We start from the raw sequence: 60,948 nt of genomic DNA on the forward strand, positions 1-60,948 counted from the left end.
AAGCTACAGAACTAAGGCTTGACTTTAGCTTTAGAAAAATCCCATAAGCATCTTAGTAGGGATCACCTAATAACCTATTATTCTGACTTGTAATTGCACATCCTCTTCAGCAGTCATTCAATGTGATGCTGGGGAAACATGCTGCTCTTATGCAGCAGTTGCCACATGAGAGTATCTTTATGATTAGTAAAAAAGATGTGCTGCAGGAAGAAACAGCTCATTTAGAAGGCAAAGTTTCTTCAAACATAAGATGTCATTATCTTACTTTAAGTCAGTCACTAAATACAACAAATTAGTAGATTTTTAAATCCTTTAAAAAACTTAGCACCTGGGTTTACAGGTAATCCCTATAGTATCTAATTAATGGCTGCTCTAGAAATTTCACCATCTCCTCTCCACTAAATCTCATTTTAGAGTATTATTGGCTGCTCTAGAAATTTCACCATCTCCTCTCCACTAAATCTCATTTATTTTAGAGTATTATTTGTATTAAATCATCTTACTTTGTGGTAACCCTCTAACGCATCTTTCTGTTTTTCAAGTCGTTTGAAGAGCTCAGAGAAGGACTTCTCCATAGAGTTCAGATCTGAAATAGCTTGCTGCTTCTCTTCCATCAGCTTCTGTATTTCTTTTCTTGAGGTTTCCTTCTGCTTCTGAGCATCCTCTAGAGAAAGTGGAGTTAACCCATGCTAGTTATTGCTTTAGCATAGAACCAGCTCCACGGTACAGACAGATAACCCCCACACCTTCAATTCTTCCCCTTACAAAAGGTTTCATAACATGGCCTCCCACCTGTAAAGACACCATGTCTGTGCTTTAAGAAGTCTTTGTATCTTTGTTACATGTTACCTCACACCAAACTTAAGGCAATTAACAACATGACAATATGCTTGCCTAAAGCATTTTTTCTCCTGCACTATAGTCAAAATACTCCACTTGAGTTTACCCTAACAGGAGCCTCAAATGTTCTGATAGAAGCAAGGAATCCAAAAATATTTTTCATTAAAAATACACAACAGCTGGAAGATCTGGAGGAGACTGGGATAACAAGTCAGACTAGCACAGCAGACTTTCAGAAGAGGTTTGGGTTAGTACAGCCAAGCTATGTTTCCCATGGCCTCCGAGGAGCACAGAAGACATGGCAGATCTCTCCTAGTTTTGAAGCCACAAACTTGACTAAAGCAAAAGGCCAGATCTGTCCAGCAAGAACTTCTAGTGATACCTTGCCACTTAAATTATGTCAAACAGTAAACAATTAAAGTGCTGACAACTGGATCTGCCAGTTTTAATAAACCAACAGTTCCAGTGAAGAATAAAGTTGTGTTCATGCCTCATTCAAAAAGTCATCATTACCTATCAAGTGATATGTCTGTATGGATATGCATAAAATTGTTAGTCTATCTTGTCTTAAACCTTACACTTATCCTGGAAGCACCTGAAATATTAATGTCAAAGGTGAAAGAGTACTAACCTCATTTAGTAGCTCTGGGCTAAGCATGCCCCAGCCCCCCAAAGCACTCAAAGTGTAAATATGGAACTTACCCATAATTTGTGTTATTGTCTGTTCAAATTCAGCAACAATTTTTCTAAAAACCACAAAAAAAGAGAAGTTGAACATAAGTTAGAAAAAGCATCTGGAATAACTAAGTACATATAAAAGTCAGGACAGATTCATACCCCATTTCTTTGTATTCCATATGAAGCTTATTATACTTCTCATTCCATTTTTCAATCTCCAGCTCTTTCTCTTGAACCTTTAAGGGTGAAAAGGTAAGCCTTTACTTTTTGCACAAAAAAAGATTTGATACTAAAAACAGTCTGAAGGGTAACTTGGGTATACTTTTAACTTAATACAGAGAGAAGTAAGTTCTAATTGCTTAACAATCAAAATTGTTTAATTATAAACTTGATTCAAAATTTAGATTAATACATAGATTTTGCATATATTATTCCCAGCACTTTGCCAGTATCTCTTCAAGTGGCAAGATCAGAGTCAACTCAGCCAACCATCCTCTTGGCTACTTTTGCTCAGTGTCTGTGTAGACTGTAACTTCTGAGAGAAAACAATGGGCCAAGGAACATTCTCTCAAGTGGCACATATTTCCCTCTTACTTACAGTCCAGACAAAAAAAGCATTTCACTAACCTGCTAATATTAACACATGAGAGAACAAATACCAGGAGCCGGTTCAAGATTGCTGTTTTCAGTAACTTATACTCAACACTAAATTAGGGAATGTAGAAGTGGGAGGATTAAAAGATGCCTCAATTCTTTTGAGAATAATGATACCTATTTCACATCAGCTAAACTAAAGCAGAGCTCACAGTAACAGAATTAAGCAGCACAAATAGCCTTTGCTAAACACTTTGTGCAAGTTCCATAACAATTTAAGAGCTGTAACCACAGCTGACTGCACTGTGGGAGGCCTTCAAATACAAGAGGCTCAAAATACATAAAATAAACTGCAATTTTAAAAAGAGAAAGTGAAAGCACATGATTTCTAATAGTCTGAAACTACATAGTAAACTTCAGTACACAGATTTTTCAGTATTTATTTTAGAGTAATCTAATTTTACATATATTGCAATATTTCAGGTGACAGGAAGCAGGACACTAGCAAAAACAGAATGTACAAACTATTAAGAGAAGTATTGATAGCTAAGCTAGGGAAAAAAAGTTACAAAAGCAAAAGTATGTGAAGATGGAAACAAGTTAGAAACTTGCACTTGCAAGCTCAAAAAGGGTTCAGTAGACCCCAAAAAAGCAAGCTTTCCTAAGTGCTGTATTTGCTCAGATAGAAAACAAGTTTTCACTTTACTCCTACTTCTGAGTTGTTTCACAAATGAAAAAAAAAATTAAGTTTAGCCTGTCTTCCTTTCAGGTTGATATTTTAATTCCAGGACTTTTTATTTAAGTGACACAGCTGGAATCACCCAGTCACACCTAGAACAGTGTTTGCAGGTGTAAAGTTGTTCTTTCCAACGTGGAAGAGCAGCACTTTAAAGATATTACAAGCTTTATCCCCTGCAATTACATAGGTTCTTCATTTTAGATCAATGCATTAAAAGCTGTCCCCTATCAAAGCCACATTTATTTTCCTGTACTCGACAATATGCTGAGTGAAAGTCACCTCCTAAATGAGGGAAAGTAAAAGTTATTCCTAGAAAAGCCACTATCTCTGTACTCTAAAACAAAAGAACTTAAGCAGCAAATAATCAGAGGTCATCTTTGGTGTCCCACATGCCACTGCCTGCAGTACAGCAGTCAGGAATTTTGAAAGCTCCATTTTTTGCTGAAGTGATACAATTAGCTTTAAGGACATTTATGCTTAAATTCTCCTCTTACATTATTTAGTGTTTGTAATGTTACATAAATCAGAAGTCCTAATGAATCAAGTACTCCAATTGTTGAAGTAAGTGGATATGTAAGTCTTCTCGCATCAGTCAGAAGATGGGCTTTTAAAGGCAATTTCCACAATTACAGAACAGGCTTAAAATCTTACCAACTACTTCTTCCCTCCTTCACTAAAACATCCTTATCCTCTGGAGTGAGGTCCAGATCTCGTCTTCACTTTATTAGCTGGACATGCTCTTGTCCATTCAGGTCCCACAAGAAAAGAATTGATCACAGCACTAAACTGGCATTACAGTTTTATCTTGTTTTAGGAAGTTACATAAATGACTCTCTTCCATTGGCATGAAAATGTATTCCTGCTTGTTGAATAAGAAGCATGCAGATCATGATATAAAGCCTAACTATCCCATCTGATAACACGTGCCTTTTAATAGTGACCAGATGTAAGGCAGAACCTGACTAATAATGAAGTTTGTCCTATTTCCTGAAGTGTTAGCTCCAAAAAGTTCTATACCTACAGAACAAGTCCACAGCAAGCTTTTCATAATGAGATACTTATGTCAAGTATGATGAGGAAAACTGCAAAGTATAGATTTATCTCAGATAATCCAAACAAAAGGACCTTCCAAGGCTATGCCAAGTTCTGCTTTGGAAGGCCACCATACCTCTCTCTTCACCAGTTCAACAGCTGCATCCATGTCCTTTTGGCTATATTTTAGCACATCTATAATAGCATCCACTGCAGTGTTTGCAGAAGTAGCAAAAGGGACTGGAGGAACATTACTACTCAGGGAGTCTGGAATTAGGGGACCAGCATCCTGTAAAGAAAAGAAAAATGCAAAGTTTCAACAGATTCCTACTGTCATACCACTGATTAGGTCCATGCATGTTATTTGAAGTCAGTGTATCTCATTTAAACATACCAGATACCTCCACAACTTTGTTAGCATAAAACTAACTTACTTTGAAGTTGACCACATAGCTCTAAGAAATACCTACAAGGTAGAACCCAAAACTGCTATCCACTAATTAGAGCTATCAGAAACAAAGCAGATGACACTATGCTGCTTCTCACAAGTGAAAGAAACCATTTCAGGATGAGCTGCTGCAGGTAAATCTGTTCAAGCTATAAACCATAGCTGCAAGAGCATCCAGTTTAACCCAAGTGCTTTTCATCCCACCAATGCAATCACAATACAAAGCTTGCTTTGCATAAAAAATATTGCTTGACTAGAGCATTCTTAAAAACAGCTCCAATTCCCTTAGACCATGTGCGATAGCATCAGTTTCCACAAAAAATACTTTTAATACTTAAGAAAATGTTCATCACAAAGTTCAACTTCAGTATAAATGAGTATCCAACCTGGTTTAAATCAACCATTTAAGTAAACATTTATCAGATTCTTCAATGCCTAAAATACCTAAGTCTTAAATCCAGAACCTAGGCTATCCCCTTCCTAAACTATCAACATGAAACCTGATAGCATTCCAGACACCCTTACAGGAGTTGTAAATGTCCCCAGCAGATCTAGTCCTTTTGTTTTTTCTTCACTCTGAAGACTCACTAGAGACTTTCCAGCTTCCTCAGGCACATTACTTAAATCAGCAACAGGACTAAAAATGAACAAACATAACACCATTAAATTCAAATGGAGTCTTTCTTTGTAAAGCTCTTGTACCAGCAACAGTCTGTCCAGCAGGGCCAGGGCAGCAATTGTACCCCTGTACCCAGCACTGGTGAATCTACACCTTGAATCCTGTGTTCAGTTTCAGGCATCTCACTATAAGGACATTGAGGTGCTGGAGCATGTCCAGAGAAGGGCACAGAGCTGGGGAAGGCTCTGGAGCATGAGAGGGGCAACTGAGGGGACTCAGCCTGAAAAAAGGAGGCTCAGAGGGACCTTCTCACTCTCTACAACCACCTGAGGGGAGTCTGTAGTGACATGGGGGCTGGTCTCCCAAGGAACAAGTCTGGATGAAACAGACTCAAATTGCACCAGGGGAGGTTGAGATTGGATATTAGGGGAAATGTCTTCACTGAAAGGTCAAGCATTGGAACAGGCAAGTCACCAGACCTACAGTTATTTACAAGATGTGTGGATGATGCACTTGGACGTGGTTTAGTGGTGGACTCCCCAGTGCTGGGTTAACTGTTGGAAAAGACTTTTCAGACTGTCAAGTCCAATCTAAACAACTCTGATTTTATGTACTAAGTCAATACCTACCCAGGCTGAGATGGAGCTGTCATGATACTCTCACTTAATTCAATAGTACCACAAATTGGTTTTCTTGGACTGTCTCTCAACAGAGGGTCAAACTTCAAATACAGTGACTGTTTTCTCAAGGCTGATTCTTTGAACTGAAGGAGGGAAAGAGGCATAAACTGACAGATCTGCTTCAGAGCTCAACACACACATCCCACCCACACACAAATAATCCTCTGAAGAGTGGGTGAGCCTATTCTTCAGTGGCCAGAGCACTGTTCTCAGAAGGAAAATTACATAAGAGAACTCCGTGCCCACATGCTTAAGTCCTTATGTAATATCAAGGGAACTCAATCTGTTCACAGACTGAATCAAAAGTTAATGAACTATTCCAAACCAGAAGACAGAGAGGGAAAGAATATTATAAGCTGAAAAAACAGTGTATGCCATTTTCTCTTTGCTTATAAAATCATAAGGACAAACACAGCATGATTAAAATAATTTCAATTCAGTGCATTCACTGTTCAGAGATTCTCTTCCTTGGGTCCAGAATAAGAGGAAGAATAACTAAGCTGAATTGATTAAAACATGACAAGCCCCACTTAGAGACAGATTTTCTGAAACATAAAGCAAAAGAGCTTAGAAAAGATGTTTTTGAAACAATGATCCTGCACTTTTAAAGCATCCTCTTCTAGCAGTTTTGGCCAGAGTGAAACATCATTCACCTCAGTTTTACTGCTATTAAAGAAAAGTAACACCTTTGCACACTGACAGCCAGAGATCTTTGATTTTTAGTTAAACTGCTAATAACTACATTTCCTTGGCACCATCACCCCCTACCCAGCCTTGCCATCACATTCCTTTGGAATAGATGACAATTTCTGTGGACACTTCAAAGCAAAGTTAATTCATGAAAATATTTAAGGCTTGACACTTTCATCTTTGCTTTCCTCTCCACACTGCCAGGAAGGCAAACAAAACATTTAATGTCATACTTACTGATGAAGACCCAAACTGTTCCAGGTAGTCTATGCCCATTCCAAAAACTGGAAAATGAGGAAATAATACAATGAAGATGCAATACTGCCAAATTGTCCTACCACAGACAGAAACAAACGTGTATAAAGCAAATAAATCCCTGCTCTCAGTATCATGACTTCTAGTTCTTCATTGGTTAAAAATACTGTCTTTCTATCCAGACATGAAAAAAGCAAAGATTTCTAAGCTATGCACACTTACAACTTCCATTTGTTCCCAAGGACTTGTAAGAATACGTAGGATTTAACACATTTTCTCTTGTTCTGTGGCTAAAGTGACAAGCACACTCAGATATTCTGTTACACACAATGCCCCATGAAAGAGCAAGATTGTCAATCTCACCATTAAAACTAGCACACAGCTCAGATTTGAAGGATGAAGTTTGAAGTTATAACCATTTCCCAGTACAGTGACTCTACTCCAGTATGAAGGTAAGTGACAGGCTGCACTGCAGTCAAACCATTTGCTCATTCTTCCACACAATGCTCCTACCAGGAATAACCTTTCAAAGTGGTTAAATCACAGCCACGTAGGAAGCTCTCAAGACAAGCATGCTTGTCAGGAAGATCATTCACACTGCAGTATGAAACCAGTAGTGCTAAGGCCTGCAGTAACCTACAAGACTCACAAACACACAGCTGTATAGCTCACGAGCTCTCAATTTACACCAGAAATCTCTAACACTAGAAATTATTTTCAGGGAGCAATTTTTCAGCACAGAAACTGCCACTGAAATTCTAAAAAGACAGTTTCTGTACCAGCCTAAATTCCATCCTCACAAGCCACTGAATCCTAATAGCCAGCTTTTTGAACTTAGCTTAAACCAGAGGAAATTAGAAATAGGCTTAGATACATTTCCCAGCACTGCTAGTCATTGTGGGTTCTGGAGTCTTTTCAGAAGGGCAGAATGGGAGAAAAAACTATCCATAATAAAACTTAAGTAAAAAAATACATATACACATTAGTGAAACAATACATTTTCAATCTGTTTAAAAGAAATGCCCTTACCTTCTGATGATGGTCTGAAGAGCTCTTCAGGTTCAGCATTAGCGGTCTCATCAGCTGTTACTTCAGTTCTAGGGGAACTAGGTTTAATTTCTTCTGCAGACATTGACTTTTTTCCACTGTCAGTGGAAACCAAATTATCTTGACAGGGGGCAATGTTAGCTGGAGACATTTTAGATGGGCTCATTTGCTTCTCCTGATGAGAAAAACAAAATCCTTTTAATTGTTAAAATAATTATTTTAAAATGCAATGAAAATCATTTTAATGATCAAATTGGTTTGTCATAAACTAACTGGGCTGACAATATAAAAAAAATAATTCACAGGCATAAAAAATAAACTACCAACACTAAGCACAGCTCAGGAGCCACTTTTCTAGAGTCCACACATTTATGTTTGTCCTTATTTGCAACTGCTGATCAAAAAAGATACTAAATACCAAGGCATCAATTTGTCTGTCTCTGATGTCACCTTCAAAACACAGGTCTGCACAGTTGACATTATTTCTAGAGCAGCTAAAAATGTATAAACCAACTAATTCTTGGACAAAATATCAAAAATAGGTTTCACAAGATTAAGTCATTAAGCCAGAGAACTGTTTCATGGAACAACTTGGTAAGAACTGGCTATCTTTCCTATACCTTACCACTTCTCTTTTTCCTGGAAGTTCAGCTTCTGCTTGAACTCCTGGCTTCTCTTCTTGAGCTTTTGGCATGTCTTCTACCACACTCTGCTCAACAATTTCCCTAGAGAAAAACCAGAATTAAAAAAAAAAAAAAAAAAATCAGCATTTACATCACACAGTTCAAATTCTGTCTTTCCAAGTGAACTGAACAAAGGTAGCTCCTTTGAGAGATTCTACTGCCACAACACAGGAAGCTTTCCAGAGGGTGGGGATGTAAATTTACTGTCTTGCCTGGTGACAACTTGTGTGACAGAAAGCTCTCCCTCCATGAGAAGCAGTGTTTCCCAGGAAGCAGAAAATCGCAGTAGCACCACTTATTTCCATTCACTTAACACTGCTCTTATTTTCATTTGTTAGGCTCGTTGCTTTTTCTAAGTTAAAGATAGGGTCTTTGTTTAATTAAGAACAGAATTACAAGCAGCCTGCTCCTCTTTCCAAGGCAATGCTGTGATTATTGGTGTGAACTTCTCTAAAGAGTCCAATACTCACTCCACTTGTGCCGTCAGCAGTAAGTAAACTTTTCACCTTGGTAAACAGTAACTGATCATGTTACGCGGGGAGCAAGCATGCAAACATTTCTGTCAAATGAACAATTTGTGCCAGTCTAGTTCTGGCAAGCACCTGACTGTCAATAGTAACATTAATAACTAGACTTTCTAGGAAAGGTAACAACATATTCCATCCTCAAGTTAAAAGTCTGTGTGCTGCCAAAAAAAATGCAGCTTCAGAGCCAGGTCTTTTTATTGGAGATAGCATTTAGATACAAGGAACATGCAGGGAAGAAACAGCACCTCAGAGTGCAGCAGAGAACAAAATTGCCTGATCCCTTCCCATGCTGCACCATGTACAACACTGCTGCCTACTTCCCTGTTTTATTTAAAGACCGTAGCAGTCACACTTTAATCTTGGAGAAGTGTGGAGAGCACCACTTGAACAATGCTCTTTCCACCTAAGCCTGATCTCTCCCATTCTCCCAGACTTCAGAACACCTTTTGCCTAAAGCTAGTCATCAAGAGTTTTCCCCAATTAAGATCTTTGCTGCTGCAACAAAATTGTGTTATAGATTACAACAGACTCTGCCAGCCTGGGAGGGATGCAGCCTAAGAAGTAGGAATGGAGTAGTTTGAGATACTATCTAACTTTCCTCACATGAATTCAAGGTGCTCCTGCATTCAGCTACAGATTTTTGGGATTCACTTTCACAGATTCACTTACAGATTTTTGGGTTCTTCCTTCTCAAGAGTTTCACTGGTACTTGGCCTGTTATCCTCCTCCACTGGAAGAGATTCCCTTCCTGGTGAGGTACTCTCCTGTTCCTCTGACAGGTGAACTTTCTGAGGGCTGGGTTTAGAACGCTTGGGTGAGGTGGAAATTTTAGAACCTCCTCCAAATGGATTAAAGTTTGGATCATCAAGTTTGTCCCAGTCAAACTTATAAGATGCTTTAGGAATAGGGATTTCATCCTCCACATTGCTTTTATTTTGCACTTCAGTATTCTCCGGTTTTGTTTTGGTAATAGGAATTTTTTTGGAAGGTGGCTTAATTCCAGGTCTTTTACCTAGTTTCTTAGGAGGTGGTTTTCTAGCAGTGGTATTATCAAAGTCAAATTCCAGTTTTACTGGTCCAGCCTTGGTGACATCAGGCTTTTCTGCAGGTTTGGAGACACCCAGCTCTTCATCACGCTTTGACTCTAGTGCACCAGCTTGTTCTGCTACTGAAACATTCTGAAGCTTTGATTCCTCAGTTTTAGGAGAGCTACATACATCAGAACTACTGGGACCTAGGCTGCCAGGTGACTGTGCAGGAGGTGTAGGTGCCTCTGCTAATACCACTGAATTATCAGTTTGGCTTGCATCTGTGGAAACAGACTTCACACCCTGCTCAGAGTCACCAACTGCTTGCTTAGGGGACAGCTTGGATTTGTTAGACTCCAGCTCGCTCAGTGCAGATTCTTTTTCAGAGATGAGAGCCTTGTCTTCACTTAAACACTCTGTATTTGCTGTGGCTGAAGCAAAAGGAGCTGCATCATCCCGCAGAAGAGAATCATTACTTTTTTCAATAGTTTTCTCAGGGCTGCTGGATACTTTTACAGGAGACTTTTGCAGATTTCCAGGAGAATGAGGCAACTGTACTGAACTTTGAAAAGGATTGATGTCATTTAAGTTATCAAAATCAAGATTGTAGGAACCTCGACTCTTCACTGGCATCTCATCATCTGGGTAAGGAGCCACGCTGACCTTCTCTGGCATTTGTGTATTGTTTGTTTCAGCTTCAGTCTTTTGTTGACATGTGCTGCATTAAAAAAAAAAAAAAGACATGGTTACCTTGCAGGCATAGTTTGAAAATATCTTTCTAAATATTTGCACAAGTAGCTTTGCATGGTCAGAGTAATATGATTTCTTTTTTTTTTCCCAATAAGACAGCTGACAGCAAAATATAACAGCCAGAATTCAGTTGTCACCTAAACAGTCAAGGCTTATGAGCTCTGGTACACATGAAGCATAGGGAGATCAACCCTTGAAGTTAGTCAGTGTTCTTAAGCTACCTGTTCTACACAGCCTTGATACCTTATGCCAGTCATCTCTGGAGACTGCTGTACTCAGCACAGCATTTGGACATTGCCATTTGGACACTGCTCTTTCACTAGGCAGTGAAACACACACTGCTTAGGACGAGTTATTGACAGTCAGCAGCTCAAACACAAGGACAACTTGTGGTACCATCTTCATGCAGATTCATCTGAGTCATGACAGACTCAAGTCTGGGACCAAACCAAGTCATGATTCAGGCTCTCCCACACTAGTCATTACTTTGTCTGGCCATTCTGGCAAATATTTTCCCCCCTGAAAGTATGCACCAGCATTTGATTTTTGAGGGCCTACATACAAAACCAGAACCTAGACTTCAGGCACTCTAAATTCTGTACAACAGCAGATCTGAAGAATAGAGCGATATACAAGAAAACACTTCTCCAGTAAGAGAATGGTTAAGATCTTTTAGTGAAAGACACAGGTTAAAGAGTTTGTGTACTTACTATTGCTGAGTATTCTACAAGTTATTGCTGTCCACTTTATTTCCCCAAACTCTACACAACTTCTGAAAGCTTAGCCTCAGACTACAGAGAGTTAAGCCATTACTTCCTGAAAGAGGATTTCCTCCCATTGTTTTGTCCCTCCATAAAGTTATTATTTCTATGTGCTATCCTTATCTGCTGCAGAACAGAACGTGATTAAAAACCACTCACTAAAAACTCCACTTTGATAAACTCGAAAGCAGAGGCGGGAGATAAGAGCTGAAGAAGTTGTTCTCACCCGGTTTGAGCACTTCTTCCCGGCAATAGCTCAGCCCCAGGCTGTGACTACTCAGGTCCCTCCCACTCTCCTTCCGTGTTTAACCTAATAAATGCCAGTCAGGAGCGAGACACCTGCTTGGAATGTCAACCGCCTGTGAGGAGTCAAAAGTGACCCCGTTCAGCCACACGGAGCCCTTTCACTTATTTGCTACAAACAAATCCTTAAAACTAGAGAGGACACGTTCAGTACAAGCAATGCACTGATACAATCATGCCCTGACTAAAACAACTTGGTGCTGATCCTTTAAACTCACTTGAACTTCCTAAGTACTACATCTTTGTTTATTTGTGCAAGCAATGAATTTGGGGCATAAATACCATTACATTATTTAATTCTGGTGTTTAGTTCAGAAATAGCTTTTTGAACTAGACTGTACATGGAAATAAACAGTTGAAGCATATATACACACTTAAGTGTTGCCACCTTTTTCCCTTTCTCCCCCTCCCAACAACAAAAACAGGGATCAAATGAAAGTATCGGGTAGTTAAAAACAAATAAAAGGGTGTATTTGCTTGCAGAAGGCAAAATTAAGACCTGAGACTTCTTGCTGGTGGAAGTACAGGTGTCAGATGTCTATACTAGTTTAAAGGGGGGGGTGCTAAAAGGCAGTAACAAAATTTGCATTTAATATTGTCACAATACCCCCAAATTGAAACATTACAGATTTTATGCTCTTCTACAAACAGCTACTATGAGCCACTTTGAGACTCAGGCTGCTAGACTATAAAGGCACAAACATGTTTACACTTGTGACTGATGTTATATTCATCTTGTGCTGCTAGATTAAAGAAAATCTTAATACTCCCTGACTCAAGGTGTCAATTCAAGCCAACCCTTCAGAAGATTTATCTCTTTAGATTTTACTCCTCAAGATACAACAGTACTTAACATACAAGATAAGATATTTTAAGGCTTAACTTCAGAATAGTTGTATTCTCACACGAAAACCTTACATCAAGTAGAGAATAAAAAACTGCTTCTTACAATATCTCTTCTCAAGTTATTTATCCATACCGTAAGTTACCTTAATGAAATCAGTTACAGATGAGTTAGGAATAAAGTTCAACAATTAATATTACAATCAAGATAAAATTTTCTTAAAAGTAATGACAGTTATCTTTGGAAAAGTTTATGCATTGGTCAGTATTAATTTTGGTCCTCCTGCACAGTTTACAACTTGTTATAGAATAGAAAATTATACTTTAACTATACAGGTTTAAAATAGGGAAAATTAACTTGAGCATGCCCCACATGGGTAACACAGCAAGCAGTGGATCAACTACTCACTCAGCATCAGAGGGTGCAAATAAAATATCTGCCACATCTTCACGGCAATCGTCAAGTGCAAAAGCAGTCTGAAGTTTGTCTGTCATAGCAGGACTCAGGATTTTTCTAGTACGAGGATCTCTTTGAGGAGTTTGAAAGGTTACCTTTAAGAAAGAGGTGGGGGGGAAAGAAAAAGGAAAAACATGAGCACAGTATTTTTCAAGCACCAAATAGCACATGCATTCAGTGGCAGATACCATAAAAGGAGAAAGAATAAAAATAATACAAAACCAGAAGTTTACCTTCATCGCTTTTCCCCCACTTTTTGGTGGCAAGTTTTCTTTCTGGGACAGGCGAAGAATAGAAGGTCTCCCTGTAGGTTCCGGCAGCGCAAAGAAAAAGTCAATGTCTTCCGCTGTTAAGTCATCCTTAAGGCTTCCTCCATTTTCTCCATTTTCTGCATTTAAAATCTGCAGACTCATTCTAGAACATCAACACACACAGCACCGCAGCATGAATGAGAGGGTGTGGTCAGCCAGATGCACTTTGAGATAATGGAAGAAGTTGGCAGCCTGGCACTAACTAGCCAAGACTAACAGCTTCAAAGGGAGAGCTGGAAGCATGGAAAGGCTTCACAGGGAAAGGTCTGTCTCAGAAGACTCTGAAGTATCTAAAAGCAGCAGTACACAGTCCCTCTGCTTTTGGTAGGGGCTTGAGAAGCTAATTGTTGATTATATGCCTTCCACAGCTCACATTCTAGCCTCCTTAATTAAGCTGCCTGTCGTTTAAAGGGAGCTCTGTCACCTGCAAAGTTCCCTCATTCCCAACCTCTTCAACCAGTGACATACAGCCGTGTCTTTGAACAGGGCATCCAGCTAAGCAACACAACTGCTTCTGCAAGTGCAGATGAGACAGATGACAATCATCTGTTTACTCACATGGTCTCATTACTACACTGTACACCAGCAAACAGCAGAAACAAATTTGGTTAGTTAGGGTGTGTTTGGGATCAGAGTCCTGGATCAAATTAGCCTTTTCCTGCACTGTCTGAGCATATGCTGCTCTTGTAAAGCACATAGTACTTAGGAATCCTTTGCAGCATAGACATCATTGGTATGCAAAAGAGAAAAGTCGTCATTAGAAAGGTATTTCTGAAATATTGTTCGTACACTGGACATGCACCAGCTTTATTAGATTGTTAAATACTGATCTAATTTTACTAGTGCGAAGGATTTGAAACTCAGGCCTGGGCTGCTACTAAGAGTGAGGATGAAAATAAATTAGAAATAGAGAAAAAGCAAATTTAAATACACCAGGCAAGCCACCAAGCTATATGTACTTGAACTCTGCCTGCTTTTTAGTCCCATTGAAGCCACTGCTGGTCTTAAAGGTTTAACACTAACACTCAGTGATGCACTGCTGCTTTTGAAAAACAAGAGATAGACGGAAGGCATGGAAGATCTAAGCATAACCACTGTCCATGAAGGATGACATCTGTGAAGTGCAGTTATTTATTGAAAAACTGCTCTCAAAGCAATTTATTTCATAGCAGCTGATGCATTATCTTTTGTCACCTGTGCAAGATAACCAATATCAAGTGGAAGAGACTTTGGCTTTCTGCATTGTGTAACCATTCTAACTGATCTCAAAAGCTTGATTTGACCAAACATGTAATCCTTAGCCTGTTTTCCCATCATATATTCAGGATTAATCTATATATACAATTGCTTTCAGTGTCATAAAGAGGTAACAAGAACACTTGGACTGAAAATTTTATGTCATATTTTTCTATCTCCCTGCCTCTATGTATTTAAATTTCTGTACATAAGCCTCCAAACATTTCTCCACATTAATGTAGGCATTAATCCTTACGGGAAAATTTGCTTCCTACTCTCCACAGAACTCAGCTGCTTTGTCTGCAAGCCTGACAGCAGCACTTTTAATCAGCAGTGGAATGCAAACAATAGCTGCAGAAGCAATGGCATGCAAAGCACACCAGTATTAGCTATTTCTTCAGTCCTTCTTTAGTCATCATATTAATGTTCAGTACAGGTTATTTTTTGTATTAAGTATTTTTACATTAACCACTTGTAGAACTTGAAGTGAACTTCACTGCTTTCCTTTATTCCAAACTAAAATTGAGACAACAGATGAAGCAAATCTTTACAAACTGTATTTTTTTACTGGAATTACTTTAGAAGCAAGCCTAGGACATGGCAAAGTTGTCAACACCTTCTAAAACAAGCTCCATAAGCAGGGAAGTTTGTTTGGAGACTTTTTCAGATTTGTCATTGAGCTACTTGTACACCATTGCTAAACCAAATAAATTGACACCATATACATATACTACTTTAGATATTAAATCTAAAAATCAAATTTCTTTCTAGGATTAAAATATTAAAAGTAATTAATAGTTTTATTTTTTACATTTGCATTCAAGATTTGATCTAAATAATATTCCACAAGTTCATTAGCTAGAAGCTGTGATAAAGTGAAAGGGTGGCCTTATTCATAGCTTTGTTTAAAGTGGTCAGCATCCAAGGCACATAAATATTATGAAAGGCAGCAGGTTTTCCCACTATAGCAAAACAAACCTCAAGGCCAGGCTGGATGGGGCTTGGACCAACCTGGTCTATTGGAAGGTGTCCATGTCCCTGGAAGGTCCTCTCCCAGTGAGGGAGGTTGGACCTAGATGATATTCAAGGTCCCTTTCAGCCCAAACTTTTCCATAGATCTATCAAAGTCCACAAAAATGAGAATGCTCCTTATTTTAGAAGGATATTTATGTGGGCACATGCAGGAACCTGCCATTCTACAGTTACAAATCGACATAAATTCAATGACATGACATCAGATAATTAATCCTCAGTTAACCATCATTTGTGAAGTGCTTCAACCTAACCCGTTGTTTAATAAATTCTAGGACACATGATCCAAAACACCAATGTAGTCTCAAATGCTTGAAAAGCCACTGAGCATGCAGGGCAGAGATGGAATTTTTCTACTTAATTATCCTTCTGAACTCCTCCAGCAGCCAAGATACAGAGCACTCACTGATGGCAAAGCAAATTGGTACATGCTGTCAATATTTCCATACAAACTGACACATAGCTGACTGATGTATGTTTATATCTATATATATATATACACTTATTTTAGTGCAAATAACTCACTTCAGAACAAATAAACACTCTCCTGAGAAGCAACTCTCATCATCACCGTCTCATGACTACAAGGGAGAAGCAGCAAGGCCGGGAAGGCTTTTCAGGAGGCCCATTCCGGTACGAAGAAGTGTTTTAAGTCAAAAAAACAAACACCAAAAAAACCTCCAAAAACCCAAACCCAAGCCCGCCTCAGTCCCTCTTTATTCCTGACTCACCCCAGGCTCCCCATCAACCCCATATTATCCTGAAAACACACAGAGATGCTCCCAAGATCCTCACCTCACCCGCACTTCAGTGGGGCGGAGCACCTGAGCTCCACCCTTGAGCTCCTGCCATTACCTCCAAGTTCCTGCCTTCTCTTTATCCTTACATTGACAGAAATAACCCCCAAATGCCTTAATCTGAAGCTCAGAGAAGTGCCCCTGACGCCCCTAGACAAGGAGGTACCCCCGGCCCCACAGCACCCCAAGCGTGAATTTCACAAAGGGGTCGCTAAACTCCTCAAGCACCACATCACCCCAAGCTCACTGAGGGGTCCTCAGTCAGTCCCCCCATCAAATTCAAACCACTCCAAGACCAGAGGGGTCACCAAACCTTCCCCCACACTCACAGAGCAGCCCCAGAGCTCGCCCGGCCCAGCATTCCAGGGTCACAGAAAGGTCCCCAAACCCTCGTCCAACCCCAAGCTCCCAGAGCGGTGCCCGAGCCCTCCAAATCTCATAAAGAGGTCCCGACACAGCCCCTCACAGCCTTACAGAGCCAGAACTTCCCCGAGCCTGTCCTCCCCGCCCCCACTCAGAGGGCTCACCGAGCCTCCTGCAGCACCCAATCTCACAAAGGGAAACCTAAACACCCCAGCCTCACACCATCTTAGAGCGGGGTCCCCAAGCCCCCCGTACCTGGCGGCAGTTCCCGGGACGAGCCCGGAGGGCGCTCAGCTGAGACGGCGCACGCAGCACCCACGACAAGCCGCAGCCGCTGCGCCGCCGCCTCACGATTTCAAACCCAACGGAAGCCCCGGCCCGCCAATGAGGGAGCGGCGCTCGGGGCGCGCCCGCCAATCAGAAGAGCGTCCTGCGGGAGGGGGCGGGGACAGCGCCACGCGTGACCGTTGCGCCCCCCCGGAGCCCGCCCCCGCGCGGGGCAGAGCGGGCGGTGCAGGCGCGGCTCCGCCCGGGACAAACGGCCCCGGCTGCACGATGTCCCCGTGTCCCCACAACTGCCCCGGCTGCACGATGTCCCCGTGTCCCCACAACTGCCCCGGCTGCGGAGGCTGCCCCGTCCCTGGCAGCGTTCAGGGCCAGGCTGAGTGGGGCTCTGAGCAACCTGGGCTAGTGGAGGGTGTCCCTGCCCGTGACGGGGGCTTGGAATGAGATGAGCTTTAAGGTTCCTTCCAGCCCAAACGTTTCTATGATTCTGCAGTCTCAGCTGCTCTGCTTCATGCTTTTGCATGAAATCACAGAAGGAAAACTTGCTGCTTCAACAACCCGTTTTTTTATTACTGGACTTCACAGTCTATTCAGCACATTTAAACAGTCCTTACTGTTGAGTCACCAGACAGCGACAATGAAATGACTGTTAAAACAATAAAGTTGTTAACAAGGATGTCTTTTAGAATTAAGATGCACAGAATCCAAACATGATTTGCTGATGTAACCATCCTCAAGAGTCACTAAACCACCATGAATTCCCGATCTCCATCGCAGCAGTAGCACATCAGCCATCTGCCAGCGTTAGGATGGTAGTATTTACCATGGGTGGTATTTACTATTGACTTGGTTTCCCATCATTAGTATCATATAACATCACATGCTGATTTCTCTGCCATGCAGAGAGAAATGTGGAAGTGTGTAGTTGTAACAGGGTGCGTGCAGGGGGTTTCCTACATTCCGTAAGAAACAGCAAATCTTTTGGCTATTAGCTATTGTTTGTACTTCAATAGTAAGAAGATATTCCAGTCAGGCCTCTCCCTCTACTGTGTTTGGGGGTGTACGAAGATACCTTGAAACATGCATCCCTTTAGGGCATTTTAAGATGCTACATCTTTGTCTTATTAGAAAATATTAGAAAACGTTACATAAAATACACAAGGAGGAGCAAAGAGAAGCTTTTTCCGACGCTTAAGTAAAACAGGCCATTTCCCTGCTTCAGAAAGACGCTGCCCTCATCGAACTGAGCTCTTTTACGTGCATAAAGAACTGGAATCGGTTCCTTTTGCCAGGCCTGTGGAGCATGACCTCGAGCGCGGACAATGCCTGGGGCCACGGGCAGGGGCTGCGCGTCCCGGCCGGGCGCGGGCTGCGGGCGAGGTCCGGCTCCGGCTGGAACGGGGACGTGGCTCGGGGCTCGCGGCCGGGCCCGCGCCGAGGGGCGGAGGGGAGGGAGGAGATGGATGGAGGGGCGGGGACCATCCGTGCGAGGGGAGGCGGGTCCAGCCCCGGCGGCCCCGCCAGCCCGGCAGCGCCCGCGCCGCGCATCCGGGGGTGCGGCGGGAACTGCCGCTGGAGCGAGGGGGAGCTACCGCTGGAGCATCCGGGGCTGCCGGGGAGCTACCGCTGGAGCATCCGGGGCTGCGGGGGGAGCTACCGCGGGAGCGGCGGGAAGCACCGCTCCCCGCTGGAGCATCCGGGGCTGCGGCGGGAACTACCGCTCCCGGGGACCCCGGCGCCCCACGGGGCGCAGCATGGAGAGCCCCGCGGTGACCTTCACGCTTGCCTATCTGGTGTTCGCCGTGTGCTTCGTGTTCCCGCCCGACGAGGTGCGCTCGGCGGGGCTGACGGTGCAGAGCCTGCTGTCCGCCTGGCTGGGCAGCGAGGACGCGGCCTTCGTGCAGTACCACCTGCGGCGCAGCACCGGCACGCTGCTGGCGCACTCCCTGCTGCCGCTCGGTGAGTAGCGCTCCGGCCTCCGTGCAGTGAGCACCCCGAGCTTTGTAACCAGCGGGCTGCACCGCAGCACATGCACTCACAGAGGAATTGCAGTTTAAGTACAGACTGGAGAATGAGGGGCTGGAGAGCAGTGCTATGGAAAGGGACCTGGGGCTCCTGGTCAGTGCAAAGTTGAACCTGAGCCAGCAGTGCCCTGGCAGCCAGGAGGGACATCCCTGTCCTGGGGGCAGCAGGCCCAGCATGGCCAGCCCGGCAAGGGAGGGATTGTCCCGCTCTGCTCGGGGCTGGGGCGGCCTCACCTCGAGTGCTGGGGCAGCTTTGGACACCGCAGTATGTAAATTAAATTATTAAATTATTAGAGAGTTTCCAGAGGAGAGCAACAAAGATGGTGAAGGATCTTGAGGGGAAGCCTCTCCTCAAGAGGCTGAGGGCACTTGGTCTGTTCAGCCTGGAGGAGACTGAGGGGAGACCTCAGTGCAATTGAGAGGGGAAGAGGAGGGGCAGACACTGATCTCTGCTCTGTGGTGACAGAGACAGGACCCAGGGAATGGCCTGAAGCTGTGTCAGGGGAGGTTTGTGTTGGATATTAGGAAAAGGTTCTTCCCCCAGAGGGTGGCTGGGCACTGAACAGGCTCCCCAGGGCCTCGGTCACAACACCTGCCAGATAGAGTTCAAGGAGTGTTTGGACAATGCTCTCATGCACATGGTGTTACTTTAGGGATGTCCTGTGCAGGGCTAAGTGTTGGACTTGATGATCTTTGTGAGTCCCTTCCAGTGCATCATCTTCTGTGAGTCTGTGATTTAACCAAGGAATGTGAATTGGCTTCCTTTACCCATATAATTCTCCTAAAATTAAGTAGCATCTCACAGGTAATTTCATTCAACAGCCAAATTCAGATCACTTTCCTTTAGGTATATAATTCTGGTAAAAATCATTGATGCCTAAAAATTTACTTCAGCTTGCTTGAGACAAGAGGCTTGAATTTCAAGTCATCCAGAAATACAATACGTCTCTTGGAGGTGAACTCACTTGTTAGATAACCGTATGATTCAGGGGTATCTGCTTTTGCAGGTACTTAATTGTTTTCTGAAAGTAAGTTTTTTTTTCTTGCAGGTTATTACCTTGGTATGTGCTTTGCTGCACCTGAAAAACATCTTTGTTTTTTCTACCTGGCTTCAAAAGAGTGGAAAACTTTCTTCTTCTTCTCCGTTCTCCTCCCAGCAATCACCAGTGGCCTGGCATATTACTGGTCACGGAAGGGTTGGAATAATCATCCGCTAGCCCGGACACTCGCTGTTCACGCCCTCCCCCAGTCAGGCTGGAGGGCAGTAGCTTCTTCCATCAACACAGAATTTAGGAGAATTGACAAATTCGCTACCGGAGCGCCAGGAGCCAGGGTGATTGTTACAGACACGTGGGTGATTAAAGTGACCACCTACTGTTTACATGTTGCCCAGCAGCAGGACATTCACTTGACGGTGACAGACTCCAGACAGCACGAGCTCACCCCAGACTCCAACGTGCCTGTGCAGTTCCTCACCATCCGAGTTGCCAGTGTTAATCCCTACGTCAAGGCATTTGATATCCGGTAAAACAACTGCTAAACCTGTTATGTTACATGTGTGCTGTTTGATGGTGCTGAGGGAGCATTTTTGTGACCAATCTGGAGATTCCCTGGTCTCTTCCCTTCCTTTCTGGTCCCTGCCTGGTGTTCAGGGCTGCTGTATGTGCAGTTCTGCCATACAGTGCAGGGAAGGTTGTTTAGAAAGCTTCATACACGTGCAACACTGAATACACAAGAGATAAACAAAGGGATTGGCCTCTTTGATCCATTCTTAGGGAGAGGATTGTGCTGGATGCAGAAAGAAGTAACTGGGTAAAATTAGGTGAGAGATGGAGAACAGGAATGAAAGGTGAAATTTTTGGTCTTCTAAATTTTGGGTGAGGAGAAATAGCTATTTGTCTAAAACTGTCTGTTGTTCATCCACGACTTTGGATTTTTGCTTGTGCTTAAGGCTCATAATTTCATCACTGCTCAGAAGAGCTCTCACTGAGCGACTGCAAGCCAACTGTTCCTAAAACAAGGAAGAAATTTTGGTCTCTTTCTGACTTATGTCTTCTCATAGCAGTAAATCATAACAATTGTGAACTGTTAGGGCTTGTTTTGCAAAAGCTCATGCTGTTTATCTCATTGGTCTCTGTGTAACCAGGCTAAAGTACAAGTTCAGCAGAAACCTCTGAGTAGAAGGGTGCTAAAGTCTTTGTTGTTGTGTTGTTAAAAGCCATCTTAGTGCTCCTAAAACTATATTTGAAAAGGTGTCTTTTTGCTGTAAATTTGTATGTCGGGAGCATTTATTAGGTAATTAAAAGCATGCAGGTAGGTGTGCAAGTGGGGCAAGCACAAGGAAAGCAAAGAGGTGATTATGGTAGAGATCCAGGTGAACAGAACTCAAAACAAGAGGTTGCTCAAGTAAGCATGACAATGCTAAGAAAAGAGACTTTTATAGACCTGTGACAGTGATGACCAAATTAGTATTAAACAACTAATGATTTTCTTCTGCAAGCACTTCAGTGCCAGAGTACACCCCAGCTGAGAAAATCATGACTTGTTTGACAGTTCCTTTTATGGAAAAAAAGTCCTAAGCCCAAACTGTATTTTGTGACTAAACAGAATAGCATCGAGAACAGTGTTTAAGAGCTGTTCTAATAAGATGTCAGTGATAGTAAATCTCTGCTAGAATGTAGCATAATCATACAGGATCATTGTATATATCCAGAATCAGAATCAAATGCAGTGAGAAGTTTCTGGAGGAAAAATGCTTTTGTGCAGGTGGGCCATATTTCTCTGCATGTTCAGTGTGAATTATTCCTCTGGATATAAATGTCTCTGATTTGTATGGACAGCATCTGTTCAATGACATTATCCTGTAGCAGTACAAACAATGGAGACCACCGAGATCTAGAGCTAAGCCAGCCTTGCATTGTGCTGGGCTCTGGGAACTCAGAGAGTGGTAGGAAAATGAGGGCAGTCTTCCAGGGACTTCTCCATGAAAGTTGTTTAATGAGTGGAAGCATTGAGCTGGAGAGTTCTGACACTACAGTTCAGAACTCTTATGGTAAAAAGGGATGACAGCAGGGGTGTATCACTGTAGGATCTGTGTGACGTCTCAGGTGCCACTTGAGTGCTGTGGACATCACTTAAATTTAATTTACAGAAGCAGCTGGTGTGAAACACAGCTTGCTGCAGCCTTAAATCAACAGTGGTTTGTGACCTTTGTGAAATTTCTGGGATTATGTTATGATACAGTCTAAAATTGTATCGTAAAACCACAGAACCTGATAGATTGTCATTCCTCTGCTACTTCTGTACACCTTGTGATGCTGCACGATATAACTAATTGCTCCTAACTAAATTCCTCAGGAGTTTATAATTGAGAATTTAGATATTGTCTAAGTAAACAGGCATTAAAAAGATGACAGAAATGGTGCAAACAGCACTTTGCAGTTAATGTATGGTTTCCATACCTATATTGCTTTTGTTCATGCTGATTACTTCAAAAGCCTTTATTTCTGTATGATGTTTTAGCTGATCTCTGACATACCCTGCAATCTTACACAGATATGAATGAGGACAGTGTGTTCTGTTGACCAAGTTGTGCCAAAACCAATAACTAAACAGCAGAAGAAAACAAGAAAACAAACACAATTCTGTGTATTTATTCTGATTAATAAGTACCAGTTTTTCTGTGGACTCACTTCAGTTAACCTCTGCAAGGTATTGTCAAGGTGTTTGGGTGGATAATCGTGGTAACATTTTGCTCCATCTTCTCTTCTTCAGGTTGAACTCCACAGAGTATGGGGAGCTCCGGGAGAAGCTCCGTGCTCCTATCAGCAATGCAGCTAATGTTGTGATCCATCAAAGCCTTAGTGATTTATTTTTAGAAACCTTTACATCTCTGGTGGAAATAAACCAGACATACCATGTTCCAAGCACTCAGGTGAAACTTTCTATCCATGTGAGACTATAACAATTAGACTTTCAAAATAGATGAGCCTGTGATTACTGTGTAAATGACAAATGTTTACCTAGGGTTATCTCAGATGAATTATTAAGAGAATTAATTGTTGTGAGGTTAGCAAAAAGGTTTTATTAAAAATATGGATTAAATTACAAATTATTATCAAATTATAATTATCATGTGTTTACTGCTTAATAATCCTAATTTAATAATTAAGCAGTATTCAGTCAGTAATTAAATGGTAATTGAACCTCAGTTAAGCACTCTACTACTCACTACACTTCTAATAATTCAGCTAGCTTGTATAAAATATGTTTTAGATCTAATATAAACTTACCTTACCTTTCTGTAGGTAACAGATATCAAGTAAGGGATCTTTCGATCTCAAGAGATCCTTTGAGAGGTCTCCTGCCTACCGGAGGCTGCCCTACAGGAGAGCTCCATGGGCTTGGGGGCTGCAGTCACTTACTTAGAGAGTGACTGATGGTTGAAGTGCCCCTTGGTGTGGGTGTACAGCTGTAGGACTTACAGTTTCATTTCATTGGCCCCTGATAAGACATGACAGCCAAGCACAATTTCTTAGGGTCTGCACAGCCAAGGCTGACTCCAGTCAGGCCTCCTGGTCAGTGATGCCAGAAACCCAAGTGCTCTTTGCTCAGTCAGGGTGATGCTTCCTTCACAAATGCTCACCTGCTGTGTCAGTAAACTCATCATAAACGTAACTCTGGCTGCTGCTTCTTTCCTTCTAGGGAAACAAACTGTATCTTGAGCATTACAGTTTAGAGACATGAGAAATAACATCATGAAATAAGGTCCCTGTAATAATTGCTACTAAAATGTTACATGAACACATTTGGAAATTATGACCTTGCGCTTGCAGAACTGCAAGGTCATCATTTATGGGGAGCCAGAGCCACAGCTGCTGTTGCTGTTCTTTAGGCAGTTTGTTCCAATACAGCTTGCTTTTCTAGACAGCCAAGTTTTGCTGGATCTTCTGCTGAAATAAACTAATGATTTCTAATTGGGGTTTGCTTTAGTTATAATAATTATAGCTATTATTATATGGTGTTAATTATAACAGCACAGAGTCCTACTTCCAGTAATACTGACAGAGACCTGGTCATTATTATACTTGTGCAGCAGTTGGAAGTGTGCCTGGAGCACTGTCCAGTGTACCACGGGGAACCAATTAAACCAGTACTGGTGACCCTGCAGGGAGTCTGTGTCCACTGGTTCAGCTAATGGAGTAAGGGGTTGGTGTCTTTGGTAGTGTTGTGCAGCTTATATGGTTTATGAACTAGCTAAAATAAAGCTGGATCAGGTGTGTCTGCACACTATGTTGTGTGTTCTGTTTGCACTGCCAGCAAAAAGAGATGATCACAGTAAAGAGAAGATATTAAAGCTGCTTTCTTGCAGAACATTTAATTTGTGACACATTTAAGTGGCAGCTGAGCTACTGAACGTGGGTTTGACATAGAGTGATAAATGACATCACAGATGATGATAAAGATGTTAAAAATACACAAAAACATTGAATTTTTCCCTATTCTGAAGCCCCATTAATATGTTGAAAAAGTTAGTTAATCTTCCCATGCTAGAATTTTTCGTGCTTAAAAGCTAAGATCTAATTTCACAAGTTAAAGCTGAGTAGCTTGTGTTCATCTGCACCTGCTCCACAGCCCAGCTGACTGCAGCTGAACAGACACTTGAGCTGACAAGGGAAGAGTCACTGGAGATGGGAACTAGAGACCACATAGAAAGCTGGTTTTTGTTCCACCAGGAGCATTTTGAACAGAAATGGTCTCCATGCCTATTCAGCTCTTTTGAGCTTTGTCGAGTTCTTGGACAGCTGGAAGATGTAGGAAATGCTAATTATTGTTTATTAATTGTAAAACACTTCATAGCAAGATGTTGTCCCCATATGTAACTGCAAGTTCATGTGGCTTAACTAACTGTGGGCAAAATCAGTTATTCCAATTTTATCCAAAAAAATTAAGTAAATTTCTGGACCTTCAGATTGAGCATCTTTGTGTTCAGTACAGTCTTGGTTTCCTTATTTATGTCTCTTACTTAGAAAGATGGAAGATAGGAACAGCCATTTGCTGTTTAAGTGGTAAGAACTGTTTGCTTGGTTTGTTTTTCTTACTTTATATTGGTATGTTTTTTGAAAAATAGCTTGAATGACAAAGCTGGCTGCATGCTTACCTTGCTGTGGCTGCTGGAAGCTCTTCAAAGAGTGAAAGAACATTTATTTTTCAGTCATTTTTGTTTAATTGTTAGTCTCATGCAGCATTTCTGGGTTTTCTGTTCAGAGAAAAGCTTTGCTGTCATTTGTTAGAGTGTTCTAGTTTGATATCCTCTGGTGGGGCAGTTCTGCCTTGATTATTCTGCCATATATGATTTTCTAAAAGCCGTTGAAAAACAGTGACGAGAACCATTCTGTGCAGTTCACAATTTTGATGTTTTTTCTCCTCCCTCAGGAGCTGGAGCCATGCATAGGGTGTATGCAGACTATTGCCAACATCAAGCTCATCAAGAACTGCCAGGAGCCCAACGAGGGGGAATGCCAGCAGTGCTACTGCCGGCCCATGTGGTGCCTCACCTGCATGGGCAAGTGGTTTGCCAGCAGACAGGACCAGCAGCACCCAGAGACCTGGCTGTCGAGCCAAGTGCCTTGCCCGACTTGCCGAGCCAAATTTTGCATTCTAGATGTTTGCCTAATACGATGAGTAGTAACTTGGGTATGTTTTAACTTTTTCAATTTGACTGTGTTTCATAGTGGGTTTGGTTAAAGGCCTGCTAGATCTGTTTCTGAGACTTCATGTTCGACCAGAGTACAAACTCTAAAGGCTTCTTTCACAGTGTTGAAAACAGATGTAAATCTTTCCAGTTCCTTTCCACTTTTACCTTATCTGTGGATTTTACTCACCTAATGTCAGCTTCTGGACTTTAATTTTGTTTAAACACCTGTTTTCCTTTCTTACATTTTGGATGGAATAAGGTTATCCTTCTATATTTACAGTAATGTTGTTTTTTTCAGGTTTTAACGTAGGTTAAATTCTTTATATTTTTAAATTTAACTTGGGTTTTGATTCTTCAATAAAGGGCTAACTGAGAAAATTGCTTTGGTTAGACTTCATTGATATTTTGTTATTCTTTAATCCAGTTGTAAAGTTATTATTAATCTTTGCAGTTGTTTTTCAAACAAGTACACCAGTTGTATTCCTTCAGCTGGAAGGAGCTACTTCCACTACATCTACCACAAAGGGTTGCAGTAGGCTAAGAAATGTAATCCCTGAAGATTTACAAGTCCTGTATGGACCTTTTATTCCATTAATTTGCCTCTAGCATACTTTTTGATGGATATCTTTATTTCAAACAACAGAAGGATTTCTCAACCCATTTACCTACACTGCTAATACATGGTTAAAATCTGTTCGTTTCCAGGAGCTGCATTGCTTAGGGTTTCAATGTCCTTTAGGTGATGGGACTTTTTTTACATACATTTGATCAGAGTGCAGAAAACATCTGAGCTTTAATTTGTAAATTAAAATCACAGGTGGGTCAAATAGAGAAAGGAATACTTTAAAGCTTTGGTCCACATCTTAATACCTCCCACCTGAATAATCAAAAGGATGTTAACAGTAAATCTTAGGCAGAGGTGGCATGCCAGTGATTACATTATAACCTCTTGATTACCATCGCAGGCAACTGGTTTGAGCAGGAACAGGTGGCAGGATGTAAAAATGTTACAAGTATTGGAAGTACAACCATGAAACATTTAATGAGTCTCATCTGAGCTACCTTGCAACCAGCCAGGAAATGGTTACAAATGTGGCTGCAAGCAAGAATTCGTAGAGGGGTAAGGAACTGAAGACAGCATTGCTTGAAAACTAACATTTAATTGTTGGACTTTAACTTTGGAATTTTTAAATAATACTTATTTGTAAAAATCCCAACTGGTTGAGTTTAAGAACATTTATTGCTTCAGTATATCTCAGTTGCTTTATATACAACATCTACTATGCAATTAAGTAAGCTACCTGTTAATAACAATGGCTTCTCTGTTTTCCATTACCTGCTGTTTTGGATTGTATGGATGTACAGAGTGAAAATTTGACACTGAGACAGGTTACGTGAATTTATCTCTCTTTCCCAAAGAGATCTTCAGTGGCGTGTCACTCTTCATCTGAATAGAATTAAATGGAGTTCTGGAGTTTCAGACAGATTTGTTGGTAAGTCTGAAAAGTAATACAAATTCTAGGAGTCAATTAGCAATTGAATTTAAAATATTTTCTCAGCACTTCTGTGGGAAAGTTATTTTTAGATTTAAAATGGTTTCTGCAGGATTTTTTAACCTTTGGAAGGTTCTTACAGGGCCAGGTGGTGTTGTCTGTACCTATCGGTACACCTATCAGTATACAGCAGCCTTCACAAATAAGCATTTTGTAACATTTGCTTCTGAGAATTTACATAACGTGGCACTGATAGAAGGGATGTGGCCCTTGAAATAGTTGCAGAAGAGAGAGTAGGATTTTGGAGCTGGTTTTGCCACCACCAGTCATTCAGTTCCTACAGCACTTTGCCTGTTCAGAATAAAAATACTCATTGTAAAGAATGTGAGGCTAAAATCATAAAATTCTTGAGAATCTTAGATGCATGTAGTTGCAGATGGTTTTATAGACTAAAGCCAGGTCAGTTGCCAATAGTATATCATTTAATAAAAGCTTTAAATTCCTAATTGCTACTGCAGTGGAAGCTACTCTGACTTGACTGGAAGTTTTCACTTCAGTGGAACTTTGCTTTTGTTCATCCTACCTCTTTTGTCGATACAAAAGTACAACAGAGTAACAATCAAAAATGTTTTATACCCTTGCATCTTTTAATGCACAGAAGTGCCTCTTAGAAAACTTAGTAATAATTACCAAAACAAAATTATGATTTATGTTAATGATAGTTAATGATAGTACGTGACTTACATTCCTTAAAATAAGTTGTTTTCCCCAAGTTTAAATTCTCAAAATAATCTGACATGCCTCCAAGATTTGTGATCTTCTTAAAAGCTGTGAGAAACAACTTGTTAAAAATCCTTATGAACATGAAAATAATAGACTACAAAAACAGGCATTTGTCTTTGTGCTAGCTTCAGGTTATCATCCAAAGAGCCACAAGGCCATTTCTTTTCCCTTCAAACTCAAATCTTTCTCTGCTATTGTAAGACTTGCTAGACTGCAGCTAAGCACCATTCTATTCAGGATAAACCTCAGTAAGACTGAGGTTCTCAATGCCATTTTTCAAGAAATGTCTGTGGACTTTGAGCTGTTTAAGGAGTTGAGATATAAATACTCAAGCTCTTACATGGATTATAGACATTTTCTTCCAAAATGCAGGATTTCTCATTTGTGGTTTTTGGGGTTGATGGGGTTTTTTGCTAGATAGCTTGCCTTTTTAAAATGAACAGTATTATTTGGATGGCCCTTAGGGGAAAGGCTTAATGAATACATGCATTTAATCTTAAAACCCTCTGAAGAGTTTAATAAAAATACTGTCAATTCTTTGTAAGACTTCTGTTTTTAATTTTCAAGTTATTTTTACCAGGTAAAACTTTATATGAGTGGAAATCAGTCTGGCTTATCTGTATGCAGTGTCTTACCTGAGAACATGGGAATAAATACAAATAGGGCTTAAATTTTCCTGAAGGTGTACATGGTAACTCCTCCTTGCATGGATTTTCCTGCTACAGCCTGAATGCATAAATGGAAGAAGGTGTGTGTGAAATCTCTGTAAGAACCTCAGGGGAAAAAAAGCCTCCAAATACTTTTCACAACTACCAGATGGGAAGGGGTGACACTGGATGTCATGAAATCAGCAAGGGCAATGATTAAAAATTTGTTTTTCAAGGAAGCACTGGCATTTTGCAATGGTGTGTCCTATATAAAACATTTACTTAATTGCTCAGATTTATTACTGAGCACCAGCAATAAAGAATCTATCACATTCCTGTATCACATTGCTGTAGTAGAGGACCTACTGGAGTGTGTCCAGAGGAGAACCATGAAGATGTTCAGAGGGCTGGAGCACCTCTGCTATGGAGACAGGCTGAGAGAGCAGGAGGTGTTCAGCCTGGAGAAGAGAAGGCTCCAGGGAGACCTTGGAGCACCTTTCACTAAAGGGTCTCCAAGAGGGCTGGAGAGGGACTTTTGACAAGGCCATGGCAAAGGAGTAGGTTCAGATTAGAGACAGGGGAAGAAATTCTTTACTATGAGGGTGGTAAGGTACTGGCAGAGGTTGACCAGAGAAGCTGTGGATGCCCCATCCCTGGAAGGGATCCTGTTCAAGGCCAGGCTGGATGGAGCTCTAGGGGAAGGTGTCCCTGCCCACGACAGGGGAGTTGTGAGGAGATGGTCTTCAGGGTCCCTTCCAACCCAAACCGTTCTGTGATTTTGTGAAACTAGCTAGCCTGCAACTGAGTACCATTCCAGTCAGGATAACCTCAGTAGTTAAAGTTCAGAGTGCCTTTCTTAAGAAATACTTGTTGACTTTGAGCTGTTTATGGAATTGAGATATAAATATTCAAGCAAGTTATCTTTAAGGTCCTTTTCAAGCCAAACTGTTCTATGATTCCATTAATGGTATGAAATGTGGGACACATTCCTGTAGCGTGTATACTCTGGTGGCCACCAAGCCGTCACTAGGTCTAGGAGAAAAATTACTTGTCCCAAAACGAACTCTTGGCTATTGCGTGAGGTAACACCGTGATGTGGGAGCTGGGTTTTCCCTGCATTTGAGAGTGGGCCGGGGAATGCAGGCGAACGGAGATGGCGTGAGGGCAATGGTGCCCTCGGTGTGAAGGAAGCTGCGCCCGGGCTCTCACAGAGGCGCAGAACGCTTTTCTCCCCTCCAGCCAGACGAAGCAGCGCTCCCTCAACAGCAGAGCCTGCCCGGGCTCTCCGGGCCGCGCCTGCGCTCCCCGCGGGAGGACGGGCCGCGCCTGCGCTGCCGCCGCGGCCGGGCCGGGCCGGGGCCGTGTTCGGCCGGGCAGCCGCCCGCCTCAGCCATGTCCGGCGGGCCGCGCCGCCCGGGAGCGGCGGAGCCGGACGGGCCGCGCAGGTGGGAGCGGCCGCGGGGGGACGGGGAGCGGGGCGGGCAGGGGTGCGGCGCTGCCCGTCCCGGGACGGCTCCGGAGGCAGGTGCCGGCTGTGCACCATGGTCCTCCGGCAAACGGCCCCTTCTCCTGCGGCCTCGCCCCCCGTGCGGGGGCTCCTTCGGCCTCCTCTGTCGGTGGCGGGTGAGGGACTAGCAGATCCGGACAGGGCGTGTGGGCTCGGCGAGATGCCCCAGCCCGGCTGGGAGCACTGGGGCTTGGTATCAGGCTGGAGTGGGCGGGCAGTGCAAAGTAAATACTGGAAAGCTTCTAAAAGACATAATATTTGGTTATCATTTCCCCTTACAAACAGTGTCCTACTTACGGCACGTGTTGTAGTGCACCTAAGCTGGTTTAAAAGTTGTTTTCTTTCAAGTCGTTAAACCGAGTAATTGTTTAGGGTGGTTAGGGAAAGGTTTTGATCGTTCATTGCCTTAGCGATAACTGAGCGGGTTTGGAAGCGGACCATTTGTCTGGGTCTGTGATTCCGAGGAAGCTGTTTGTGCTGTTTGTGCCGTGTGGTGTTGGTAACTTGGAGCCGTCTGGGAGCACGAAACTCCCAAAGCCAGGCAGGGTGGAGGAGGAAAGGAAAGAAAACATGGGCGGTTAAGACAAGAGTAAAACATCAAAAATGCTTTCTTCTCCCTTATTGAGCTAAGGGCAGAGACCTGGCCCGTACACAGCAGTGTGTTTGCTGTTACTCACACACACGAAAACATGTAACAGAGGCTGCAGTGCCAGCTGGTTCTCTCGGGCAGGGGTGGCAGTGGATCTGTCGCTGCCCTCCTTAGCCCAGAAGCCAGGTCTGGTGTTGGTGGATGCTATGGTTGTGTTTTCTTTAGTAAGCTGTCATTTAAAAAGTCAAAGCCGCCAGAACCGAGGAGGCGAATGTAGAGAGCTCAACCCTTAAGCAATCCCTGGCTGAGCCACCAGTGTGCCGTGAGCAGCTCCCTGTCCCAGGCCTCCTTGTGGGGGCTCCACAGCTGCTTCTGGTCAAGAATTTCCTGTGTAAAAGTGTTTCCACATAAACATTTGACCTACTTCTCCCTAGAATTGTGTTGAAGTGTAGTTTCGGGACTTGCCTTTTCTGTGAGTTTACTACTGGATGGGTCAGTAAATAAATGTCAAATAATGCACTGCTGACAGAACACTGATCATGTCCACAAGTCCATAAATGCTGGTGGCAGTGCTCAATTAGGTTTTTCTTCCCCACCGTTTTGTTTGCAAAAAGAGTATGTTTTTGGTTATCAAAATATTAAGTGTTTATTTAAAATTTTTGATGTCTTAATTGCATTAGTTGAAGATATATTCTCAGCAGTTGCACTAACACTTTTGTTAAGTGTGTGTTGCCTGCGTAAGTTGGTATGAATGACATATCCACATGCCAAATCAAATGGTCCATCTTTGATTTTGATAGGCCATGTTCAGTGACTACCAGTGACTTGATTTCAGATGAGAATTCTTCTTTTCTAGTTCTGTGCAACATCCACACTGCTGGCATCAAGAGCAGGACCATAGAAGCTGCAATGATTCCGATTCTCTGGTGGTTGAAGAATATCAATGTGGCCATTCTGACCACTGGCTGGAGTGGTAAGGACTAAGTGTAAATTTTTCTTAGATCTCCACTTTGCTGTGCACTTCTTTAGGACTCCAAGAAAAACTTGGACATGTTTAGGTTGGGTGTTTTCTTCTCATAGAGTAGCACAGAGTTCTTCAGGCATTCATCATGCCTAAAGAAGACCATCCAGTTTGTCTCATTGAAATACGTGCCACAGTATTAGCGAGTATTCAAATGAAAGGGAGAAGGGCTATGTAGGGAAGCAGTAGTTTAAGCCCTTTATTGCTGAAGTCTTCAATATTAGTATAAAACTCCCATTTGCTGTTACTTTCATACTTTGCTTATGCATCTTTATGTGTAAATGTGGGCAGACCATCTTTGTCTCTTCACACTCCATGTGGTATATTCAGCTGTACTGCAGTTTTTAGTGAGCACCTATTATTTCCCTGTAGTCCATTCCTGAGGACAATTTGAGATGAGATAGAATTTTATCCTTAGGTAATTCTATGAATATTTTGCTTGGCTTTTGGATATTCTAGACTAAACACCCGAGATGGAGGATGTGGTTGAGACTTACAGTCTGATAGCAAGGGCGAAACATGGTGGGTGCTGAGATATGTGCAGAAAACTGAACAGAATGTAAGAGGAAATGTTTTACTAAGGGTACATGAAAATATTTTTTAATGCAATTGGTACATTTCTGAATATTCCAGTGTATGAAGGTGATTTTAATTTTTGATGGCATGTTTAATATTGCTTCATTAATGAATGAACGTTTGAAGAGCTTAGGAAAGGCCTTGTATTCAGGAGTGTTTTCTATGTCTTTGATGTGGTCATAAAAAATACTAAGGAGTAGGGCATGAGTGTGAGACTTTACTGGATGTGCCAGCAGTGTTTTGTGTTTTTCTTTGCTGAATGGATTTGTTCCTATTCAATGTGGAATCTTTGTCGTGTGTTAAAGTGGCATTGTCAGCTTGCATGGTAATTTCATCTGTTGATGTGCAACCATTTAGGGAAAGTAAGACTATCAGCTAAATACTTCTGGATTACTTACATGGCTAGTTAAACGTTGAGGCATTAAAATTGACAGAAGAGGGCAGGCTGAAGGTGACTAAGAACAGAAACAGAGAGGGAACATGCCCATGGTTTTAGTGTTGTGGAGCTGGTTTTGTCTCTGATTGATGTTTCTGTTGGTTAAATGTGTTACCAGCAGCAAACATTCCTGTTGAATTCTCATTCTTTTCTAGCTCTACAGCATCAGAACATTCCAGGCCTCTTTCCAGTTGCCCCAGCTGGGAGGGTAGAACTGAAGAAGGCAAGACAATGAGAGCATCACATAAAAAAATGACAAAGTAGGTATTGAACTATTACTGCTTATTATTGCATTTGTTTTAGCAACAACCATGTGATGATCTGTGACTCGTTCATGTGCAGTAATGAAGATTTGAAACCACAGGCAGGCTGTTTCATATCAGGCCTGAAGGAAACCTGAAGGAGGGAGTAGCATTGAAAAGCTGTATCTCAAAAGCTCCCTGTGTGATTATTTGAGATTGAGATTTGATTAGCACAGCTTTCATTTCTCTGAACTAGTGAGGGAAGAGTTGTGCTCACTGTCTGTCATTAAGAATACTGGGCAGTTCTAGAATATGTGCTTATGGAACTTCTTAGCTATTAAGGTTCTTTTCAACTTAATTTTTATTTTTATTTTCAAGTTCTGTTTCAAGCAACTCTACCAATCCAGCTGAAAGGGAAACTGATGAGGTGGTCCTGAGGAGAAGACAAAAACAGATCAATTTTGGCAAGAATACCCTTGCATATGACAGATATATTAAAGAAGTTCCAAAGTAAGTTGCCCTGTGTTGGAGATTTCCAGATGAATTCTCAGTTGTTCCTGGTGTTTGTGGGGGTGTGTGTGTGGGGGTGTGTGTGTAGAATAGCACACAACCTTAGTTCTCCTGAAATTCTTCCTGTGGTTTTTACTGCTGAGTGTGACATGTGTGATATCTCTGGGTAATTGGAGTCAGCTGTCGCAGCACTTTTCCCTCTCAGCTTAGTGTTCACTCTCAGCTTAGTGTCTGTGGGTGGGGAAAGGAGGCGGCCTTGAAGCTGTGCAAGCACTGTTCAGTAATGCCCAAAAGCCAGTGTGTTTATCAGCACTGTTTTAGCAAGTAGTGGAAAACACAGCACTACAGGGACTGCTGGGGAGGAAGGTAACTCCATCCTTGACAGACTGAGTACAATACCAAATAAAAGAAGCTGCACTTGACTGAGGAAAAGTAAAGTAGAAGGAGCTGGAGGTTAGGATAATATTGAAGCAGTGTGAGTTATGCTTCTGTTTCATCTTTGTTCATGGGCAGCAGGGCTCTGCTTTTGGCAGCTGTCAGAGTGCTGGACAGGATGAGCCTCCAGTCTGACTCGGCACATTATGGTTGGTTGTTGCTTTTGGGATTTATTTTTGGTAACATCTTATAATAGGCACATTTCAGTAAGTGTTTAAAAGTACGAATGTTTTATTTATTAGACCACTGATGCTTGTGTGACCTGATGGACTGGGGATTCTTATTAAGGGAAGCACTCCTTATGCTCTGAAATAACAAATGTCACTGTGTGTTTCCAGGAGCCAGCGACTTCCAGGAGTTCACCCTACAACTCCCAACAAGTTTAAGAAGTACAGCCGTAGGTCCTGGGACCAGCAGATCAAGCTGTGGAAGATAGCACTGCATGCCTGGGATCCTCCTGCTGAAGAAACCTGGGATCTGCAGCCCGTGTATGTTACATGGGTGAATTAAGTCAGGCCTTAAGGAATTGAAGGAGGGCTCTGTAGTTCCTTTAGAGCATTCCTGACTGGGGGAAAAAAAGATCAGACTTAACAATGGGAGTCTTCTTGAATGCATTGTTTTCCATTGGAATTCTGTTAGTCTTCAAGGTATTGCAGTTATTTAGTCTAAGTTAATCTGCAGTCAGGTGTTATGGGGAGAAAGGCATTTGGTCAGCCTGCAGTAGTACATTCCCTTCCCCTTTGTATGTACACTGGTGGGCACAAGGTAACATTACTTTTCTAGAAAGGGAGAGTTAATTTGGAGGAGAAGAGAGAATGGAATTCTCTTAGCTGTGTTACTGCACTGTGTAAATAGTTTTACCTGTGTTGTAATTGACCTGTGGTAGAAGTTGCACTTTTTATACCATTTGGGTGTCAGATGAACTGTTAATTCTTACTGCAGCTGAACAGTTTTCTGTTTGGAGCAGTAAGCCAGATGGATAGTTTTTTAAAGCTCTTTTTTTTTTTTTTGTTCTGTGTTTAGTAGTACCGAAACTTCAGGTAGTTCTCAGGAATGGTTGTGCAAAGATGAGGATGTTCCTGGCTCCTTTGTGTTTGATGAAAAGCAGACAAGAAATGAGTGTGGAGATGAATGCAGACAGACTGCCCACACACCTGAGAGGTATGAGAGCAAACTTCTGTGCTTAGCTTAGGGAAATAATTCAGTACATGTCAGTGCTGTCAGGTTTTTGTAGGAAAGGTTTAGTGTGGAAGGGCAGTTAATACTCAGCTGTGGAGTTTGACACTTTTGCTGTTGAATGCAATCCCTCCGTGGTACAGAGCACAGAATATGGAAAAAATGCCAGCATTGCTGAATTACATGATTTAACAGAAGGAAATGCAGTGTTTATTCAGCTTCTCAGTTTACACAGCAGTGTACTGAGGCTCCTTTAAGCACTGCTAGAATGTTCTGAAAGTAGGGGAGCTTTTTCAGAAGCAGGAGTCCCCATCCTTCATAGCGTTGTGCCTGTCTGCAGCACAGCGGGGAGGCTGACTGTGACATGCATTTCCCTATTGAGTGGAATATCTTGTCCTGGGGGGATGTGGGTGAAGCTCAAAATGGTTTTGCTTCTAAACTGTGAGCCATTTGTTCCATGTTCCTGTGTGTGACTGAAGAATCACACCACAAAAGAAAACTTCCTCAGCAGCATATGCTGTTATTTAGCAGAACGCTGATAAACATTTAAACATAGATAAAAAGTGTTACGTGTGTAAAATCTGTTTTTGTAGTTCCTGTTCTCCCAATTCTTCTCCAGTATGGAAACGCAGAAGAAGAAACAATTCTGACTCCTCTGTGGTTTCAGAGAGCAAAAACCATTATCTGCAGATGTACCACACACTGGAAAGGTATGAAATGATTCTCCATGTGGGAATTCATTGATACTATGAACTGATTTTTGGAACAATACTGGTATTTTCCCCTCCCTTTGTTATTAGCTTGAATTTTATCTAAATGTGTGCAATTTAATGAGGATGGGAAATCATGTCAGAATAATTGTGCTGTATGAGAGCAAATATTTACAGTGCTCTGTTGCAAAGTGTCAGAAGACACAGCACAGGTTGTATTTTGAGTATAGATTTAGGCAACACTAAAGATTTTGACAGTTTAGTAGGTATTTCACACTAACCTTAGTAAAAATGTTTATGCAGGTATGGTTTCTTCTCTCTGCTTAGCTCCCTTCTGAAAAATTAAGAGGAACTGTGTTACCACAGTGCATGGATTCAGACATTTTCATTTTCTTTCCAGCCTTACTGACTCAGGACATCAGGACGCTTTTTCAAAGTGCTCAGAGTGGGAAGCCTTTGGTGAAAAAGATGAAGTAATGACAGTACAACAAAGTATAGAAATAACAAGGTAAATACCCTAGTGATTATATTGTTATTTCTGTTTGTTGCTTATGCTGTAAAGGTGTCCTTTCCTTTTCTTTTTTTCATCTTTTCCTTCACTGGTTACTACTACATTTTTTTTGCCTTCTTACATTTCCTCCAGCACGTGGTTTGTTTGGTTGTTATTTCTGTTCTTTGAGTTTATTTGGCTTTTTCCAGTCTGACTCTCCATCTGTTGCTTTCTGCTGCCTCTGCCATCCCAGGTAATGCTGGAAAATGATGAGTCCCTTTCATGCTCTGTCTTGTGGAAAGAATTGGAAGTTTGCCTCTCACTTGCTCAGCCTAAGAGCTGGAAGCTTCCTCTATCTGTCTCCCTAGAGATTAAGTTGTTTTGTAGTGACAACAAACGAGCAAAAGAACAAAAAATTAAATAAAAAAAAACCTAAGTGATGCAAGTGACTAAAATATTCGCTGAAAGAATTTTCTTTTTTATTATTGTGTGTAAATCACTTATATTGATTTAGTTTTCCATTTCCAGCTATGTGTATGCTTTTGCACAGCACTTATATAGGTGGGCAATGTTAGTAATCTGATGTTTTTTATATAAATATGATGTCATTTAACTAAAGACAGTCTGTGGGTGGACTGTGTCAGTACAAATGCCTCATATGAGTGTATCATGTATTGCCTAAATTTCCCATCATGCTGCAACTCAACAGGTCTTTCTCAAAACATAGGTCATGGCTATATTATTTATTTCCAAAGTTTGTAATGTTTCAGAGCATATTGGGAAAATATGTTACCTGTTGTTTTTTTAGGTTAACATAATTTGTCAACCCAAAAAGACATTTTTTTCCAAGCAGAAGATATTTTTAATCCATTATTTGAGTACAGTTTTTTTACTATGAGGTTTGGTGTAGCTTGAAACCAAGATACCAAGTTATCATGGGATCTCTTCAGTATGAGTATTTTTATTGTGTCTCTGTAAACTGGACCAAATTGACCAGAGAAGTTGTGGCTGCCCCATTCTTGGAAGTGCTAAAGGGATTGAACAGGACTTTGAGCAGCCAGTTCTAGTGGAAGGTGTCCCTTCCCTTGGCAGAGGGTTGGAACTGGGTGATCTTTAAGGTCCCTTCCATCTCAAATCTTTCTCTGGTATTGTAAGACTTGCTAGACTGCAGCTAAGCACCTTTCCATTCTGGACAAACCTCAGTAAGACTGAGGTTCTCAGTGCCATTTTTCAAGAAATGTTTGTGGACTTTGAGCTGTTTAAGGAGTTGAGATATAAATACTCAAGCTCTTACATGGATTACAAGATATTTTCTTCCGAAGACATACTGCAGGATTTCTCATTTTGGGTTTTTTGCTAGATAGCTTGCCTTTTTAAAATGAACAGTATTATTTGGATGGCCCTTAGGGAAAAGGCTTAATGAATACAGGCATTTAATCTCAAAACCCTCTGAAGAACTAAATAAAAATAGTCAATTCTTTGTAAGACTTCTGTTTTTAATTTTCAAGTTATTTTTACCAGGTAAAACTTTAGTCTGGCTTATCTGTATGCAGTGTCTTACCTGAGAACATGGGAATAAATACAAATAGGGCTTAAGTTCTCCTGAAGGTGTACATGGTAACTCCTCCTTGGATGGATTTTCCTGCTACAGCCTGAATGCATAAATGGAAGAAGGTGTGTGTGAAATCTCTATAAGAACCTCAGGGGAAAAAAAGCCTCCAAATACTTTTCACAACTACCAGATGGGAAGGGGTGACACTGGATGTCATGAAATCAGCAAGGGCAATGACTAAAAATTTGTTTTTCAAGGAAGCACTGGCATGTAGCAATAGTATGTCCTATATAAAACTTTTATCTAATTGTGTGAGTAACACAGCTCACTATTTAAAATTTGTATAAAAATTTATTAAGCCATAAAAGGGATAAAATCCAGCGCTGGGGTACTTGGCTATTTGCCAAAAGCACACCTTTAACTTAAACCATGTTCTCTATATTCTGTTACATTACAGGTGGTACATGCATATTCATAGGAGTTTATACGTATTCATATATTGTTTCGAGTTTAGATGTTCTTTTGCTCGGTTTTAACCTTTGCCTTGTCTTCATCTTGTAGATTAAACTAATGTATGTTATTTCTTCTCGTGGTTCCATCCTGTTGTATTTTCACTGCATGATAATGAGTTTTAATAAATTCTTCCTTCTTTTGGTGCTCTGATTTCTGTTTCTGTTATCTTGTCTTTTAGATAAGATAGTCCCCAAATGTGGAAAATGACCTAATTATTTTACACCATTTTCTAAGTTAGTTACATGAAAAATCACTTCAGCATTTCACAGTCCATTTATGACATGGTCTAAAATAGTATATATTACACTACTTTCATAAAAGCTATACAGTGCATATATAAACTGACAGATTATACTATATCAAAAGCAGTAATTACAAATCGTACTATAGCAGGACTTTTGTGATCAATAATAACTTGCAAAGCAAAAGTTAATAAATAAATGCAAGAGCCAATAACTGTATTTATTATTTATAACTCACACATACAGAAGCACCGTGTATTTGCAGCGCAGAGGCTGCAGTGCCAGATGTTTCTCTCGGGCAGGGGTGGCAGTGGATCTGCAGCTGCCCTCCTTAGCCCAGAAGCCAGGTCTGGTGTTGGTGGATGCTATGGTTGTGTTTTCTTTAGTAAGCTGTCATTTAAAAAGTCAAAGCCGCCAGAACCGAGGAGGAGAATGTAGAGAGCTCAACCCTTAAGCAATCCCTGGCTGAGCCACCAGTGTGCCGTGAGCAGCTCCCTGTCCCAGGCCTCCTTGTGGGGGCTCCACAGCTGCTTCTGGTCAAGAATTTCCTGTGTAAAAGTGTTTCCACATAAACATTTGACCTACTTCTCCCTAGCCATTGTGTTGAAGTGTAGTTTTGGGACTTGCCTTTTCTGTGAGTTTACTACTGGATGGGTCCGTAAATAAATGTCAAATAATGCACTGCTGACAGAACATTGATCATGTCCACAAGTCCATAAATGCTGGTGGCAGTGCTCAATTAGGTTTTTCTTCCCCACCGTTTTGTTTGCAAAAAGAGTATGTTTTGGTTATCAAAATATTAAGTGTTTATTTAAAATTTTTGATGTCTTAATTGCATTAGTCGAAGATATATTCTCAGCAGTTGCACTAACACTTTTGTTAAGTGTGTGTTGCCTGCGTAAGTTGGTATGAATGACATATCCACATGCCAAATCAAATGGTCCATCTTTGATTTTGATAGGCCATGTTCAGTGACTACCAGTGACTTGATTTCAGATGAGAATTCTTCTTTTCTAGTTCTGTGCAACATCCACACTGCTGGCATCAAGAGCAGGACCATAGAAGCTGCAATGATTCCGATTCTCTGGTGGTTGAAGAATATCAATGTGGCCATTCTGACCACTGGCTGGAGTGGTAAGGACTAAGTGTAAATTTTTCTTAGATCTCCACTTTGCTGTGCACTTCTTTAGGACTCCAAGAAAAACTTGGACATGTTTAAGTTGGGTGTTTTCTTCTCATAGAGTAGCACAGAGTTCTTCAGGCATTCATCATGCCTAAAGAAGACCATCCAGTTTGTCTCATTGAAATACGTGCCACAGTATTAGCGAGTATTCAAATGAAAGGGAGAAGGGCTATGTAGGGAAGCAGTAGTTTAAGCCCTTTATTGCTGAAGTCTTCAATATTAGTATAAAACTCCCATTTGCTGTTGCTGTCATACTTTGCTTATGCATCTTTATGTGTAAATGTGGGCAGACCATCTTTGTCTCTTCACATTCCATGTGGTGTATTCAGCTGTACTGCAGTTTTTAGTGAGCACCTATTTTTTCCCTGTAGTCCATTCCTGAGGACAATTTGAGATGAGATAGAATTTTATCCTTAGGTAATTCTATGAATATTTTGCTTGGCTTTTGGATATTCTAGACTAAACACCCGAGATGGAGGATGTGGTTGAGACTTACAGTCTGATAGCAAGGGCGAAACATGGTGGGTGCTGAGATATGTGCAGAAAACTGAACAGAATGTAAGAGGAAATGTTTTACTAAGGGTACATGAAAATATTTTTTAATGCAATTGGTACATTTCTGAATATTCCAGTGTATGAAGGTGATTTTAATTTTTGATGGCATGTTTAATATTGCTTCATTAATGAATGAACGTTTGAAGAGCTTAGGAAAGGCCTTGTATTCAGGAGTGTTTTCTATGTCTTTGATGTGGTCATAAAAAATACTAAGAGTAGGGCATGAGTGTGAGACTTTACTGGATGTGCCAGCAGTGTTTTGTGTTTTTCTTTGCTGAGTGGATTTGTTCCTATTCAATGTGGAATCTTTGTCGTGTGTTAAAGTGGCATTGTCAGCTTGCATGGTAATTTCATCTGTTGATGTGCAACCATTTAGGGAAAGTAAGACTATCAGCTAAATACTTCTGGATTACTTACATGGCTAGTTAAACGTTGAGGCATTAAAATTGACAGAAGAGGGCAGGCTGAAGGTGACTAAGAACAGAAACAGAGAGGGAACATGCCCATGGTTTTAGTGTTGTGGAGCTGGTTTTGTCTCTGATTGATATTTCTGTTGGTTAAATGTGTTACCAGCAGCAAACATTCCTGTTGAATTCTCATTCTTTTCTAGCTCTACAGCATCAGAACATTCCAGGCCTCTTTCCAGTTGCCCCAGCTGGGAGGGTAGAACTGAAGAAGGCAAGACAATGAGAGCATCACATAAAAAAATGACAAAGTAGGTATTGAACAATTACTGCTTATTGTTGCATTTGTTTTAGCAACAACCATGTGATGATCTGTGACTCGTTCATGTGCAGTAATGAAGATTTGAAACCACAGGCAGGCTGTTTCATATCAGGCCTGAAGGAAACCTGAAGGAGGGAGTAGCATTGAAAAGCTGTATCTCAAAAGCTCCCTGTGTGATTATTTGAGATTGAGATTTGATTGGCACAGCTTTCATTTCTCTGAACTAGTGAGGGAAGAGTTGTGCTCACTGTCTGTCATTAAGAATACTGGGCAGTTCTAGAATATGTGCTTATGGAACTTCTTAGCTATTAAGGTTCTTTTCAACTTAATTTTTATTTTTATTTTCAAGTTCTGTTTCAAGCAACTCTACCAATCCAGCTGAAAGGGAAACTGATGAGGTGGTCCTGAGGAGAAGACAAAAACAGATCAATTTTGGCAAGAATACCCTTGCATATGACAGATATATTAAAGAAGTTCCAAAGTAAGTTGCCCTGTGTTGGAGATTTCCAGATGAATTCTCAGTTGTTCCTGGTGTTTGTGGGGGTGTGGGTGTGTGTGTGTGTGTGTGTAGAATAGCACACAACCTTAGTTCTCCTGAAATTCTTCCTGTGGTTTTTACTGCTGAGTGTGACATGTGTGATATCTCTGGGTAATTGGAGTCAGCTGTCGCAGCACTTTTCCCTCTCAGCTTAGTGTTCACTCTCAGCTTAGTGTCTGTGGGTGGGGAAAGGAGGCGGCCTTGAAGCTGTGCAAGCACTGTTCAGTAATGCCCAAAAGCCAGTGTGTTTATCAGCACTGTTTTAGCAAGTAGTGGAAAACACAGCACTACAGGGACTGCTGGGGAGGAAGGTAACTCCATCCTTGACAGACTGAGTACAATACCAAATAAAAGAAGCTGCACTTGACTGAGGAAAAGTAAAGTAGAAGGAGCTGGAGGTTAGGATAATATTGAAGCAGTGTGAGTTATGCTTCTGTTTCATCTTTGTTCATGGGCAGCAGGGCTCTGCTTTTGGCAGCTGTCAGAGTGCTGGACAGGATGAGCCTCCAGTCTGACTCGGCACATTATGGTTGGTTGTTGCTTTTGGGATTTATTTTTGGTAACATCTTATAATAGGCACATTTCAGTAAGTGTTTAAAAATACGAATGTTTTATTTATTAGACCACTGATGCTTGTGTGACCTGATGGACTGGGGATTCTTATTAAGGGAAGCACTCCTTATGCTCTGAAATAACAAATGTCACTGTGTGTTTCCAGGAGCCAGCGACTTCCAGGAGTTCACCCTACAACTCCCAACAAGTTTAAGAAGTACAGCCGTAGGTCCTGGGACCAGCAGATCAAGCTGTGGAAGATAGCACTGCATGCCTGGGATCCTCCTGCTGAAGAAACCTGGGATCTGCAGCCCGTGTATGTTACATGGGTGAATTAAGTCAGGCCTTAAGGAATTGAAGGAGGGCTCTGTAGTTCCTTTAGAGCATTCCTGACTGGGGGAAAAAAAGATCAGACTTAACAATGGGAGTCTTCTTGAATGCATTGTTTTCCATTGGAATTCTGTTAGTCTTCAAGGTATTGCAGTTATTTAGTCTAAGTTAATCTGCAGTCAGGTGTTATGGGGAGAAAGGCATTTGGTCAGCCTGCAGTAGTACATTCCCTTCCCCTTTGTATGTACACTGGTGGGCACAAGGTAACATTACTTTTCTAGAAAGGGAGAGTTAATTTGGAGGAGAAGAGAGAATGGAATTCTCTTAGCTGTGTTACTGCACTGTGTAAATAGTTTTACCTGTGTTGTAATTGACCTGTGGTAGAAGTTGCACTTTTTATACCATTTGGGTGTCAGATGAACTGTTAATTCTTACTGCAGCTGAACAGTTTTCTGTTTGGAGCAGTAAGCCAGATGGATAGTTTTTTAAAGCTCTTTTTTTTTTTTTGTTCTGTGTTTAGTAGTACCGAAACTTCAGGTAGTTCTCAGGAATGGTTGTGCAAAGATGAGGATGTTCCTGGCTCCTTTGTGTTTGATGAAAAGCAGACAAGAAATGAGTGTGGAGATGAATGCAGACAGACTGCCTACACACCTGAGAGGTATGAGAGCAAACTTCTGTGCTTAGCTTAGGGAAATAATTCAGTACATGTCAGTGCTGTCAGGTTTTTGTAGGAAAGGTTTAGTGTGGAAGGGCAGTTAATACTCAGCTGTGGAGTTTGACACTTTTGCTGTTGAATGCAATCCCTCCGTGGTACAGAGCACAGAATATGGAAAAAATGCCAGCATTGCTGAATTACATGATTTAACAGAAGGAAATGCAGTGTTTATTCAGCTTCTCAGTTTACACAGCAGTGTACTGAGGCTCCTTTAAGCACTGCTAGAATGTTCTGAAAGTAGGGGAGCTTTTTCAGAAGCAGGAGTCCCATCCTTCATAGCGTTGTGCCTGTCTGCAGCACAGCGGGGAGGCTGACTGTGACATGCATTTCCCTATTGAGTGGAATATCTTGTCCTGGGGGGATGTGGGTGAAGCTCAAAATGGTTTTGCTTCTAAACTGTGAGCCATTTGTTCCATGTTCCTGTGTGTGACTGAAGAATCACATCACAAAAGAAAACTTCCTCAGCAGCATATGCTGTTATTTAGCAGAACGCTGATAAACATTTAAACATAGATAAAAAGTGTTACGTGTGTAAAATCTGTTTTTGTAGTTCCTGTTCTCCCAATTCTTCTCCAGTATGGAAACGCAGAAGAAGAAACAATTCTGACTCCTCTGTGGTTTCAGAGAGCAAAAACCATTATCTGCAGATGTACCACACACTGGAAAGGTATGAAATGATTCTCCATGTGGGAATTCATTGATACTATGAACTGATTTTTGGAACAATACTGGTATTTTCCCCTCCCTTTGTTATTAGCTTGAATTTTATCTAAATGTGTGCAATTTAATGAGGATGGGAAATCATGTCAGAAGAATTGTGCTGTATGAGAGCAAATATTTACAGTGCTCTGTTGCAAAGTGTCAGAAGACACAGCACAGGTTGTATTTTGAGTATAGATTTAGGCAACACTAAAGATTTTGACAGTTTAGTAGGTATTTCACACTAACCTTAGTAAAAATGTTTATGCAGGTATGGTTTCTTCTCTCTGCTTAGCCCCCTTCTGAAAAATTAAGAGGAACTGTGTTACCACAGTGCATGGATTTAGACATTTTCATTTTCTTTCCAGCCTTACTGACTCAGGACATCAGGACGCTTTTTCAAAGTGCTCAGAGTGGGAAGCCTTTGGTGAAAAAGATGAAGTAATGACAGTACAACAAAGTATAGAAATAACAAGGTAAATACCCTAGTGATTATGTTGTTATTTCTGTTTGTTGCTTATGCTGTAAAGGTGTCCTTTCCTTTTCTTTTTTTCATCTTTTCCTTCACTGGTTACTACTACGGTTTTTTTGCCTTCTTACATTTCCTCCAGCATGTGGTTTGTTTGGTTGTTATTTCTGTTCTTTGAGTTTATTTGGCTTTTTCCAGTCTGACTCTCCATCTGTTGCTTTCTGCTGACTCTGCCAACCTAGGTAATGCTGGAAAATGATGAGTCTCTTTCATGCTCTGTCTTGTGGAAAGAATTGGAAGTTTGCCTCTCACTTGCTCAGCCTAAGAGCTGGAAGCTTCCTCTATCTGTCTCCCTAGAGATTATGTTGTTTTGTAGTGACGACCCTGATAGTTGTTTCTTTTTATGCAGTGACTCGATTCCACCCAGTTGTTCTTCAGGATGGAACAATCCAAAACAGAAGAAATCCAGCTTCTTTCTGCCTGACAGCAAGACTTGCAGAGATACAGACCTCAGGCTGGAGAGGTATCAAAGGCAGCTCATCAGTTGGGGTTTGAGAGGCATTTTTGCATATTATTTTAGTTGCTTAGTTGCTTTCTTGCTGTACTTCAAGCATTTATTATAAACATTTGATTTTATGTTTTATTTAGCTTAATAAATAAGCTAAATAAGCTTAGGGATGTCTTGATCAATATTTATATGTGTGGTAAATTCCAGCCTTATGTTTTCATGTTATAGTCTGTGTTAATGTAAATGGATTGTAGCTGTATTTAGTATTTACAGTTGCCATAATAAAGTCACTTAGTCTTTGGTTTTTGGTTTCTTTATTTGTAGGCTTAAACTTTGTAGTAGTTTATTAGATAGACATCAGTCAGAATACCCTGACAGAGGATGGGAAAATGCAAATTCTGAAGATACAGTACTGAGGAAAAAAATCTAAATACCAAGGTGAGTTTGTGCTGACTGCTTACTTGATCTGTTCTGTTTCAGTCGCCCATCCACAGTATCATTCTACAGAATGCAATTGTTCAGTTCAGGCAGATCATTTTTTCTTTTGTTTTATTAGTGTTTTATCTCATCCTCTTGCATTTAATAAAGCACCTTAATTAAAAGACCTAATGCTTCAATTTGCTAAATTGAAATTGTTACCTCTCAGCCAGAAAATGTTTTTTCATCTCTCAAATGACAAATGTCAATTTTTTAAGTATTTCAATAGCACCTTTTTCTGTCTCTTAATATTTTTGTGATGAAGTAACAACTTGGCATTTGCAGCAGTAGATTTTAGTGAAAATTTTCTCTTGGACTGTAGATTCCTGCGATGCATTAATAGGATGGGTGGTAATCTGGGTTAAACAGATTTTATTAGAAGTTAGTCTTTGTGTAATGAATTTGTCTTTGATCTATATTTGATGCAGGCTATTAAACATGGACTAGGATATAAATGTCTGTTAATCAGTGATCTTTGAAAATTTTGCCTTATAGAACACATTAAGAATATTGCCAAAATTAGTTTTACACTTAGATTTTGGATTATAGCAATGTGAGGAAAAGGCAGCTAGAGCTTTTAAATTATGCTGATGACATTTTTATTTTGACTTTATTGATTTTTATTTTAAATTCTTTGAGCATGAATAAGATTTAACATGCTTTCACTTTTCTAAAGTGCTAATTCAGTATTTGGAAATATCTAGTCTCTCTTTGTATATAGAAGTATTGAAGAAGCAATTTCTCCTGTGACAGAAAAAGACTTGAAGAATAGGGATGTAGTTTGAGATCAGCAGATCAAGTCTTGGAAAACTGGTGCTGTCATGTAGGATCTGCACAGAGAGAGGAAGAGATTTGCAGTCAGCATACGTGCAATCAACATAAGGTGAAATTATTCAGGTAAAAGAAGCATCTCTGCATCACAGTTAAGAGCCTTTCTGGTTTCCACATAGTTGATATTTAGCTTTTTTTGCAGTGGTCTTTGTTGTAAATAAGGCTGTATTAAGGAGTGTGTATATTCAGTGGGTTTGTAATCAAATGTTGTGATTGAAAAAAGGGCTGTGTTAGATGTAGAATATATAAAGTGAGTACCTTTGCTTTGGTTTTCTGGGAGGGAAAGATCAGTATTTAGAGAAACATTGCCTTTAACCTTGGCTTTTAGGTGTGATGAGCTCTAATTCTCAAGTGTCAGGAACTTTGTCTGTGGAAGTTTAATCTTGCTTGAAAGCCAGATAGTGGTTTACATTATAGAATTCCACACTACCTTCCCTTTTGCTTAAAGAAACATTCACATTTATTCCTGTATAAGACAGAAATTATCTGGTTGATTTCTAGGGAAAAACCTTAGTCAATAGGATACTTAAGATATGTCAGAAATTTGTTAATTAGAATCGAGATTAAAGTGTGTTTTATGAATTAACAATGACATTTAGATGAAAATGATGCAAGGGGTTGGTAAAAATAGGCTCAGCTGCTTCCCTTTCTCTCTGACAAATACTTTAGGAATGTAGGGTATCTAGTACTGTATTTTTTCAGTAATTTATGTTCTCAAAATGTTCATACTAGCTGTAATACTTTCTTTAGTATGGACAGTATGAGTTTCTCCTTTATGCTGTGCTATAAGCTCACCATATGCAGTGCTCTCTTCCATTTACTACTACTGTAACACTACAGCTTAAAGAGGAAAATGTTTTGTTGTTAATGCCTGGATATAGCATGTTTATAAAATGCTGTTACCTGCTTTTTTGTTTAGGTTTCTCCAGATCTTTATAAGGATAGATTGTTTTCTGCAAGCTGTGCCTCAAGTGTAAAACTCCAGATTTTGTGAAGTCTGTGCTGCAATGACAATGGATGTTCCTTGAAGCTTTTGTGAGGACGTTTCTGCTGTGCCTGCATTGGCAGGTGACATGTGCATTATTTTTCAAAGGCTGCTTCAGGTGATGGATCCTGCCATTCCCTCTGGAGGTCTTGTTCCTCGGGGTGTGCTGATGTTTTACCAGTGAATTGGTCCAGTGTCAAGTCAGACTGAAATCCAAGCCTTCCAACCAAGGAACCTCCTCTGCTCCACTGGACCAGAATGGGACATCCAGCCTGAAGAACTGCTTCAAAAGAATGTAGATAATTTCAGCCTTCCTCCTGTCATTAAAGCCTTCAGCCTGTCATTAAAGACAAGCTGTTCATAACTTTTGGATTGGGTGATCGCCCATTTGGCCTATTTATTGTTCTCTGAGATGTATTAAGGTGGCATTTGTGTAAGCCAGGTGAGAGAAGAGAAAGGAAAGGTATATTGTTTATCAAAACCCCTTTTCTTGAAGGGGTTGTGTTAGAACAGAAGCACAGCTTAAATACCTGGATTTTGCTTTTATGTGTGTTGCAGCCTGACCCAAAGAGCCAGTCTACAGTTAAAGAGTAGGAGAGGATGCATTCAGTGCCTCTTGTTCCTACAACTATTGGGGATGAAATACAGCAGTATTTGCAGGTGTGGAACTGCTCTTGTCCAGGCTAAGGGTTGTGATGGTGTTAGGACAGGCTCTCTCCTTTTTTTTATTCTGCTAGCACTGTGTGCAGAAGTTTGAAGTGAGAGCTGTGGCTACAGTGGTTTGGACTAAATTCATGTGCCAGTTACAAGACTTTTACAATTCTTGTGTAGCATGTACTGGGATACCAGTGGCTGCCAGAGCTGGGAGTTGTTTCTGCTGGAGTTTGGTTTTACTTTCCCTTGCTATGGGGCTGACAGTACCCAGGGCCAAGAGCCCATTGTGCTGCTGATTTTGAAGTAAGCTGCTTCCTCAAAAACTACTCTCCCTCCCAAAATGTTATTTCTAGGCATGCTCAGGCATTTTTCCCTACACAAGGGTGTATCAGTCACACACCACAGAGCACGGAGCATTATGTGTACAAGGGACACATCTGTACAGCACTTTTCCAAGAGGTAATACTTAGAACCTTGTTGTTCCAATGTGCATGTTTCCTTGTGATTTATGATGCTTGTAAATAAAGGGAATGTGTTACATTTTGGCAATTTGCCTTTATGCAGAAGAATTAAAGACCTGAACTTTAAAAATCCTTGTTAGTCTGTTTTTGCAGTTGTGTTGTCAGTTTGATTATAAAAGGAGTATCTGGGTTCAGTAGTTCTTTCTTGTTTGTTTTAGCGTGTTTGCTTGGTTTGGGTAGTGATTTTGGATTTTTAGTCCTTGCTAAAAGGGGAAAAGAGGAGTCTTCAAAGATTAAAATTAGACTCTTGAAGGCAGTTTACAATTCTGGTTTTGTCCAGCCCCTCAGTTTTAATGCATTGTAACTCAGTGGGAGGGAGCAGCTGAAGTCCCAGCACCCATTCTGCCGTGGAAATGGATCCTGCTGGAGAAAGTGGAACTGCTAGGTGAGAGTAATAGGCTGTTGAGAACTACTTAACTCATCTTAAGTGTTTTATGAGAATTAAGAGCCCTTAAGCTTTTGCCTATCATGGACAGGGCCTGCAATGGATTTAGGGACACATCCATAGGATTTTGCAATTCAGCAATCCTGAAAAGATCTTTGTATTTCTTGGTTGAAGGTATTAGACTAGACATAGCATAACTAATCTGCCTGTGGCAGTTGAATTTTGGGCAGATTTATTGCCCAATCCAGATTCTGGATGCTTGAACAAGCTATGGTAGCACAAGGGAGGGAATGAAACAGCAGATGAAGTTTGAGGTCTGCTAAAGTAATGTCATGTAGTGCTGCCACTGGATGTAGAATCATCCTGTGTTCTAATTAGTAACCTCATTAGTCTAAATAGAGCAGTCAAAACTGGAATGCTGCCTGTCCACGCACTTGTTTACCTACCCAAGGCCGTCTGCCACAGTTTGCAACTGAGGTAAGTGAAGCAGAAGTCTGGCACTCCACCCCCAGTTTTTCCTTTAATTTTACTCAACTTAATTAAATCCCTGCATAAATCTGTTCTCAGTTTATAATTAAACCAAAACATACCCTGAACTTCAGCAGACAGGTTTCAATTTCTCTCTAGAAATGACAAGTATCTTCTGTTGGCATGCTTCCACTGGGAGAATTTCCTTATGGATGATACATTATCTGTGCTTGTGGAAACCATCCTTCACAGCCAGTTCTGAAATGCCACAGGTTGGGTGTACTTTATTTTGTTTCTAAAACTCCTTTGAGGTCACATCTGAGGATATTTCCTCCCCTTAAATTCCCACCATGGCGTGAAACTGCTTTTCTGAAGGACTTTAGTTGCTGACAAGGACAGAAAGATGCTGTGCAGCTGTAATCCCTGAGCTATGTCCCAGCAGATAGTTCTGCTGGATAAACTGAATTTAATTTGTAGATAGTGTTGTGCTAAAAGTACAGTGTGGCTTCCAGACTGTAGCTGTCCTCTGTTTGCCTTGCTTGGGTGTGTTCAGGTAAACATACTGGTCTAGCTTGTCAAAGCCAGGCTGAAGGGAGGGGAGTTTGTGCATGTTTTGAATCTCTGCTGTATTTCAAGCATGACCTTGGTTCAAGAACACAGTTCTGTTTTCCATAGCAATGTATGGGAAAGAAGAGGTGCCAGCAGAGCAGACTTTTCTGCAGGAATGTGGATGTTCGTGCAGATGCCACACAGAAGATGTGTGAGTTTGTACAAAATTTAACACAGTAAGGCCAGGCAACAGGAATGGAATTTTCAAAGTAAACCCCTTCATGCACAGCAAGGCTGGAGTGTATCTTTATTTTAAAAAATCAAAACCAAACACTGTCTGTTATTGTGTGCTCAGAAAGTTTCTCCAAAACCATTGCTGCACTTCGATAGTTGCTTTAGTGTTTTAAGCTGATTAGAAAAACCCACCAAACAAATTTTTGTTTGCTGCTTCTGCCATCTGTTTTACCAGATGTGGTACCTGGGGACATGGTTTAGCGATGGACTTAGCAGTGCCTTGTTAATCATGGTTGTACTTGATGATCTTAGAGGACTCTTCCAACCTTAATGAACCTGTTTTTATAAGGCTTTTTTCAACCTTTGTAATCCTGCAATTGTAAGGCCAGAAGAAAACCATCTCTCTGGAGTGTCCCACCAGTCTCCAGGCTGCAAATGTATTATTGTTAAAAGCTGTTTGTGTTCTGCTGGAGTTCTTCAGGTTGTTTCTAAATTACTGTTCTAAAATGTGAGTGTATGCCCAATAGCAGGACCAATGGGATCTCACTGTGCATGCATGTGCAAGTAAAAACCCCAGAAAGGTCCACGAACCAAGGCATATCCACGTCGTGTCATTACCCAGCCTTCTTCACTATTGATACGGAATTTAAAGCCATGTCACTCTGAAATTTATGTGGTAACTGTCTGGTGTGGGGTTTGAACGGGCCCTTGAACTACCGTGTGCGCTTCATCGACTGTACAGCCTTGCCGGGGACCGTCATCCTTCATATTTAAATCGCGGGAATTTGTGTTTTTCTTTTTGTTTGGGCCGGATTTTTCCCTGTTGTTTCACGTGAGTCCCGCCGCCACCGCGCGCCAAAACCGCGCGCCGCCGCGCTCGATTCTCCCGCCAACACGCCCCGGGGGCGGGGCCGGGCGGAGCGGGCTGAGCCATTACCCTGGCGGGGGGGTGGGGGATGTGTGTGACCGTGTAAGGGCGCGGGGCGGCCGCGGCGCTTTCCCGCTCGCCCCCCCTCCGCACCTTGTCCCCGTGGAGGCGCCCCGCGGGGAGGCGGAGCGGGCGTGTCGCTCAGCGCCGGCGGGAGATGCGAAGGGGCTGAGCGGGAAGGCGGCTGCGCTCCCTCGGCTCTGCCTCACCGCCAGGCTCTGCCTCACCGCCCGCCTCATCTGCCCTCGCCTGCCAGTCCCTCATCGCCCGGCCCTCCTTCACCGGCCGCCTCAGCTCTCGGCGCCCGGCTCTGCCTCCAGGCCTCCCTCCCGAGGATACCCCGCGCCATGTCCTTCCGCCAGAGGAGCCCGCACGGCAGCACGAAGAGCAGGTAGGGCCGCCGGGCTGAGGCGGGGGTGGCGGCGGCGCCGGGCCTCGTTCCCCCCGTGCTCCCCGGCCCTCGCTCCCCGGCGTCCCGCGGCGGAGTTCTCTGAGGGGGTGGGGGGGGCGCAGCGCCCCCTCAGAGGGCCCGCAGCGAGTGGCGTCGCCTCTGTGCGTTGGTGGGAGTGAAATCGGTAGTTTAGCGCGGTCTCTGGAGGAGGTTAAAGCCCTAAAGCCCAGCTGGGTGCTCGTGTGTCGCTGTGTTTGTCCCCAGCCCGCAGCACCCTCCGCGCTGGGCCCAGGCGCGGAAACGCGGCGCCGATGGGAAGCGGCGGAGGCAGAACGAGCCCGAATCCTCCGTGTTTGAGGAAGACAAGCCCAGGCCTGAGGACAGCCGGCTGGACAGGTGAGCAGTGGTGACAATGGCAGCGACTTCCTGCTCTTTTGTTCACCAGGAGCTGTTGTACTGACCCTTCTACTCAGTTTTCCAAGCCCCGCCTGTTTATCAATCGCTCATCAGCCATAAATAGCTGGTCTTAAAGGAGGGAAAAGGATCGAGTGCAGTGCTCTTATCTTGGAGTCAGTTCTTAAGAGTCAGCATTTTTCATTCTTACCTCTTGAAATACGTCCTTGATAATTTATGTCCTATTTCGTGCTGGTTTACTGTCATTTATCGAGGACTAATACTGTACAGGCCCATTATATTTCTAAATACAGGCATGTGTGTAAACAGTTGTGGTAAAATTGAAGTAAATTACAAAAATCCAATTCTTAGAAATAATCTATTTTCTGTTTCTAAAGGGAGTACAGAGAAGTTGTGTTATATTTCAGCACATTTGTGGAGGGATCCAGATTTGACGTCACCCCATAACGCTGCCTTCTGTGTTTGCTAGCACAGCTGGACTTAAGTATCTTATTTGATATCACACTGGCAGTCTGAGCTGTTCATGCCACGGTCTCTTTATCTTTAATCACTTTGATCTGTGATGGGAATTGTCCCCACAGCCCAGTTGATGGAATCAAGGTTTCTTGAAAACGGGGTAGGTTGTGCCCACCCATTTTCCTTTGCTGACAATCGGCAGGGAACACGTTGGTCAGTGGCTCAAGTTACACTATCCAGAGCAGCTTAAACTAATTCCAGGAAGCATGGTTGAACAGCAGCACAAGGATGAAACTTTACTGATAGTTCCAAGGTAAACAAGCAACACTTCTGTGTGTCTCCCAGTATTGAATTGTGCAGACATACTTCCTGGTTTCAGTTTGGATTGAGCTCTGACTGAAATTGCTTTCTTCCTCTGCCAAAACTACTTTTTGTTTATGCCAATCCGACCATGTCAAATTAAAATTCTTAAAAGTAAAGAGGATCAGGATGGAGGCTGGGTCATCTTGATAATCACAGCACAGGTATAGAATCAAAGAAGTGCTGAGGAAAAAACTCAGGATCTGGGGCGAAAACCCACGCCGCATGGGACCAACTGGGATTCTGCTGTTTGTTCTCTACCACAGGAGAGCAATAACTGAACATGGCCTGTATTCTCTGCAGATCTAGAAATCGGTATAACCAAAAGTTAAAAATCCTTGGAGCTTGAACAGATCTTTGCAGAGGGACCTGTACTGTTTGATATGGATTTTTAATTTTGCCAAGTTGGTAACTGGTTTTCATCTAAAAATAACTTTTAGTTTGAATTTAACCAAACGTTCAAAGTTGTGCAAACCAATTTGGGAGCAGGGAGGGAGTTGGAGCTGGTTTTGGTGCAGATGGATTGAATTCCCTGACACCAAGGGACATGTTTGCACAGAATCCTGGAAAGTCTCCAGAGCCTTTCCAGATCTGCTGGAAAAACTCTGCTCTGTAGGATACAGTTTTGAGTTTTACTTAGGGAAAATTGGTCATCAGGAAGACAGACAGGGGAAACACAGAATAATCTGAATGCAGGCAGCAGTAGGTGGTTGGGAAGGGATATGAGCCTATTCCCCTGCAAGAGTCTGAACCTGCTTGTGATGCTAATGGGCTGAAGCAAAGTTGTTAAACCAGTTTGCAAAAGTATTGCAAATCTCAGTTTCCTAGCTAAAATAGGATGGTTTTGTGCCTTTGCCTTCTCTACTACGCATATATTTACATGGAGCAACTGCTGATGCTGTCTTGTAATTTTAATTAATTAGCTTTGCAACTTAATTCTGTGCTCCAGCTTTTATCTCTAACACAGCTAATGAGTCTGCAGTGATCAAATAAATAATTGCTAAGTCATTTAGTGGAGTGAAAACAAGTAAGTAAACTAATAAAGTTGATATTTCATGTACCATTTTCTGAAGAATATGAGCTGGAATTTACTGAAAACATGGGCTGGGTTCTGAAGCTACAGTGGTAGGTTTCTATAGATACCTGTATCAATTTTAAGAAAACCCAACACAAACCACACAACCTCAAGGTGGAAGTCACAGCTGATGCTTAATTTTACAGTGTTAAAATTTTAATAAAACACAAGGTGTTCACAGCCATTTTGAGTACTGTAAATAATTACATTTAAGGGATCAAGCTGTGAGTGGGGGAGGTAAATACAATAACCCAAACTTTTAACATAGAGCCTTAATTTTTTTTTTTTTCCTTTCTAGTTTTACAACACCAGAAGGTCCTGGACCCCTTTCCAGGTGTTTAGACTGGGGAACTGCAGTGGAAGAAGATGAAATGAGGACCAATGTTCACAAAGAAATCGCAAGGTACACCCTGGGTGTTTAAGATGAAGTCGTGAAAAGAAGAAAAGTGGAAGTTGTCTTGTAGAATCTGTTTCAACTTCATCATTGTAGTAAAATCAGGCCAACCTTAGCCTCTTGTCTGCTGCTTTTAGATTAGCTTTGGGTTAAGTCCTGCAGGAATGTCATGGGATACTCTCTGGAGATTGGATGTGTATCCATAAATATCTTCCTTTTGGAAGAAGCTTTTCCGAATTTCTTAGATTAAAATACTTAAAATACTCTCTCACTAATGACTGTTTTTTCATATCATTACTATAAGAAGTTACTTTAGGGAAAATAGTCAGGAAAAGAAAGTCCTTGTATTTTTATTGTTTTTAAGGGAAAACTGAAACATCCATTTCATAGCGAAAAGGTCTTTGCAATGTCTGGGGTGCTGCTGCTTTTCTGAAAAGTTAATTTAACAGTGAGCAGTGACTGTGCAGCCTTTGTGTTCCTCTTTATGTATCTAATTTCTTAAAATTGATTTGAATTCTTACAGACACAGAAGAAAACTCCTGATAAATGAATTTTCAAGAGAAAGGAAGTCCTCCTCAGGAAGGTAGGTTAAATTTCTAGCTTAGTTGAGGAAAATCTTGAAAATAGAATTTTCGTTGTACCGTGTTGTTTCTTAAAACATACAGTTTAAAATAGTTCATCTCAAGACTGTTCCAACACCATGGTGTAGTAACACCCCGAGCATTTGTTTGAGAAGTTTTAACATGTTTGTTTATTTATAGCCTTTTACTAGTGGGTTTGTTCGAGTGTCAGTGGTTTTCTAGTAGTCCCAAACCTACAATGTTTTTGGTTTTTTTTTCTTCAGTTCCGATTCAAAAGAGTCCACGGTGACAGCAGAACTTGAGACAGATGAGGTGGTTTTGATGAGAAGACAAAAACAGATAAACTATGGAAAAAACACAATTGCATATGATAGATACATTAAAGAAGTTCCTAGGTAAGCTGCTTGACTTTCTAGAAAACTAAATGTCCACCTGCAAGTCATACCTGTTCTTTATAAGCACATTAATATACTAAATTTGGTATCCAATACACATTCAAATAGAAGGCATCTACAAATTAAACTTTTAAGACATTTTTGAACTGTTAGATCACACTAACAGTCAACTGAGGTGTGGTTTAAGGTTTTATTTTAATGAGTCAGTATATAAGAAATACCTCATGCTGCTGAAATGGAAATGAAAGTTCTTTTGGATGTGCTTGTCAATGAGAGGAAATGAAACTGCTTTTTGCAGTCAGTTTTCTCATGAGTTAACTACAAGACAAAATGGGCTACAGTTGCTATTGAGTTTGGAATGAAGTTTTTAGATCTATGAAGGATAATTCTTTTTTATTATTATTATTTTGTTTGACTTGGAGTAAGAAAAACTAAGAAGTTTGTATGGAGCTGGCAAACCTTTGCTTGAGTGCTGGAATTGCACGTTGGTCTTTCCTCATAAATAATGCAATCAGTTAACATTTAAAGCTATGTTATGTATGTGTGAATAAAGCACTGATAGATTTTTCATGTCTAATATTTGAATAGATGCCATCGTATACCAGGAGTTCATCCCAGAACTCCAAACAAATTTAAGAAGTACAGCCGTAGGTCATGGGACCAGCAAATCAAACTGTGGAAAGTTGCCCTGCATTCCTGGGATCCTCCAGCTGAAGGAGGATGTGATCTGCAGGAAATGTATGTACTGAGTATTCAAGATGCTGTTATAGAAGTTATGATGTGAAGTCTCATGTTTAAGAAATAAACACCACCCCCAGCATAGTTATTTTTGAGAGAAGTCAGTGAGTGCTGAATGTTTTCCCTAATTATTTATCTACACTTAGTGCTGTTCAGTTTCTTCTCAGTCAAAATATCCAGTAGCTTCCTGATCTTTGCCCAGTATCCTTGGAAGGGTATATATACATATCCCTCACTTTTTTAATGGTGAAAGCAGAGCCAGTTCTGCACTGCTCTGTAAAATAATCACCACACCATTGATATGAGCCAATTCTTTCTGAGCAGTCTTCAAATGTTCTGCTAGGAGCAGGGCGGGAGAGTTCTCACTAATGGCAGGTCTCCTGAATATTGAGCTTGGACCAATCCAGTGTACAGGAACCTGCCTCACTCTTCTCACTTGCTAGTTCAAGAACAGTGGTATAAAATGTTTCTTTTCCAGAGAGGGAGAATTGTGAACTCATCCCAAGCTCAAAGCATAGCCACAAGTGTTCACAGCCCAAGCTCTAGAAGATGTACAGGGATGCCCTAGATATTTTCCTCTGTAGAAAGCAATACAGCTGATCAGCAACATGAGGCATAAAACTGGCAGTAGAGAATGAAGGGGACAAAGATGGAACTTAATTCCTCAGCAGGCAGTTTTGTGTTAATAGTGTTTTTCCTTAATGGAATGCTGAATTTTAAAACTACTGCAGAGCAATAGGATCTAAAAGAAAAGCTTCCCTTTAGCTTCCCTTTACTTGCTATCAGTGTGAGGGGAGTTGGTCCTTCAGCCAGAACCCTGCTGTGTGCACTGGTGTTGAAATACTACCTTCAGATGCTGGGGTCTGGGTCTGTGTATAATGGATATTAAATCTTTGCAAAACAGATGGATGAAAACCTCATCTGGGAAAAAAAAAATTCATTCCTCTCCTGTAACATTTGAATTAAGGCATTGCTTCAGCACTGGGTTTTTGTCTTTGACAAGTTGCAGTATTCAGTCTCAAGACTTTTAATTCAGTCCTTGGCCATTTTGGCAGTACTGAGCTGTCCTGCAGTTCTGTTTGCTCTCCCCAGTTTGCCACCACTGTCCCTGTAATCTTGTAGGTCTCTTTGCTCTCCTCTGGCCATGTTTTTTCAGAACTGCACAAAAAAGTGCATCTTAACACTAAAAAAATCAATTTGTTTTATGCTATATTCTTATAAATGATTTTACAGTTGTCCTGTTGACCTTGGTGAGATGGAGACAGAATCTGTTGGAAGCAATTCTACTGAATCTCAAACGAGCTGTCAAGATAATGATGTAAGCATATCTGTCATTTGCATAACTATTTGTTAATAATTAGTTCATTGCTTAGAATTATACCCAGAGCAGCCTGAATACCTCATAGATCCCATCATCTACTTTGCTTAGGGACTATATATAAAGCTGACCAATCTTGAAATTCAGGTATTTTCCAACTATAGCCATTATCTGTCTGTAGTCTCGGATTTAGAGAATTAGAACTTAAATGGTCATCTCAAATTAAAAATATCCCACTTTTCATAGCCTACAAAAGAAAATTTATCTGTTAATGTACAGTTGAAATACTACTTTATATTGCAATATATTAAAATAGGATGGAATTTCCTTGTCACACAGAAGTAGGCTCCTTTTATGTCCAGAAAGCACTTGTTACCGCTGAGAATTAAAGATCTAGGAATGCTTTTCTTACTGTATTTATTTTTCTAATATTAAATGTGTCATGTTTCCATGTTTGCATTATATAGGTCCTTGGAACACTTGCAAGGTATCTTCAAATGTGGTTGGATTGGCAGAAGCCTACATCTCTTTAATATTAAGATTAGCATTGAGTTTTCATGGCCTTTAAAGCATTTGTAAGCCTTTGTTATAGGGTGGTTTAAATGAATTACAGAAGTTAATTGAATTACCTGTACTAATAACCTTTTCTTAAGTGGTAATTAATTGCCTTTCCTTTCCAGGATACCTGTTCTGGCACTCCCACCAAAGTTAGACATGTTGACTATCAAGCAGAAGGAGAATTTGACTTGGAAGTGTGTTTGAGTGAGCCACTGAAAGAATTTGATACTGTGAGTTAAATAGTCTTGTGCAACCTGTTTTAGAGAAAGTTTATTTTAAATTTGAAAGGTTAGCTTGATCCATAACCTGTTAATAGTAAGAAAGCTTAAGCAAAATTGAAGACTGTTCTTAAAGCTGTGATTGGTCTAGATATTCTCCAGACCAGACTTATGTAAAATTGCAATTAAGTTGTGTAACTTCTTGTTAACTTTTTTATTTATGTATATCAGATTTTTTTATAAAACTTTTCAGCAGTAAAACTAGCCAATGGCAGTGCTATCCTCTAGTAATTATAAATAGCACAGCAAGATCTTACCAATTTCCCCCCACTCCCTCCCCCACTGTGAACCTGATTTCAGTTGTCCCCCTGCAGATCAAGAGCCAAGTAGGGGGATTTTTTTTTTATGTTACCTTGCTTTTACATATGGCTCTTGTAACACACCTGACCTGAAGTAAGGCACATGGGACTGAACCATGTGGCTGATTACTACTATTAAGCCCATCTACTGCAGTTACTGCAACTACCTTACCTTAAAAAAACACTTTTTTTGCAAAAATGTTTCAGAAACAATTGGAAGTTTAATATCCTCAAGAAATTGGAGGTTGACATAGTAAATTCTATGCAATAATGTTGGGGGTTTTTTAGAAGTAGTAGCCTTAATTTGAAATTTGTAAATATTCATCAGTCATTTATTAATGCAGTCAAGAAAACAAGTCTAGGGAAAGTGCTTGATTCTTTCAGTTTTCTGGTTTTAAATGTAAAACTGTTGTAAGCGTTACCAACTGTACAGATTTTCTGCTGAGAGCAGTTCGTGTTTCTATTGCTTTTGTGTGGGATGTTGCTGGAAAATAAACAGAACTGCCTTTACTTTTACATGTGACTCTTCATTTCCTGCTAGCAGTGCTCTGTGGATAATGAAAGGCAGGGAAATGCTGAAAGCCAAGTGTCTGGTATTGGTACTAAGCCAGGATATATCTGTGTTAGCACCATCTTCTGACTTTGAGGAGACCTTAAAATCTATTTACATGGCCACCAGAGTGAATTTGAGACAATTTTGTGTAGTAGATGTCCATTAGCTGGTTGCCAAGTTCTGTTCTGTAGGAAATACTGCTAGGAGAGCTGGATGAACACTTCAGTCTTCTTTACTAACAGGACATCTTTTACAGCCACCTCACCTGGTTTTATCTCTTAAAATGGAATTTCTGGGTGTTGATGTTACACCCCTTAACCTCATCAACTCAAGGGAGCATCTCAGCTAGTAATATTGCTTACAGCTATCTGATTTGTTAGGCACTTTTGAAATCAGGTAACTTGATGAGGGAACTGATCTGATGGGGAAACTTCCAAGAGGAAGCAGTGGCATTGGGATACGGTTGCTGCTAAGCTGTGATGTTAAGGAGACAGCCTTCCTAACACGTATTTTTTCCAGAGAAGACAACAAAATGGTAGTTGCCTTCTACATGGACTCTGCACCCTCTGTTCTTCCCAGATTGCTTTTTCTCATGTCACATTTTCTGGCCACGCTGTTCCTGGTTGTTCTTAAGTATTTTTGGTGTGTCAGTCTGTATCTATCTGAGTATCAGAACTTGCCGGTAGAATTGGTTTCTTTAAAAGACGTTTTTCTATCCTGCTGTAGCTACCCAAACAGGTTGTATCAGTGGGATATTCAGGAGATTCTTTAGAGGCTTCTGAGGGGTAAGGTTACCTACACCTGGTTTTGATATAAGGAAGCACATGGGTTGGGACAATCTCTTGAGCACAGATGCAGGCTGGGGGATGAACAGGTGGAGAGCAGCCCTGAGGGGAAGCACTTGAGGATGTTGGTGGGTGGATGAGAAACTTGAAGTGACTCAGCCATGTGCACTCACAGCTCAGAAAGCCAGCTGTGTCCTGGGCTGCACCAGGGCAAGGATGGGGACTGCCCCTGTGTGAGACCCCACCTTGAGTGCTGCATCCAGCTTTGGGGTGGAATGTGGGGGAAACATTGTGAAGAACACTAATCCCTGGGCAGGGTTCAGGCAAGATGCACTCCTCTCTTATAATGGAGCACACAACAAATAATTCTTTGGCATGCTTTTAAATTTCTGCAGAGTAACTTCTCAGTGGTTAGTCCATAATGTGGTATATAATTTGAGATTAATCCAACTAACCTGCTACTACTCAAAGTTCTCAGCACAAGCCTTGGGATATGACCCTCCTGCATTGCCTGTGCCCTGCCCCTGAACTGTGCCCTCCTGTACATGACCCTGCCCTGCTGAGATGGGTGTTGCCTCTCACTGTGCTCTATTCTGTCATATTTCAGTGTGCTCTGTCACTTCTGCTTCAGACTGTAAGATTCTATGTCACTGGTTTTTTGGGGGTTTTTTTTGGCTAATTTATCCCTTGTTTTCCTGTGGTGTGCTCCAGCTTGCTTACAGGTATCTTAATTCTGTTGATCTCATTGAAAGCAATCTGAGATGCTGTTCAGCTTTCACTTCTGTGCAGCATACTCACCCAGGAACCAGGTGGGTATGATCCAGGCTAGAAATGTAGCTGGTCTGTGTTCAGTAGCTGTTTGTGAAACAGGCTCAGATTTGTTACTTTTTCCTGAAGGAACTGGCTATCCACAGCAGTGTTTTCACTACAACAATTCCCCTTTGTCTCAGTTACTTAGATCACTTCATTTTTATGGTTGGTATTTAAAGAGAGCACTCGGTTTGGATGTTTTTCCAAAGGTCCTGAACACCAAATTGGAAAAACCACATAGAGTTCTTTGCAATAGAATTAAGCCCTCTAGTGGTTAAGTGTGGGCTAACCCCATCCATTTAGGGCAGTACCTGGTAATAGAGGAATCTAATGGAAAAACAATGTCCATATGTTCAGTTGTGCATAGTTGCATGCAGTGGAGTTTGCTTCAGATGGAGAACAACCAAGTACTGCTGTCAAATTTTAGCCTTATTAGGTTAAATTCTTCTAAAAATAAAACAGAGCAGGTTGTTCTGTAGGCAGCAAAACCTGTCAACCCTGCTTTTTATAGACCTGTGCCTTCTGGTTTGTGTTTCTCTTACTCCCTTCACACCAAGCCCTGCCCCCTTTCAGCATCTTCATGCCCTGCCTGGCT

At 41.4% G+C, this 60,948-nt stretch overlaps 4 protein-coding genes and 1 long non-coding RNA gene across 6 annotated transcripts in view; 4 read left to right on the forward strand and 1 right to left on the reverse strand.

The window, feature by feature from the left end:
* Positions 1-17,059, reverse strand: part of TACC3 (transforming acidic coiled-coil containing protein 3) — a 19,727-nt gene extending 2,668 nt beyond the window's left edge. The window contains exons 1-13 of one of the 2 annotated variants that reach the window (XM_053975666.1): positions 16,969-17,059; positions 13,208-13,388; positions 12,927-13,069; positions 9,502-10,578; positions 8,248-8,347; positions 7,605-7,797; positions 6,558-6,604; positions 5,580-5,713; positions 4,857-4,968; positions 4,020-4,172; positions 1,678-1,754; positions 1,543-1,586; positions 504-664 (exon numbers count right to left, since the gene is read on the reverse strand). In XM_053975666.1, the coding sequence (XP_053831641.1) occupies positions 504-664; positions 1,543-1,586; positions 1,678-1,754; positions 4,020-4,172; positions 4,857-4,968; positions 5,580-5,713; positions 6,558-6,604; positions 7,605-7,797; positions 8,248-8,347; positions 9,502-10,578; positions 12,927-13,069; positions 13,208-13,387 (2,421 nt within the window). In that variant the 5' untranslated portion in view covers position 13,388; positions 16,969-17,059. Of the gene's footprint in view, positions 1-503; positions 665-1,542; positions 1,587-1,677; positions 1,755-4,019; positions 4,173-4,856; positions 4,969-5,579; positions 5,714-6,557; positions 6,605-7,604; positions 7,798-8,247; positions 8,348-9,501; positions 10,579-12,926; positions 13,070-13,207; positions 13,448-16,968 lie in introns of those variants that run through there. The other variant, XM_053975667.1, reaches the window with a different exon arrangement.
* Positions 17,060-18,532: 1,473 nt separating this feature from the next.
* On the forward strand, positions 18,533-26,088 carry TMEM129 (transmembrane protein 129, E3 ubiquitin ligase). The gene is made up of 4 exons (XM_053975881.1): positions 18,533-18,957; positions 20,072-20,546; positions 22,797-22,956; positions 25,458-26,088. The coding sequence occupies exons 1-4, from the start codon at positions 18,753-18,755 to the stop codon at positions 25,704-25,706; spliced, it is 1,089 nt and encodes a 362-aa protein (XP_053831856.1). The 5' UTR covers positions 18,533-18,752; the 3' UTR covers positions 25,707-26,088.
* Positions 26,089-29,779: 3,691 nt separating this feature from the next.
* LOC128806852 (uncharacterized) lies at positions 29,780-43,214 on the forward strand. The gene is made up of 14 exons (XM_053976685.1): positions 29,780-29,800; positions 29,882-30,087; positions 31,595-31,711; positions 32,927-33,031; positions 33,392-33,523; positions 34,297-34,446; positions 34,982-35,119; positions 35,728-35,844; positions 36,245-36,352; positions 39,659-39,775; positions 40,990-41,094; positions 41,455-41,586; positions 42,362-42,511; positions 43,046-43,214. Exons 1-14 carry the CDS (start codon positions 29,780-29,782, stop codon positions 43,212-43,214), a joined length of 1,767 nt encoding a protein of 588 aa, XP_053832660.1.
* A 511-nt stretch (positions 43,215-43,725) lies between these two features.
* Positions 43,726-48,456, forward strand: LOC128806933 (uncharacterized). Its single transcript, XR_008436982.1, has 6 exons — positions 43,726-43,907; positions 44,308-44,415; positions 44,818-44,931; positions 45,241-45,354; positions 46,098-46,290; positions 47,144-48,456. It is a non-coding gene; the product is annotated as an uncharacterized LOC128806933 (long non-coding RNA).
* A 2,624-nt stretch (positions 48,457-51,080) lies between these two features.
* On the forward strand, positions 51,081-58,721 carry LOC128806221 (histone RNA hairpin-binding protein-like). Its single transcript, XM_053975632.1, has 8 exons — positions 51,081-51,339; positions 51,604-51,735; positions 53,943-54,047; positions 54,562-54,621; positions 54,883-55,014; positions 55,603-55,752; positions 56,986-57,070; positions 57,751-58,721. Exons 1-8 carry the CDS (start codon positions 51,296-51,298, stop codon positions 57,865-57,867), a joined length of 825 nt encoding a protein of 274 aa, XP_053831607.1. The 5' UTR covers positions 51,081-51,295; the 3' UTR covers positions 57,868-58,721.
* The last annotated feature ends 2,227 nt before the right edge of the window (positions 58,722-60,948 follow it).

This window comes from Vidua macroura, chromosome 4 (assembly GCF_024509145.1).
Source record: "Vidua macroura isolate BioBank_ID:100142 chromosome 4, ASM2450914v1, whole genome shotgun sequence".
NCBI lineage: Eukaryota > Metazoa > Chordata > Aves > Passeriformes > Viduidae > Vidua > Vidua macroura.

Bases quoted from the DNA above. Each gene is read 5' to 3' on its own strand.
- TMEM129 (XM_053975881.1), top strand. From the start codon at position 18,753: ATGGAGAGCCCCGCGGTGACCTTCACGCTTGCCTATCTGGTGTTCGCC. The intron at 18,958-20,071 runs GTGAGTAGCGCT...TTTTTCTTGCAG, and splicing joins GCACTCCCTGCTGCCGCTCG to GTTATTACCTTGGTATGTGC. The intron at 22,957-25,457 runs GTGAAACTTTCT...CTCCTCCCTCAG, and splicing joins ACCATGTTCCAAGCACTCAG to GAGCTGGAGCCATGCATAGG.
- LOC128806852 (XM_053976685.1), top strand. From the start codon at position 29,780: ATGCAGGCGAACGGAGATGGC. The intron at 30,088-31,594 runs GTGGGAGCGGCC...CTTCTTTTCTAG, and splicing joins GAGCCGGACGGGCCGCGCAG to TTCTGTGCAACATCCACACT. The intron at 41,095-41,454 runs GTAGGTATTGAA...TTTATTTTCAAG, and splicing joins TCACATAAAAAAATGACAAA to TTCTGTTTCAAGCAACTCTA.
- LOC128806221 (XM_053975632.1), top strand. From the start codon at position 51,296: ATGTCCTTCCGCCAGAGGAGCCCGCACGGCAGCACGAAGAGCAG. The intron at 51,736-53,942 runs GTGAGCAGTGGT...TTTCCTTTCTAG, and splicing joins GAGGACAGCCGGCTGGACAG to TTTTACAACACCAGAAGGTC. The intron at 57,071-57,750 runs GTAAGCATATCT...TTTCCTTTCCAG, and splicing joins CGAGCTGTCAAGATAATGAT to GATACCTGTTCTGGCACTCC.